At 31.8% G+C, this 72,089-nt stretch overlaps 3 protein-coding genes across 6 annotated transcripts; 1 reads left to right on the forward strand and 2 right to left on the reverse strand.

Annotated features, from left to right (window-relative positions):
- Nucleotides 1–25,306: 25,306 nt before the first annotated feature.
- On the reverse strand, nucleotides 25,307–33,724 carry LOC134718685 (uncharacterized). The gene is made up of 4 exons (XM_063581343.1): nucleotides 33,538–33,724; nucleotides 30,348–30,410; nucleotides 28,183–28,691; nucleotides 25,307–25,686 (listed from the first exon to the last, which is right to left on the reverse strand). Exons 1-4 carry the CDS (start codon nucleotides 33,581–33,583, stop codon nucleotides 25,321–25,323), a joined length of 984 nt encoding a protein of 327 aa, XP_063437413.1. The 5' UTR covers nucleotides 33,584–33,724; the 3' UTR covers nucleotides 25,307–25,320.
- LOC134718683 (ferrochelatase, mitochondrial-like) lies at nucleotides 33,711–50,084 on the forward strand. 4 transcript variants are annotated; one of them, XM_063581340.1, is made up of 12 exons: nucleotides 33,711–33,785; nucleotides 34,825–34,903; nucleotides 35,748–35,867; nucleotides 38,133–38,281; nucleotides 39,310–39,382; nucleotides 39,997–40,168; nucleotides 41,498–41,596; nucleotides 42,085–42,154; nucleotides 42,596–42,633; nucleotides 45,437–45,601; nucleotides 46,292–46,348; nucleotides 47,663–50,084. In XM_063581340.1, exons 1-12 carry the CDS (start codon nucleotides 33,764–33,766, stop codon nucleotides 47,846–47,848), a joined length of 1,230 nt encoding a protein of 409 aa, XP_063437410.1. In that variant the 5' UTR covers nucleotides 33,711–33,763; the 3' UTR covers nucleotides 47,849–50,084. The 4 variants fall into 4 exon arrangements, with proteins under 4 accessions (XP_063437410.1, XP_063437411.1, XP_063437409.1 ...); XM_063581341.1 differs by lacking the exon at nucleotides 42,596–42,633 and adding an exon at nucleotides 42,909–42,946; XM_063581339.1 differs by lacking the exon at nucleotides 42,596–42,633 and having other exon boundaries at nucleotides 33,713–33,785; nucleotides 42,085–42,192.
- Nucleotides 50,085–56,317: 6,233 nt separating this feature from the next.
- LOC134718686 (uncharacterized) lies at nucleotides 56,318–68,406 on the reverse strand. Its single transcript, XM_063581344.1, has 5 exons — nucleotides 67,952–68,406; nucleotides 66,073–66,231; nucleotides 60,176–60,299; nucleotides 57,857–58,042; nucleotides 56,318–56,774 (listed from the first exon to the last, which is right to left on the reverse strand). The coding sequence occupies exons 1-5, from the start codon at nucleotides 68,371–68,373 to the stop codon at nucleotides 56,583–56,585; spliced, it is 1,083 nt and encodes a 360-aa protein (XP_063437414.1). The 5' UTR covers nucleotides 68,374–68,406; the 3' UTR covers nucleotides 56,318–56,582.
- Nucleotides 68,407–72,089: the final 3,683 nt, after the last annotated feature.

Below are 72,089 nucleotides of genomic sequence, written 5' to 3' on the forward strand. Positions count from 1 at the left end.
GATTTTATAATAAAAAGTTCAAACGCAAATTCGATGACCTAACATTATTGGGCTAAACGCGAGACAAATTATATATTCATATGTATACGTACATATAAATGTAAGTCCAATAGATTTGAACACCATTCTAGATGACAACAGTTTGACGATGGTTAACATGCATAAAGATGTGACCCATTATCCAGAAAAGGGACACAATGTGCTGTACCGGTCGAAGTCGTCAATGAACAAGGACACCGCTTTTTCAGTAACGAATATTTCAGAAAAGCAGTTATTATAGTAAACATTTTACTGTCTACGGTTGGCAAAGCTTATAAAGTGAAACATGAAATTAACAGATACCAATTTTATTTAGATCGTCATAAAATAAAAAAGATGCCATAACGATGAATAACATATTATTTGAACATTCAAACTGTTCATTTTTTTTATCCCCCTTTTTTTATTTATTAAAAATCCACCTTCTTGTTTGTTAATGGACTTAACGTTAATAACTAGTTGATTAAATAAATGCACAGATTAGAAAATGATTATTCTACGAGGCACATCATTTCAATTTTGAAGTCTGTATGGATTCATCATTTACGGTTTTTCTTTGCCGCCATGATTTTGTTGACCAGTATTTATTGTTTATTTCACAAATATTTATAGACATGCTTCCGTTGTCGTACAGGTTCACTTGTTTAAATAATGCAAGTCAATGGTCGTCTGTGTACTGCATTGTTTTTCTTTAGACTTGGACATGTAATAAAAATCCGCCAAAGATAAGGAAATTACAAAACTTGCAATTGATTAGGAATGTAAAAAATCTGCCATAGATTTGGAATGGCATGACGTCACATTTGCCATAGATTAGGAATCTGCCATAGATTAGGAATCTGCCATAGATTAGGAATCTGCCATAGATTTGGAACCCACCTTATATTTGAGTCTTACAAATATGTTCGACAATGGACAAACAATGGTACTTAATAAGCTATTCATTAACATTTCAGATGAATGACAGATTAATAATTATGTGCAAGGAGGAAAACATATCATTGACAAGTTATCAGAAAAACATTAAAGATATTCGGTCTTTCCTAAATCTTTATCAAACTGCTAAGAACGTTCAATTTCAAACCCTGGAATTCCCTTACTCGACCTTAATAACTTAGACAAAGACATACCAAAGATCAAAAGACAGGAACTTGATTTTCACGCGGATAGGTTAATGCAGTTTCAGATCGATTGTTGGTGATTGCATCGAAGTCTCATCTATTACATTATTCTCGAAACTATACGAATTTTGATTTGCTAAGTCGGACGTTGGGAGAATTGGCTATGGAGTGGTGATTTTTGGCTTCACCAAGGTCAAAGATTTATCAACTTGTTGTTTTTCGACAACAGCATTGCGACGTTAACAATATTTTCATCCATGACCATTGTTCCCCTGAACACTTACAGTTTTAAGTGAGAAAATCGCCAAAAACAAAGATTTATCAACGTCAAAGTTTAGCTTGTTACTTCACACTTATTATCATCAGCTGCTGAGCACCTTGTCACAGAAATCGGCAAATGGAAATCACAATGGCCAGATGGATTTTGCATACATGTTGAGGTAAATACGTTATAAATTGTTAATCTTTATCACCGGTACCCATTTCTCCTTATTGAATATTTGTTGAAGTGAATCAAAGCAACTATAATTTGTCATTTATTTTGATAAACGTGGGCGAAAACCGTTGATCTTATGAATCAATCAATCAATCAATAAAGTTAGCTAAATGGAAAGAATGCTCGGAGAAAGATTGTTATAATATTAGTTATATCAGACTTGATTTTTTCAAAGCTAACTGTTACATAATTATTTCCCCCCTTAATTCCTCCTTGGTTTAGTGTATGCAATAAATTAAAACTATGCATGTATGTATACATAGCTCCATAACATGGGTAGTAAGGGGTGCAACCCCTATATTGTTATATCCACCCAGTCTACCTCTCCTTAGGCTTAGTCATTTTTTATACTTTTATACAACACGGTTTTTTTTACACCCACACAAATGAACAGTGTTAGTGGGTTTTTTTCATGTGAAACAGATAATGACCATTGTTTCAATTCAGAATTATTTTTTTCATTGTGATTTGAGCATGAATTTTATGAATATAAATAATGAATTTCACAAATAATTTTATATCCATTGTCAATTTCTAAGTTTATGATAAAATACCAGTCACACAAAGACAAAGAAATTATAAATGCATGTACAAAGAAATGAAATGTACTATTAAATCCTATTTCAGTTTTCAGTTAACAGGCTATTGAGATTTTACAAAATGAGAGATTTTGCTCATCTCAGTTAATATATTATCCAATTTAATTTTTAGTAATGAACATGAAAATTTTAAATTGATCACCACTTTCATTCAATTGACACAAAGATTATTTATTACTTGTAGGGTTTGCTGAAGGTCATAGTTTTTTTGGCGCAATGCAGTCGAAAATCTCCGTTTACTTAATTAATCTATTTATTCAAAGGAGGCGAGTAACATTTGTCTATTACTTTGGTACATCAGCTATCCACAGATAAAAATACTTAAAAAGACTGTCTACACTGTAACGTATGGGTACCCAAATTGCACCGAGTACCCAAATTGCACCTATTTAGAAAAAAATAGCAACGGAAATATTTAAGATTTCCTAGAGACTAAACCATTTGTATTTTTATGATTTGATACTATGCACGTCTTTCAACATAGGTTATCATATTTAGATATAAACAAAACGTTCACATTATTTATCAACAGATGGACTGTTTACTGAAAAAGCAAAATGTACAAAAACGTCACCATGCGACGTCATCAAAACGTCATCTTTCTAAAATTAGCAAATATAATATAAAGTATTCATTTTGTAACATATGAAGAGTAAGCATGGACTCATATCCAATGGTTCAAAATATTTGAAGAAATTAAACAAAAGCTCGGTTATTAGACTTTTAACGATGTGAATTTAAGCTTGGATGCAATTTGGGTACTCCTCATTACAGAATCATGGATAGTTTGGAGGTGGATTCAAACCCATTTTTTCATGACTCAATATGGATTAAAAAATCAAATAAATGTACCTACACAATAAAGAAGGATAGGGCTACAAAATAAACACAGTATGGACATTTTTTTCTTGATCATAAAAAAACGTAGGTGAAAAAAACTGTCAAAATAGGTGCAATTTTGGGTACCGTCATGTTAGCACTTTTGAGTTTACTGTTTTCACGTTAATAAATATAATTTGAGTGTCACGTGATAACCACGTGATACTTTGAGAATGTTATTTTTGAAAATGATAATTTTTGTATAGAAATTACCGTAGATTTTCCTGTTTTCATGGTTTTGAATTTTACTTTTTATTTGTAGAAGGGATCGCTTAATAGATTGCTGTTCGGTGTGAAACAAATGATATCAAAATGACAAATTGTGAATCAATCCAAACAGAAAACCACAAGATTGAAGAAAAAATAAACATAAAACAAAATGGTTTCCAACGAGAATGCATGAAATAATTGAATAAATTGGAGGACTAGATCACCTAGCAATTCATATATGCCCATATATTTTTTCTGTACGTCTTAACGATCCAAATTATTTTTTTTGTTTTTTTTATTTTGACCTGAAACAAAAGACGTTATGTATTTCTGCTATTTGATTTTGTACACTTATTTTAATGCTAATTAAGTGATCAATATTCTGGACAATTAATTAGACAGATTGGTCATCGTTAAATGTTACATTGCACTAGCAAAATGCATGCCACGTTTAAAGACTTCTAAATGGAATAAGATATGAATTTTTAGGACTAATTGTAAATTGTTTGTTTTTTCGTTCAATTTTTGAAAATTGATGAATATCAACCAATTTGAAGAGCTTTTCATTTGATTTGGATTTTAAATAGATTTAGTTTATTTGTTAATGACGTAAAACATTCTTTAGAAGATTCAAGTATTAACATTTTTGTAAATATTTAATGTAGTTTGAAGTGTAATATTTCTTTTAAAGTTATAAAGTATACTTTATATAAGTGCTTATTATAATTCACTAATACAAAAGTCAATTGTAAAAGTAAAAGTTTATTTGGATAAACAGACATTTTTTTCACAATTTTCATTTCTGGATACTATTAAATGATCATCAACAAAATTCAAACCAAATTTGGTAGAAATACACGAAAGTTTAAGAAAATTATTAAAATTTCAAAAACTTTAATCGCCATCCAACTTAAAATTTTCGTAAAAACAATCTGTGAAACAGTTGGACAAAAAAAATATCTTTATGATATATCAATATAAAAGCAATGACTTCCATGTACACAAAACTATTACGATTGGTAAATAAAAGTTAAATAAATCAAATGATACAAGCTTATTGAGCTAATATCTCACAAATATGTGCAATAAGCTTTTATCTTGACACAACGTTTTACCATATGCAATCGATATACATTTTTAACATATAAGGAATAAAAGCCCGTAAAGTTGAATAAAACATGTTTGACCTGTGATTTGGAAATTATATATATCAAACATAAGATGTGGTATAATTGCCAACAAAAGAGACAACTTTTCCTAAAAGACTAACTAGCATTTAACAAATTAACATCTATAGGTCGCCGTACGGTCTTCAACAATCAGCAAAGCCAATACCACAAAGTCAGCTATAAAAGGCCTCGAATTGACAGAATGTGTATTTGCTCTATATTTTATCACGGTAAACTTATAATTCTACTATAAATAATACATAAAAACTCTTATTGTTATCTGTTGATATGTAGATAATGCTACAATATGTTATTAAGCATTTTAAGATGGTTTATCGGGTGACGAATAAGACAATTATGATAAAGTATTATACGGTTGTTTTGACAATGCCAGAAAAATACAGTTAATTTTATCTATTGATTTCATCAAGGTACAAGTGAACTAGGTAGAATTATATTCAGTTGATTTTAGACGTCCATAATCAGTCGTAATATGATTCTGAAATCGTTGTCTCTGGCCTATGTCGAGCCATCAATCTTGGCTATTATACAATATGTGATGGGGTAAAACTAACTTTGCATGTATGATTGAACTTGACATTTCCGTTTTAATATTAACATGAAGGGATGATTTCAAATTCACCACTTGAACCTCCTCTTATTTTTGATAGCTTTATTCTGACCAACACCGATATACCATGGAAATCGTGATTGGAATTACAAGCCATGGAATCTCGTATAAGCTGGGGGAAGTATACTCCGTATAAAGGCGCTGCTTCAATTATGTTTCATATCAATGGAAAGTTTTGTAACAATTTCAAATCTATTCCTGTCGCTTAAAGTCATAAAGTTAAAGTGACCGGTGAAAAATTATGTTCTTCCAATTCTTGAACCAATGCATACACACATCATAAACTTAGTCTTCTGTGCACGAATTTATCATTTTTTTCGTGTAAATTTCGTATAATCGTCAATTTTTTTTTCAATCGGTCAGTATTGTTGTGTAAATATGGCAGGTAATTAAAGTTCGTGTTTTGAAGCCGAAGTTTAACGATGGTCACCTGTTTGTCAACAATCGACAAAAAATAAACAAAAAAGCATGGAAAGAGAGCACGTGTTTAACATGTGAATTCAGATAATAGTTTATTTTAAGGACATCCATGCGTATTGTGATCACCGGATTTTTACGAGATGGGTCACACTGAGGTCACTTTGCATACGGAAAATATGTCGGGGGAATTGGTTGCTGGAAGCAAGCAATTAAAATAAAGTAAACTTCTTCTAAATATGAATAAATTAAAGAATTTTCTTCAGAAAAAAGTATATGTACATAAGTTTTGTAATGAAAACTATCCATTGAGTTATAAAAAACATATGCATTATTTTTTTGATTTGAGGTTTCTTATGACTTTAAATATAACATCCTGATAAACAAGAAAGACTAACTGGTTAAACTTTTTCGTTTGTCTAGTTTTGATCTACTTCAACATTCCCAAGTCCTCTACGTTACAATGCTAGTTATTTACAATGTGTACATTAACATCTAACAAACTAAATTCAACGTCAAATTAAAATAATCTGTGTTTCATATCTCTAATGTGTTAGTCAGCACCACACACCTCATCTGGTTAAAATTTAAAAAAAAAAATGATGGAAAAAACTCTTTTGAATTACAAAAAAAATCAAAATTTTACTCTTGTGAATAAAGGCAACAGTAGTAAACCGCTATTAGAAATTCATAACTCGATTGACGAAAGCCAAATCCGGGTTACAAACTAAAACTGAGGGAAACACATCAAATATATGAGAATAACGACACAACAGAAACACTAAAATTCAACACTGAAACAAACTATAATATAACAATGGCCATTTTCCTGACTTGATATAGGACACTTTTAAAAAAAATGTTGGGTTGGACCTGGTTTTGTGGCAAGCCAAACCTGTAACATACAGGTTGGGAAAGGATTAGAGAAAATGAAATATCAACAGAAGATTGTTAGAAAGAAAATAATCAAGATCCGAGGTTCGAGCGTATAAAAAATTCAGAAAAAAAAATATTTCCTTTAGTGGTTGTTTCTTTATTATACGATACAAAAATAATTTAAAAAAATCAATTCGTGTTGGCCCCAGATGATTTTTAAAATGATGAAAATGTAGACATCATTGAAAACGCCCCAAATTATTTCTATTTGGTACAAAAATGCCATTTTTGACGTTATTTTTGAAAGATCGTTTTTAACTCATCGGTTCCCTATTTTTTTATTATTATTTGAAATTAAGCTGTACTTAAACGAATCTTTTGTAAAATTTGAGCGATATCTGTAATTAAATTCTTTTTTTACTTCGGTATTACCTCCACTTCTCAGTTTCTTAGTTCAACAGGAAATAGGTACCTTTACAAAAATGTATGCTTCATTCGACGGCAGATTGTTAGAGTAAATGAACGGTGACCCCATTTTTTATTTTATTTTCAAGTATAAGATAAAAGTTCATTTATAGAAAAGTATAGAGATATCCTATAAACAATTAAAACTTTGATTTAGACCCGCGAACCCCCTTATTTTATTTTGTCATTTTCCAACTTAATAGTTTGGTAACTATATTCTAATAAGACGGACTAAGTGCTATATATGTGCTGGATATTCGACAGTGGTTTGCATTTAATATATATACGAATTAATGAATAGAGATAATATGAGTTATTTAATAATCTGAAGGGATTCAGCAACATAAAATAGAGTGGTGTACATACAAATGGGCTTTATCGAATGGATAGTGCTAAAATTTTGAAAGATGATGAAATTTAAATGTGCAAAATATATATGGAGACGGAACCTTATCTTAAACTGTATATTGTCATTTGTTTAATTTTAGGTTCAACCTTTATTGTCTCCACTGCGGTCAAAATTGATAAAAACGTACCGTCAACAATTGAAAGACTAATTTTATTTCATATGATTTTACAATGGTAGGCTGATGAATATAGGCAAAATACCATTAAAAGTGCGCATAGCTAATCAAATGCCGCTGCAGTCAAATAGGTCAGAACATACCGTCAAAAGTTGAAAGCCTAATTTGATTTCATATCATTTTACAATGGTAGGCGGATGAACATAGGCATGATTCCATTAAAAGTGCACATAGTTAATTAAATTAGTTACAATAAATGCAACGAGATGCATAAATCGCGATCGGTCACATTTACATTGAATGGAGGCCAATCAAATGTTGAGATGAGGTGAGAAGATTAAATTAAATAATCTTCTTCGTTGTTGGAATTTTTGGTCCTCAATGCTCTTCGACTTTGTATTTATTTGGCTTTTTCAACTATTTTGATCTGAGCGTCACTGATGAGTCTTGTGTAGACGAAACGCGCGTCTGGCGTATAAAATTATAATCCTGGTACTTTTGATAACTTTTTACACCACTGGGTCGATGCCACTGCTGGTGGACGTTTCGTCCCCGAGGGTATCACCAGCCCAGTAGTCAGCACTTCGGTGTTGACATGAATATCAATTATATGGTCCTTTTTGTTATAAATTTTCTGTTTACAAAATTTTGAATTTTTCGAAAAACTAAGGATTTTCTTACCCCAGGAGTAGATTACCTTAGCCGTATTTGACACAATTTTTTGGAATTTTGGGTCCTCAATCATCTTCTACTTTGTATTTATTTGGCTTTTTCAACTATTTTGATCTGAGCGTCACTGGTGAGTCTTGTGTAGACGAAACGCGCGTCTGGCGTATAAAATTATAATCCTGGTACTTTTGATAACTTTTTATAACTCTAATGAAAGTGCACATATTGCTCAGCTTAAATTGTTGATAAAAACTCATGAGTTCCCTGAACTAAAGAATTATAACACTTATTCGTGAATATTATAATAAATTTGCATTTAAGGGCAAAATGGTATTTATCACCATTATTATCATCTCCAAAGAAGGAGCTAGTCCAATTTTCATTTCGGATTTTATATCACCTCCTATATCTTATTTGCAGTTTTTGATGTATCATAATGAAAACAAACATTTGTTTAGTTCCAAAAAATTTTAAGATGTAAAACATTATATAAGTCGGTAATTCAACGTTTTGCAGAGGTTTTGCACTTAATAATGTGTGAGTAAATTGATCTCCTAATGCAGTTTAATTATCACGTTTAGGTCAATTTTAAAATAAAATTAAAATCCTTGTACTTTTGATAACTAATTAAGCATACAAATAAGTTTAAAATGTTTATAAAGAGGAAATCCTTCTATTTCATAATCATAGAGTAAAGTAGGTTATACAACTTTGACAAAGGTCCATATGAAAGTTAACAATAAGATTTGGATAACGTCTTCTTTCCAATCATGTTAAACAAATGCTATACGCAAATTATATAATCGGAGTTAAGGTTTATTCTGCACAGTTTTGTGCACTGGTGGAATGTTGTGTGATGATATAGACGAGAAAACGTCTTCAACTTGTCCGTTTTTGCCTTGCAGTTTTCTTTTTAAGAAATACACTGCAGTACTTAAGCAGCTTAGTGCAAACAGTGAACTTAGAACACCAGCAATCACCATATCTGTACTCAAATTTTCGTCTACGATATCTGTATAAAAAAATATAATAAATAGCAAATTAATATCAAAGAAACAGCACTCATGACGGTCAAACATTGTACAATATTTCTGAAATAAAGACCTATCAGTGATATGCTTTCTCTTATAATTGGAAATAATGGACATCAATCTCTATTTCGATGAATTTAAAAGATACAAATATAATACATCTGAATGTATTAACTTAAAAGTGTATTTTAGTGATTGTCTTGTTCAATGCAAAATCGTATCTCGGAACTAAATATTATTTCAAAAAATTGAAAAACACATACTGTTTCATATGACTTTGGTAAATTTCAACTGATGATTTATAAAATTCCTATTGTAACTAATTTATAGTTACCTGTAGCTGAGGCAGATAGGGTTTCGGTTTTAAAGATCGTTAGCAACTGTATGATTGTAACAAAATATCATTGATAGTCTAGCATTCTAGTAGATCGCAAATAAGTTAATGATTACATACAGCATTGAAACAAGTTAAAAATACATAGAATTAATAAACATAATATTAACTTAATATATATTTAAACTCAACTCTTTTACAATTATCGAAACACTCACCTTTTATATATGACGGTGTTGTACGCGTTGGTGTTGTTGTTGAATGTCTTGGTGTTGTTGTTGGCGGTAGCTCTGTTGATGTTGAAAGTCTCAGTGTAGTTGGTGTCTCTATTGTTGTTGTGGTATGTTCTGGTGTAGTTGTAGACGTAGAGGTTGTAGATGTAGTCGTTGTATTAAATTCCTCAAAGGGTTTAGCTAAATCTTCATCAATTTCACCATCACCATCATTGTCTTATTAAAACATGTGTTATCATATTACTTTCTTAAAAAGGTGTATTTAATTATTTTTTTTTGTGTATATTTATTCATATTTTATGTATTTAAATTCATAAAGAAAGTGTCTCTCATTATTGATAGTTATGATAAATGTAATGAAGGTGAAGAGCTGGTATAGCATTACTGCTAGTGGTACTTTATTAATATGTGTATAATTGTTTAGTTTCTTTCTTTTCAAATAGTTCTTCTGTAATATGAGATACTATGTCAAGTTAACACATCAGTATATTTTATCAAAATGCATTAATTACTACATGTAATAAAAGGAATTCCCAATTTGAAGTAATTTATGCATTTATTCTGGTTTATTATGAAGGTAATTTTTTTGGGGTTAAATATTACCACTGTTGCTGGATCAATCATAAAAGTCAAAAACATCAACATTGGGCTTCTTCTCTAGTATATAAATTGTTCAATAATTCACCAATGATTAACATTATTGTTATCCGACAATCGCCTGATCTATTTATTGCATCTTAAAAAGCAAGTACATGATGTATTCGTCAACAATGTGAAAATTGTCCATTTTATTTACTATTCATTTGTAGACTATTTTCTTACAAAGCACTGAATCTTTTATAATTTATTGTTAGAACGATTTTGAACTTGTAGATTTCAAAACCAATAATAGCTTTATTGGGTTATGGTAATCGTGTTATTAAAACTATTGATCATTAGTCATGTCGTCTTAAAGTTGTGATTTCTTACTCTTAAGTATTAAAATTGATTTACAAAATATCAGTTCGATTTAAATATCAATTTTATATTTTATAGTCAGATTTTAAACGTATCAATTAATTTTGATATTACAATTAGAAATGACCGTTAGAACTGACAAGTTGTTTGTTGAACTGTTTAAGATCATCGATTTGGTATCCGTGTTTATTTTGAGCTTCCAAAAACTTTATAAAAAAACAACAAAAACAACTTTTGGATGATTTGTTTATGCGGAAATGCGCAGATTTAGCATTGAAATCAGTCACATACGTTATCGTTTTTGTCTTAAACACGTTAATCCTTATCGTAGGAATCATACTCTTATAGAAAACTAAAATTACCTGTTCCATCCTGAAGTTCTTCGTCTATTAAACCATCGCAGTCGTTATCGATTATATCACCGGGGACAGTTACACTTGGTGTACAGTTCTGCAATAAAAAAAAATATATATTTGATGTAATTGATTGAAATGCAGGATTAGTACAGAATAAATCCCAAGACATCTATCCATTTCATTATTGTGTTTCCCTGAGATTAACCGTAAAGGTATACATGACCGAGGGCCTGGTCGGGTTTACAGAACAAAAAATAAAATCCATAACTTGAAAACAAAATGTATTTAAAAAATAACAGACAAAAGCAGGAAAAACAATCAATGAATATTTAATACTTGTTAGAAATGTCGACTATTTGAGAGTATGTTTTATTTTATTGATAATTGTAACTGACCAATCAATATAAATTTTATATTAAAGACAGCAAGTATGTGTTTAAAACTTACACTATTTATTGGTGCTAAGCGTTGTCCCGATGAATATCCATACGAATTAAAATCTGCAATACCAGTCGACACTGCTAAAAACGTAACTATTGGATTTACGTGATATATAGTGTGAGCACCTTTCGTTACACTGAAATCTGTTATTCGCAAGTTTTCGCTCCCATATACTGGACTCCAAGTTGTTAAGATATTTTGTCCATCCAATCTAAGGCCAGGAATTTCAGATTCAGAAATCACAATAGTAAGAGAGTGTTCGAATGGGTTAGTTGGATAATCAATCGTTGTAAAGGTGTAATCTGCAGCAAATTGTTCAGTGGGCTGCAACAAAAGCATTGCTGGGTCACCCTTATTTAATCCACAGCCACCTGGTGCAAAAAAAGCTATAGCAATTGGCTTAGTACTTGAAACTAGTAGAGAAAGATTAAAGTTCTGAAATAAATATCTATCACCTGGTTGGGAAAGAATGACTGGGGCTCTTCCAGTTATATCAACTACCGTGTTGTTTTCACTGGCAACGATTTTAAAGTTAATTAGCCTGTTACAGTTTGGCATATAGATAGTTGCAAATTTTTTTCCGAACGTTTCAACGGGAGTCATTTGGGATGAAACGTGATCACAAGCACCTCCACCTATCCAGGTACATGATGCCCCACTTACTACAGTTATGGGTTTGTCAGTAGTGATTCTCGTGCCGGTATAGTCTTGTCCCCCAAATACATGAAATGTTTGGTACATATTCATAGTTAAAGTCAATGTCATACCTGTGGTATATGTTACATTATTATATGTTATCGATGTCCCATCAGCAATAAGAATATCAACAGTTGTCTGTTCTTCCGTTGCAATAATCATAAATTCTGCGTTCTCGTGCCAGGTAATAACATAATAATAATTACCAAGTGTATCAAGGGGAAATGCAGTAAAAGCGTCTGTTGTAAACTCTTCCTTGTTTACAGCAAATACAGCTATTTCTTCATCCGATATAATGTCTATGCCTTTGTTACTAAACACAGTTCCTGGACCACCTTGCAGATTTCGATTTAGTGTAACTTTTAAAACTTGATGCCTATAAAGGGTAAAAGTTTGAAAAAAATTAGGATCAAAAAGGGGTGCTGAGACATTTACGGTAACAGTGCATGAACAATCAGTCGTGATGAAAACCTCCGGTACAGCTGTGGGATAGTTGTACATAAAACCAAATATAAAATGTCTGCCTTTGTTGTCTTTACCTGTAGAAAGAAAATAAGGATCTAAAATATCATATCTCATAAAAGAAGTTAGCAATATTCAAATCATATAAGAAGACAGACGTGGTACCGCATGAGAGACAAAAAGACAATTCTTCTTCCAAGTCACAATGTACAAAAGTTAACAATTATAGGTCAAAGTGCGGCCTGCAACACAGGAATATGGCTCCCATTAAACAGCAAGAGATCCCAAAAGACTAATGAAAAAAAAATCAGTCAACTGAAAAACCAACGGTGTGATATTTACGAAACAACAACAAAGAACCACAACAACAATTGACAACCAATAAACAACATTATAATTACTATAAAAGAAGTGAAACAAAAACTATCTTTTCCAGCATTAAAGTCGACACGATGCAATGTTCAATGACAAAACATTTGTAGCTTTTTTTCAATGCTTTCCCGAACAATAAAAGTCGACACGATGTAATAATCAATGGCAAAACATGTGTTGCTTTTTTTCAATGTTAATATTCAATAATGATGGAAACAGTCTAGATGAAAAAAATGACAATATAAGAAGGGAGGTCATCACACAAGATTAAGAATACAAAACATCATCTCACCATGCTCAAATTGATTGAATTTGGATATGAAATACCTTTAACTTAAAAAGAGAAAAATTAACGACACATCATTGTTAAAATATAGTATGCTTTTTAGTGCAAATTGAATTAACGAATGTCATAGTGAAGATATATATACAACTTGATTTGATTTGAATGAATATAACAGAAAATTTTAAAAGATCTACGTTACATTTTGTTACTTATTATTGTTCATCAAGGTAATAACAAACAATGAGGTAAGCAATAATATATGTAAGCTGTATCATTAACGAACAATGAATTACCTTCTGTACAGAAAATTGATTGCAGTTGCATACAGCCAATAACAGTGAAGATCACAAAGCGGAGCAACTTCATCCTTGTCATCTTGATATTCTATTATTACTGTAAGTGCTAAATCGGACTATATATATATATGTGTGTGTATCAAAGCCATAAAAGTGCCATATGAAATTATACATATCAAGCAGAATGGTTAAGACTTAGGTGAATCACTGAAATTGGAAAAGGAAGTTACAGCTCCGTTAGTACAAAACAATCTCATAGTTCTTCCTCGTCATAAAGTCATATTCCATAGTGTCTGTAAAAATATACATATTATTCACAACTAGTTTACACTATAATAAACGTAATGAAGAACAGAAACGCATGTCTATTGATTTTTTTTATAGAATATTCCTGTGAATATTGCATAATCTATATGTTATATATATAATTAGAATAAAATATAACTATGACAGTTCCATTTATTTACAGATGATACTAATATTTTAATGTAGGGAAATATGTGGACCTGACCACATAGAAAGAAGGCATGTGTTGATGAGGTGTACTCTTATAAGATCCATGTTTTAAATGACAAATCATCGCTCCACATTGTTGAACATCCCACGAATTAAATGAAGTTATAAGTGACATATGTTGATGACTAGTTAACTCAAAGATTATTATTTTCATGTAAAACAGATCACTCCGAATCAATGTACATTCCCTGCATTAAATTAAGTTCTCCATTAGGTTCTAAGGAGTCAGTAAAAAAAATGTCAATAGTGTTGATTATTAATTGTTTTTACAGAAAAAAAACGCATTCAAATGGTTAATTTTGAAAAAATTACCATTATCATCTATCCATATTATATTCATTTTATACGATATTATGAGATTTAAAGTCTAAGCAATAATTAATTTTTTTTTTCACGCAGACAATCACATACAGTAGCACCAACAATCATGAATTTACATATCAGTTTAATTTTAATAACTTCATTTTAGAGAATAGTAAAAACTGCTAGTTTTGCATGATCAAGCAATTGTACAAAATCTGTTTGTCAATGTATATAATATAAACAAGGTGAAAGACCTAAATTACTTCATACTGCTTTTCCAATTACGTTATAAAATAAGAAAAATAAAAATAATTAAAGTGTGTTTATCTTTATAATTTGTAAAACTTTTACATTTTGAAATAAGTGAACAATTGATAATAAATATTTCTAAGTTTATACTTCAGAACAATGTTTTTGCGACCATTTTTCGTGTGATAAGTTTTTCTCTTCCTTTCGTCCTATGTCTGGTCTTACAAGGAGAAATACCATCTTTAATTGTCCATATTAATCTTTCTAAGATTTGAAATGTTTAAAGAAATTGTGCAGAATTTATCTTTATTTCAAACAATAAAATATTTGCTTAAGTAAAATTTTATTCGGTTAAGTACTAAAGACACTATAATAACCATCACTGGAAGGTACTGAATCATAATTTGACCTTTTTTTCTCAAAGTATGTTTTATTTACCGTAACATTATTTTATAAGTTTTATAAGTTAACCGTTATAATTATAATTGATTTCTAATCACCTATCAGTGTCACCAAATGGATATATAAATGAACTGAGTGTATGATATATGAAGAATAACTGAACTCTTCATTCATGAGTTTGTCCCGAAACATCTGTCTATAAATAGACTGGTCATAAATAAGCGAACCGGTTTAACCCCGCCCAGTCAAGTGAAATAAATCAAGTAATAAAAGGTGACTAATTTGTTAACAATAGCTAATCTTTTAGATTTATACTTTGGAACAATGGATTCTAGACATGTGTTCGTGTCATAATTTTCACCCTCTTCCTTTAACTTGTCGTTTACCCATCGAACTAAAAATGAAGGATACAACAGATACAGCTAAATCTGCCTCATATCGTGACTTACATCTAGAAATTGACAATGAGGGGCGGTTGTAAATAAAACTTTACGACAAAAGAGATGATTTCAGCTTCCCAATTATGTGTAGCAATATTTCAGCAGCGCCTGCATACGGAGTATATATCTCCCAACTTGATACGATATTACCATGCTTCTATTTCCTATGATGCTTTCCCTGATAGAGGGTTTCTGCAATATCTTTTCCCTTTTCACGAATGTGCCCTACCGAATTAGACTATTTACCGGGGTTTTAATGACATGAATAAAACAAAAAGTGCCACAATTGGAACAGAATCTGCATCCACTGCCAGAGCACCCGAGATCACACACAGTTTTCGGTTGAGTTCATGTTGCTTAGTCTTTTGTTTTTTTATGTTGTGTTTTATGTACTATTATTTGTTTGTTTGTCTTTTTCTGATTTAGGTATGGAATATTTTGTCCCTCTCTTAAGTCTTGTACGGTTACACGTTTATCGCTTCTTTCGCTATTTGTGCGTTAACGTAGCATTGGAATGACAAAATGTAAATTCAAGTTGGTCTTTCTAATTTAATTGCCAAATTATACTTTTGACCCCAATTTCGCGGTTCACTGAACATAGAAAATGATAGTGCAAGTGTCAGGTTTAAGTTTTTGGTCAAGATAGTTTTTTTATTTAGTTGAAGTCCAATCAACTTGAAACTTTGTACGCATGTTTCTTATGTTATGATATTTGTAATTTAAATGCCAAATTATAATTTTTATCTCAATTTCACGGTCCACTGAACATAAAAAATGATATTGGCAGTGGGACATCCGTGTACTATGGACACATTATTGTTTTTCTACTGCTTTAAGAGTTTAAATAAAGGCAACTGTTCTTTACTGCTATTCAAAGTAATTAATCGATGGAATAAAAAAAAAATCCGTGAGACACACGAAAATCTAGTGAAACACATCGACTATGAACAGAAAACGACAAAACAACAGAAAGACTGAAGTGCAACAAAGGCAAACACCGACATTCATAAAATAAGATTATTAATGTTCAATATCTGGTTGTTTTTGTATTTATATAAATAAAGTCAATGACCAAGATCACTCCATAATACTTATGTCAATTGTGCAATAAACATTTACATTTATAGCTTTTAATCACTTATTCGCAACAGTTTCCTTCAAGTACCATGCCATTATAAATATATGTATATATATAAATTGTAATTCATTTTTGGTTAAAGATAAGTTTGGAAGTAAGTAAGTATTAATAACAGTGTTGATAGAGCATTAAAGTATAAGTTTTAGACCAATACGTTTTCCTTCTGACTATTCCTCTTCCTTCTCTTGTAAGCCGGTCAAGTTTTCCATCATAAACCATAGGAAATAAATGTGTATTTCCAACTGCAATACAAAGTTTGATCTTAACAAAAATATCATAAGACGAAGAATACGGACGAGCTCAATGAAATATAACTCATCTGTTGTTAACGATAGTATGAACAGTTTTCTCGCTTAACAAACAAACGAAACATTTTACTATGAACATAATCAAAAAATTATTCTTATAGTTCTATTAACGGATGCTTTCTTTATTTTCAACAGAACATGTCGACCAATCAGAAATGTCTAACGAACTAAGATAATATATAGACTGCAGCTATATCTTTGATAATTATTTTCAAATATTTGTGAAATTTATCGTTTGCTAGAAGACCTGTACAGCAGTTTGTTCCCGGCCTGTTTTTTTTTTGCTACCTTTGTTTGTTAGCTGACTCGACAACGTTACAATAAAGAAGCAGTACAGTTTCCATTTAACAGCGGTATCCAAATTATTCAGATTAGAAACGTACATATCATATATTAGTTATTGTAAGTTACAGTTTAGAATTTTTGGTCCTGAATGCTCTTCAACCTCGTACTTTTATTTTGGCCTTTTTATTTATTTATTTTTCGAGCGTCACTAATGAGTCTTTTGTCACGTTTGGCATGATTGCAAAATTAATCCTGGTATCTACGATGAGTTTATTTTTAAAAACACTTTTTTTAATTCTCTTCTGCCGAGAGTTTTTTCTCAAGAAATTCAAGAATATAATTTAAAAAGAACCATATCCAGTAAAAGATAAATGTCGTACAAATTTGAGACTTTTTGTCATAACCACTTCGGAGGTGAGTATGAAAAGTTTCAGAGGTGAGCAGTCTAATATTTGATTTTTATTTCGGGGAAACGGAAGGAAAGGGCGGTGAAATAAATTTAAAATGAATTAGGATTGATCCTTTTTTTTATTTAATAAATGAATGCAGGATGGCCCATTCTTTTTCTCACTTCCGTTTTGAAAAATTATCAATTTTTTTTTAAATGAGAAAATTATTTAGTTTGTTAACGCAATCGCCCAAATATACTTTTTCGAAATCAGCACTTTCATATAAATATATAAAAGTTATCTGCAAATCAGGAATCAGACAATATTCATTGTTATTTTGTCAACTAATTGACCATAATATGGTTTTTTTTATAATAAAATTGGGTATCAGAATAAAAATCCTCAAACTAATAGCCTTCGGGTAAATCAATTTAATTGAAAAAAGAAGATCTTAATAGTTCAGAATAATTTGAGAGTGCTTCCTTGTTGGTTAGTACTTTAGTACTGTGTCAATGAGTGCATGTGAAAATATATATATATTACACCTTATATATTTCAAACATCTAATCTAAACGTTCAGGCGCTTATGACGAAAGCTATACACATTAAGGGATAATGAAAAAAATCACCCATAATCTTTTTATTTAACTTAAACATTTTTTTCTTTAATAATAGTTTACAAACTTTTACTTTAAAATGGCTTTTCGTGGATAAATCGTAATCAAAAACTCTCAAACTATTTTTGACAGTCAACCATAGAAGCCTAAAACGTACAACTAAAAAACGGTAGCTTAGTTGCAGTTTGTATTCATGTTAAAATGTTGATAAATAAGAATGATGGTCAAGCTTTGAATAAACTTTTCTTGTATTTGCATATCCTATGTTCATGTGTGTCATATTTTTTTCGTAATTTGTTTTGTTATAAATTATGCCGTAAGTTTTCGCAGTTGAAATAAGTTACATTTTTGAAATGTTATTGCCGCCTATAGGGTAAAGAGATTTTTTCTCATGGTTGAAGCCCGTATGCTTCCAACAATTGTTTACATCCATTTATTCAAACTTAGTGGATAGATGTCTCATTGGAATTCATACCACATCTTGTTTTTTCATTAAGTAATTGCATATTGTAGTAATTGCCAAACATCAGATTCTGATCGTATAACTTATATGAATTTCAATTATTTCATATAAAAACAAAAATATGTGGTATGATTTTCAATGAGGTATCTATTAATCAAAGTTCAAATTAATGACAGTTATCCAATGATTCATAAAACCTACAGAAACTAGAGTTCTTTGTGAAGTTTTTAGTGTTATCGTAGGTGACCAAAATCAAATTCTGGATGTGCGTAAAATATGTATGACGAGTTTTGACAAAAAACATAATAAACAAAAAACATATCTTTCTCTTCCTAGCCCTCTTCTTAAAATCAGTTTTTCATTTATTTTTTTCAAAAATATTTTCTGATGGTTGTCTAATGTTTTTTGTTTTACACGATACATTACATAGGGTTATATACTAAGTATACATTCATTTAATTTTATCTATACCTATATATAATTCATTTGCTTCTAAGATTGAAGGTTTATAGTTATTTCAAAAAACTTTCACACGAAAAAAAATCATGCACTAATAATGTCACATTGCACGTACAAATTTATTGGTTTTTAAAAGATATTTCAAACTATCATTTTCCCATGATTTAGCCATTACCAGATATCAAGTGTCTATGTGTAAATAAGGCCAAGAACTAAGATCACTTCATAATCCTTGTCAATTGGGCAATAAACAACAATTTTCTAAATTTTGAAATACTCTTTTATAGAAATTTCATTCAAGTATCATAAACTCATTGACTTGCGCTTTATATGCATGTAAAATTTATTTTAAGATTTGCAGTTGTGAAGAAGGTGATAAGTCGGTTAATAAATCTTTTGAAGTCTATTTTTCAGATGAGTTCGATACTTTTGTCTGTGTCATAAGTTTTCACATTTTCTCTTTCTTTTAATGGTTTAAGAAGCTGTTGAAGGAAAGATGTATGGTCCTTTTTTCGTTGTTTTTATATTTGAAAGTAACCATTAATTATTATCGTTAATAATTGTTAAACTATATATATATGATTGAAAGTCATCTTGTTAAGTTCTAGTTACAAAAGCTTTGTTTATTTTAAGATGAATATGCTGATGACGATGTCGGACAGCTTGAGGGCGGACAACAGTATAATATAATACAGCCATCATCAGTTTAAGAATTCTGCTCCAATAACAAACAATCATTACATTATACAATGGCAATGATCAATAAATTTTCATAGTAGTACTATTTTTTTTCTATGTTAAATACATTTAATAAGGCAAACATTTGAACATTTCCTTTTTTTTTAGTTTCGTAAATTATTTTTTACCTTGACATTTCGGTAGAGAACAATCACTGCGAGAACATTTTTTTTATTTGAAAAGTTGGGAACACTGAGAAAGTACATGTATGCTCCGTTTCTTGTGTAGGAATCACGACTGGAACAAAATTCAGTGAATTTCCTTACTATCGTATATAGAGAGACAAATTACCACAACAATCGTTCAGCCCAAATTAAAGGTCATGTACAAAGGACCTCAATCAAAAGACTTTAGGTGTTTATTGTGTATGATAAATGACCTATATCATCTACGCATAATGTTAAATTAAAGAGGAGAGGAAACCCGTATTTAATATCAACCTCATCCAAAGTGTATGTGTTACGACAATTAACAAATAGTTAAACAAATGTCTTCAATATCTTATAAAAAAGAAGAAGTAATAAAAATGATCAAAAATCTAATGTCTTCATTTTATGAAGTACAGTCCCTCCCGTTAGGGATTTAGTATCATACAATGATAAAAAAAAAAAGCATAACCCATGTCATGCAATCAACTTATTTAAGAATGATTGTGGGTTGTTTTTTTATGTAAAGACCCTGTAAAGGAATGTCAGAATATATAAGCCAAAATATGCCATTCCTAATGACCTGAACACATTTCAAGGCTGGTTTACAGTTTTCAATTATTACGTCTTCGATTATGGTTGAACATTTTCGTTCGGTTCTAACTACGCCTTCAACCTATTCATTTGAGAAGTTCGCTACTCATGTTGGTTTTTTTTGGTTTTTTTTTTGCCAGATATTTGGAATCATCTGGTTTTATCGATATAGTACCATTTTAAAAAATAAATCCCATTGATCTGAATGTTTATGCGCGTTTCGTTATGCGTTTATTTTTCTACATAATATTCAGGGCTCGACATTACCGTTTGTCCGATTGTCCGGGACAAGTGGAAATAGGTGTCGGGCAAGTAGATTCATCATACTACTTGTCCGATGGGACAAGTGAAAAAATCGATGTCAGATGTTAATAGATCAAATTCAAGACTTATATATTCCTAAAAATATGAATGATTGTTTTATTGATCATACAAAATGAAATAAATATTCATTGATTGAACCAGAGACATATAAACTTGTATAATATGTCTCTGATTGAACGAATTTGAACATGCTGGCAGCCATTAACCATGGAAAAATAAGTAAGGGGAAGGAAACCAATGTAAATGTCTTCTTAGTATAAGCCTCTTGAATTAGGAGCACCTCCATATTCATGATATGGAGTTTTACCTTAACTCTTAAATTTTTAATTAAAAAGTTTGTATCATTTGATTTTGCTTTTAGGCATAACATTAGATTAAATAAGGTTTTATTTAATAAGATCTATATGTTAAAATAATAAGTTAAGATGTAAAAATTAAATAAAATCTAAAAAGGCAGATGTTTTACTAAAATGTTTAATGTACTTCATGATTATATATCAATGTATGTAAAAATCAAAATAAAATGTAAAATCTTGTTTGGCACCATCAATAAATTAAAAAGGTTTATTGTAAACAAGGTGCTACCACTACTTCAGAATGAATATAGGTCCATGAATAGGAGAACCTAGTAGTAATAATAATATGGGAAGAGATATGATTTAATGATCGACACATGATAGTGACAATGAGTCAGAGAGCTCAGTCTTGCAAATAAGCCTTCAGTCTGAAATAATAAAATGAATTTTGATGTGGCATTCATATAACATAACAAAATGCTCCCTATATTGATCTTTATTAGGTACAATCAAAGGGCAAGTGTTATTATTGCCTATAACATACATGTATAATCAATATGGAGGATTTTCAATTATAAATTCGGACAAGTGAGTTAAGAGTTCGGACAAGTTGATTTTCTTTCAACTTGTCCGAAGGGACAAGTGAGAAAAAATGATAATGTAGAGGCCTGACATTGACAAGAGGTATAGAGGTAGGGTTGAGATATCTAAACATGCTTAACCCCGCCCAAATGTTGCACCTGTCCAAAGTCAGGAGCCTCTGGCCTTTGTTAGTTTTGTATTATTTTTTATTTTTTTTTTTAGTTTCTTGTGTACAATTTGGAGTTTAGTATGGCGTTAATTATCACTTAACTAGTATATATATTTGTTTAGGGGCCAGCTGAAGGTCACCTCTGGGTGCGGGAAGTTCTCGCTGCATTGATGACCTGTTGGTGACCTTCTGCTGTTGTCTATTCTATGGTCGGGTTGTTGTCTCTTTTACACATTCTCCATTTCCATTTTTATCTTTGTTAATTTATGTTCATTGTCATGTTGCTTAGTTTATTTTGTTACCTATTTTAACATCAGATTTCTTTTGAACTGAGTTTATCAGTGCTTATTTATGGCGTGTTTCTTTATTCTACATTTGCTAGAGGTATAGGGAAGGGTTGAAATCTCATAAAACATGTTTAACCCATCCCCAAGTTTCTGTCTGTTCAGGAACTTCTTGTCTTTGTTGTTTTGTTTTTTTTTCAATTTTAGTTCATTTATATGTTTTGGAGTTTAGTGTGAAGTCCATTTTCACTGTACAAGTACAAATAATTTATGTTTAATATAAAAATAAGAATACATTCTGTATATGATATGATTGCCAATGAGACAGCTCTCGACTTCAGATCAAATCACACTGTTATTAAGAACAAAGTATTCAAGTAGATATAAAACGATTACTAAAAGGTGGTACCTTAGATAAAAATTATATTACAATTTAACAGTATGTCCAAAACAAATTTAATGAAAACGGAATGTCTGATATTAATTAGTCAATTGCTTCTAGAGCATAAATACAGGCAACAGTTGTAAACTGATGGTCAAAAGTAATACATCGATAGAGTGAAAAACAAACCCGGGTTACACACTAAAACCGAGGGTAACACATTGACTTTAAAAAAAAAAGCAATGAAACAATTGAAACACTGAAGTGCAACAAAAATAAACGCCAACAAACATATAAAGTTGGACGATACAAAATAAAAGTAAAAGTAATAACACTTGTGTGTTTAACCATTGCAACTTAAAAAGGACCATGTTTTATTTTCTTGTTGCGGATAAAATCATTAAAAATATTGGACTTGACCAATATCTGGTTGCTTGTGTATTTGTTTCAAGTAAGTCAAAGACCCCACACACTCCATAATACTTATGTCAATTATGCAATAAATATTAATTTTTACAGCTTTTGATCACTTATTCACAGCTATTTCCTTCAACTATCATAAAATCATAAATATATATTTATATATAATTATAATTCATTTTCAGTTCAAATATCATTTGGAAGTAGGTTAACATTTATAACATTTGACTGGTATCTTCCGCCCCTCTTTTATACGTGTGGTAATAAATCATCTACATATAGGGAGATGTGATTTGAGTGCCATTGAGACAACTCTCCATCCAAATAACAATCCATAAAAGTAAACCTGGTCCAGTAGTTTCAATTTTAGGTCGATACGATAAATTTCCCTCTCTCTCTCCCTTCCTCTTACATGATTATCATATAAGCTGGTCAATTTACACGAGTGTCACTTTCTTTTCCTTTTATGTAAATTTGCGTACCACCCAAGGGACTCATATAATATAATATATCTATCGTTATCGATATTATAAGACGAAATTCTGCTGGCTAAATAACGCAATCGTTATATTATACTATAAAAAAAGGATCAATAACTTATGATAATATTACTTTTTACGGAATCTATCATTCATGTATACAGAACAGAAGTTTTTTTTTCAAATGTTCGACCTATCCAAATAGTGCATCAAATTAAAAAAAAAGGATTTTGGACTGCAGATCAACATTTTCGAATTATTGCAGATACATGCATTTAGAAAGTAGCTCCGAATGGAATGTTTTTCTTATTCTCACTGGTACTATTGAAAACGATATATAGACAGAAAACCCTATCCGTATTAAGCACAACTTTTGGTCCAAAGTGCACTTCAACTTTGTACTTGCTTTTGCTTTCGTATTTTTTTCATCTGAGCGTGCCTGATTGGTCTTGTGTGAACGAGACGCGCGTCCGGCGTATTAAATTCTAAACCTGGTACCGTTTGTTAGCTATTATTTGTGTGTTCCTCTGTCCTATATATTCTCCCATTTACCAGTATTTGCCATAAAACCAGGTTCAAACCACCATTTGTTTTCTTAAAATGTCTTGTATCAAGTCAGGAAAAATGGCAATATATAATTTGTATAGTTCATTTCTGTGTGTGTTACATTTTAATGTTGTGTTTCTGTTGTGTCGTAGTTCCTTTCTTATATTTGATGCGTTTCCGTTTTAGTTTTTAACCGGGATTCGTTTTTTTTTTTCTCAATCGATTTATGAATTTCGAACCGCTGTATACTACTGTTGCCTCTATCTATATATGAAAGGACAGAACATATTCAGAATGAAGAGTTCTACCTTCTGTCTAGATACATCAAAACTGTCAGACGAGTTATATCCCCTGTAATGAAATTTTTGCTTCTGTATTTGGCGTTGTTGCATATTATATTTAAAACAAATATAAGATAAATAGAAATAGGAAGTTGTGTTGTGAGTGCCAATGAGACAACTCTCCATCCAAATAACAATTTAAAAAAGTAAACCATTATAGGTCAGTGTACGGCCTTCAACACGGAGCCTAAGCTCACACCAAACAACAAGCTATAAAGGGCCCCAAAATTACTAGTAAAAACCATAAAATAGACACTTAAAAGAGCAAAAGTAATCAGTAAGACAAAATCAAGTCAATCTTCAAAACTAATCAGTTATTACAAGGAGTAATCTTCCTAAAACGACATTCTTTGCATATTATCTTAAACCTATAATTATTAGAGACGTTCTAAGTTGCAAAACTTGTGTCTAATCCTATTATCAATGTTTTTGGACAATAAAATATGTTTAAGCTAAACTTTATTACAAATTAACCTTCTTTTTGATTTTTAAGTATTGTACATATCATAGCATTGCATATAAGATAAAAACAATCACTGGAAGTTACCAGATCATATTTTAACCATTTTATTTTACATTGGAAGCATTATAATACATAATAGCTATCTCAAATATAAATGTATACAAATCTACACAGATTTATGTCAATTATTTAGAAAAAAATATATTTTTAATTTTGACTGAGACGTTCGATGTATAAAGGAATGAAGAGTAACTCTTTGTTCTTTTTTGTTATAAGCAACTTCGATAACAATTTTACATCAATACACATCAATCGGCAATCCTCGGGTGACTCCGCTACTCTCCGAATCGGCCGAGTTGTGACGATTGAATACACATGTATTACATTTGCATATTGGCTAATCAACACAAAACGTAAACGAAAATAATTTATTTATCAACAATAATATCAACAATATCCAAGATACATTCCATTTCTTCCGGTGTTGGTTTATAGTTTTCAAGTTTCCCGTCCTCGTGTATGATCAAACCTGGCATATACGTGTTCATTTGATCCTGCACAATTTTGTTCGGTTCCAAATACATTTTTAGCTGGTTCATTAAACACGGACACATATATAATAAACACGGACAACCAGACCCAAACGCTATAATACACGTCTTTGGATCTTTGATAAAACAGTATGCTATTAGAGAGATCAACAAAATTGATCCAAGAGTCACAAAAATCATTTTTAGTATGAACTTTATTTGAGACTTGTCTGCTCCTTTGATGTCGTTGGCGTCGATCCCTATCTGAAAATAAAAAAAGGAGAAAGTATGCTTCGAAATAGAAAACTTCCGGTAAAAATAAATACATTTGGTTCTCAGGAGGGAGTCGATTTCACAAAAAAACTTACGACTAAGATTGATCGCAAGTATACTGAATTGTTCATAACTTACGACCAATTTTTGTCGTTAGTTTATTTTGTGAAATCAATGAAAATCCTACAAATCCTTGGTGTAATCGACCACTGATCTTCATATATGAAGATCTTTATTGGGTCCTCATTTCTATAAAAAAAAAAATTAAGTCGTCTTTTAACATTTTACTTTTAACTTGTCTTACTCCACTCTCTCTCCTCTAATTTATTCTCTATATTTACCTATTCACTTTTGGCTAAGATGAGGGGCCTGATGGGTTATTTTCATTCTTCGTGATCGGCGCATTTTCGCTATCGTGATCCGTTTTTCTACAGATTTTTTTTTTATATTTTCGTGATCCGTGATCATGGAATTTTATTTTCTGTGAATCGTGGTTGAAAAAAAAATCAACTCGTGAATCGTGATGAGACTCCCCAATCAGGCTCCTCCTAGATACTATTCAACATTTTCCATCTAGTCCTTAATATAGATTACAGGAATCTCAAATACCGCTTGTTTTAGATTTCTCAAGTGACTTCCGATATTCGATTCGCAGCTATGAGGCTACACGGCTACACCTCTTTATATCCCGATTCCTGTAACTAGCGCGGGAACATAATTCTGAAACTTGTTCACGCAACGTCGTAAGGGGACATCCTGTTGGTACATGTGGTAGCTTGACTGTGAATGATTTTTATTGTGTTTTGTGTTTTATACCTATTGTATAAATAGGCGATCTCCGGCATTGTTGTTTGCCATATATTGTAAGCTCTGTTTTTATAGGACTAGGTTGTTGGTTGTTATTGTGGTATTTTGTTGTTGCCTGTAGTCCTATCAAATACAACTGGGGACTTCTATTTGAAATAATTTTAAGAACGCATTGTGACACTGAGGAGACATTTAATACAGGAGCCCCCCCCCCCCCCCTTTCCCTTCCTCGAGGCAATTTAAGCTGACTGTAAATTTTCAGAATAAGCTCATTTCCTGTCGACTTCATAATTATTTCAAACATTTTAATAGACGTCACTAAACTTTTAGCTTAAATATAGTGTCGTATTGTGTTTAATTTTAAAATTGATATCACGCATGTGTCGCTCACGAACAAGGCTTGGAAATGGGAATTTGAGAATAAAAATGCGAATAACCTTAAAAGTAATTTAAGCAAGATCATCGGAAAGGATCAAAACCTGAACACTCATATAGTAATAATCAGCTTAATATGTGAGTCGTTTAAAAAAAGGTCCGTACACCTGTTCGTTGCAGAATGACGAAATAATAGATTTCTGACTTACGGAATGACAGAATCACGAAATAATAGATTTCTGACTTAAGGAATGACAGAATGACGAAAAAACGGATAAGGGTAAACTATATGGGCCTCGACAACTTTGTTCTTGGGACATAAACACGCAGATAGAATGAGATGAAAATAATAGTCTAACTTGTCTCAAGACTATGTGTCAGTCTGAAGTCACGTGTATCGTGTCTATATAAAGATAATGAGATGTGGTATCATTCCCATTCAGACATCTGTCTAACAAAGTTCAAATGAGGTTGATGCAAGCAGTTATGGGAAACTAAACGGCCTTCATCAATGAGCAAAATCCAAACTGTAAAGTTGGCTATAAAAGCCCACATGAAAATTATGTTACAATTCAAAGGAGAAAACGAACAACATAATCTTAACAATGCAATTTACGAAAACAATTTCCAGACATAAACCAACGTATGACGCGGAATTAGGGTCATAAACATCGAATTTAGCATATGCTTAAATAATTTTAGCATATGCTATATCATAATTCAGCATATGCAAAATTCGATGTTTATGACCCTAATTCCGCGTCATACCAACGACAACTACTGATATACAGATTCCGGAAAGGCACACGGTGACATAAAGAATACATGTATGACAGGGTTAAACATTGTTCACCCTACCCTAACTTGGGACAGTGGTGTAACAGAACAACATAAAAACACGCTATAAAAAGCTGTTGATAAAGGATTCACTCATCAGATCAATACAAAGCAGAAAAGCATCACATTACTATAAAAAAAAAGAAGATGTGGTTTAATTGCCAATGAGACAACTGTCCACAAGAGACCAAAATGACACAGAAATTAACAACTATAGTTCATCGTAGTCGTACAGCCTTCAACAATGAGCAAAGCCCATACCACATAGTCAGCTATAAAAGGCCCTGATATGACAATGTAAAACAATTTCAAACGAGAAAACTAACGACCTTATTTATATAAAAAAAAAATGAACGAAAAACAAATACGTTACACATAAACAAACGACAACCACTGAATTACAGGCTCCTGACTTGGAACAGGCATATACATAAATAATGAGGCTGGGTTTAACTTATTTTAAAATACCTGAAGAGAATCTTTATTTGAAGCAGGTTTCGCTGTTGTTGAATATTGAAGTTCCCAGCCCTCATTAGCGTCTACATAGTTTTTGGATCTTTTAACCCTCAATATTTTTTCGAGCAAATCTCTCGTATCATTATGCCTTATTACTGTGCTGTTTTCATCTGTTATGTTGATTTCTGTCGTATGGTAGTTGTTATCTTGTTGGTCATTGGTTCGAGTGGAATTTTCTCTGGAAAATAATTTGCTTGCAATGTAGTGTTTGATTCTTTTAAGTTTTTCTGTGAGAAAAGAATGCCATGGTTTCCCTGTTTTATGTTTACGGGTTATTTTAACAAAAGGGTGTGGCTTAGAACCGTCTACAGGTGCCATTGGTATATTCCTGAGTTCTTTTTCTAGTTCCTGGTCTCCATCATCTTGGGTGGTCTTTTTCTCAAGTGAGCTAAAGTAATCGTCCAGTTCACGTTTTAAATGACCACCAGGTCTCAGTCTGACAAATTGCTGTTCTTCGAATTCTGTGGAAAGAAAAAAAAATATTTAAAAACCAAAGTATGCTCTTTGAAGTATTCATGTTCAGTGCTAAAAAAATAATCATTTAATCGATCCAAAAGTATTCATAATGATATTCCATTTTGCAATTTATTATAAGTTAAAATTGAGAAAGGAAATGGGGAATGTGTCAAGGCAAAACAACCCGACCATAGAGCATACAACAGCCGAAGTCCACCAATGGGTCTCCAATATAGAGAGAATTCCCGCACCTGTAGGTGTCCTTCAGATGGCCCCTAAAAAATATGTATACTATTACAGTGATAATGGACGTCATACTAAACTCCGAATTATACACAAGAAACTAAAATTAAAAATCACACATGACTAACAAAGGCCAGAGGCTGCTAACTTGGGACAGGCGCAAAATTGCGGCGGGGTTAAACAAGTTTATGAGATCTCAACCCTCCCCCTATACCTCTAGCCAATGTAGAAAAGTAAACGCATAACAATACGCACATTAAAATTAAATTCAAGAGAAGTCCGAGTCCGATGTCAAAAGAAAATAAATAAAATGACATCAATGCTTAAATAACAACAGACTACTAGCAGTTACATGTAACTGACATGCCAGCTCCAGACCTCAATTAAACTGATTGAAAGATTATGTGTGTTTTTTCTTAATTTTATGACAATGCCTTAAACACTTATTATCTTATATGCTTGTCTTTTAAAGATAACTTTATTATTCAAACCTTCTCTCAAATAACCTCAACATACTTATAAGGATAGTGCTGAGAAATCCAAAAGTGTTAAATTATGCCCAAATTCAAATGTTAACCTATTAAATTACTGGATTTACATCAAATCTAGCATTTTGGTCCGAGTACAACATTAGTGGTTGCAACATCAAAGCCAGCATCTTGATCGGGGTATAACATTTGTTTTTGCAACCAGTATTTTGATTGGTTGATATGATGAGTCTGGATAGAAAATATCTAATAGATGTGATGATTGATTGGTTGGTTGGATAATTTGTTGATTGGTTTATTGTTTGGTCCAACAGGAATAAATATCAAAACACTGTTTATTACAAAATGTTTAAAAGGAATTGCTATAATGCAAAATGAATATACCGTCCATGGTTTACATTACTGCATTCTCTTTGTGGCGGCCTGGGTCGGGTAAACAGAATAGAGAGTCTGGATCGGGTTAACAGGATGGAGAGTCTGGATCGTGTTAACAGGATGGACAGTTTGGATCGGGTTAACAGGATGGAGAGTTTGGATCGGATGGAGAGTCTGGATGGGGTTAACAGGATGGAGAGTTTGGATCGGATGGAGAGTCTGGATGGGGTTAACAGGATGGACAGCTTGGATCGGGTTAATAGGATGTAGAGTCTGGATCGGGTTAACAGGATGGAGAGTCTGGATCGGGTTATAACAGGATTGAGAAGTATTGGTGGAAAGTCCAGAATGATGGGCAAACAAGAAAGGATAGAGAAAACAGACAGAATAAAAAGAAGAATAGAGAATATCATCATTTATCGGGTGTAAGATATATCAAAAATAGAGAAGAATGGATAAAATAAATAAAGAATAAAATAAATAATAAAGCCTAAAAAAAGTAAGGACACCATGCCGACCACTTTTACGTTAGTGTATTGCATTATCATTACATACCATTTATAATCTCATAATGCTGCCGATGGTGAACACGCATGTACATCTTTTTCCCGTTAATTTCTGAAATTGTAAAAGAGAAAAATCATGAAATTATTAAAACTATGACTAAAACAAATACTCATAATTTTATTGTCAAATCTATCTTCTCAGCTGTCATAGTTATATCGTGTTGTCAATACACTGATTTGTTTATCTGACGCCCACAAAGAACACCCAACTATAGTAGTCCTATAACATATGACTTCGCATTCTTATTTAATTTTAAACGTTTTTATACTGATATTTTCATTTTTTTTTTTTTTTTTTGGTGGCACATTGATAGTAAAAAAAAATATTTTAATCAGAACAGTAAATAGAAATAGTAAATATTGCCCCCGATGTCATATGTTGTAGGACTACCAACTATAGCAGAAGTAATAAGAAGCTAACCTGTATTTAGGTTAAGTAGAGTTTGACCATTAAAAACTTGGACCTGTGGATTTCAGAATGTACTATGCTATGAAAAATTGAGTGTGAAGACTGCAGTAATTTGAGGTAACTTCATAAAAGTTCTCTCCTTTTTTTCGAATTAATTGCAATATAAAAAGATGTGGTATATGATTGCCAATGAGACAACTCAACTATCTACAAAAGACCAAAATGACACAAACATGAACATCTATAGGTCATCGTACGAGCTTCAACAATGAGCAAAGCCCATACCGCATAGTCAGCTGTAAAAGGCCCCGATAAGACAATGTAAAACAATTCAAACGAGAAAACTAACGGCCTTATTTATGTAAAAAAATGCTTATTTTAAAATTACTCAGAGAATATTATTGAGAAAGGGGTTAAAAGTATATGGCGTGTCCAACAGCACACGCTCTGTCTTAAACTGACACGTGCTCAATTATATTAGTTAGTTCTATTAGATATAGCTTCGGAACCGTAGATCTTAAATTCTAAGTTCCTTATGTTATTTTTTGACTATTTGTGGTCCGCAAATAGTCAAAAAATAACATAAGGACATAAGAGCTACGGAAAGATAGTGCTAAGAAATGAAATAAACTAGTCTTGCGAGAAATTTGCGCTTTGGCAAAACTTTTCATATAAAGACATCTCGAGATTTTTCGCAATGTAGTTCTTTAATCTAAAAAAAAAGAACTATGTTCAACCTTAACCGACTTTGCACTTCAACAAAATTAAATTTGAGGTCGTACTGCATGATCATTTGGTCCAGTAAACATTCTCCTTTACTTGATCATTTACAAAACTTTTTTGAAATATTTGGTCCTCAATGCTCTTCAACTTCGTACTTTATTTGGCCTATTTAACTCTTTACGATTCGAGCGTAAACGAACGAGTCTTTTGTAGACAAAACGCGCTTCTGACGTAATTACCAATTATAAAATTTTAATCCTGGTATCTATGATGTGTTTATTTACACATAATTATGATTTTGCTTTAAATTAAAAACAAAACCACAGGTCGTGTGTAATGTATATCATCTTTTACTGACCTTTGTCCACTGTCGCGTGTTTGGCGACCTTCTGACTGCATTGGTTATTCATGAATAGGTGTCTCAATGGCAATCATACCATTTTTTTTAATTTCTTGACTATGCTGGACATCTCAAACACATTTGGCATTGTGCAAAACAAACAACGATTATCCCTATCAGAAATCTGAAGTATTGAATTAGAATCGGGGTATTTATTGTTTCATCAAAAAGTACCGGGAAATTAAATGCCAAAAAATACTGAAAATAACTAATTAGTGAAATTCAAAGTGGATGCTTTTTGAAAGCCTTACTCATAATAGTGACCAAAGACTTTAAAAAAACCAGCCCTGACAATAGTCAATATGGGTCTGGTTTTCACTTTTTTTTGTCTATGTTCCCATGCAAAACCTTATCCTTTTGATAGATAATGAATCCTGAAATCCTGACAAATCAACTTGTTATTTCCGAATTCCCGCGATTTTATGCGGCTCAATCCCGACGTCCAAAAAAATACTAATAAGCGCAATTTACTGATCTGTTAAATTGCATAGTCGACCTTTTGTAGATAACTGCTAACAAGAAAATACCGTCTTTAATGACTATAAATCGAAGAAAATGACTTGGTTGGTTGATAAACAGTAAATAACTTCACTGCTAAAAATGCTAAATAATGAGCTTTAAATAGTTCAACGCAATCTTCTAACAACCGCCTAAAGATGCAGTATTGCAATTCTAAAATAAATGATGGATACTTGCGTAATTTCCAGTCAGGGGCACCTATAAATTCATTAATATTCCAAGGGAGAACAATTTAACAACGACATGCCTTGTCGTTTTGCTGTTAGGCAGGAAGGAATAAAGGTTGAGATTTTTTTTGACTGCCACTGAAAATGACTTTAATGAGGGTTCGCTGGATTGGGAGGTTTAGACCTATGAAAAGTCAAATAACAAAAATACTGATCTCTAACGAAAATTTAAAAAAAGAATCTTATCAATCTTAACATGACAGTTAAACTTCTTGTAGGGTATTATTATTCTATCATGCTGTATACCAACAATACAATTAAAACTCCCACAATATAAAAAAAACCCCAGTAAATGTAAAAAAAAGTTTACTTAATACTTTACAAAGACCATGGTTTTACTATACAAATCCTTAATCCATTTAATATATTTTAGGCAAACACTTGAACATTGCTATCGTCATGAAATTTAGAAACAGAACAAACACGTCGAGAACAAAACTGTTTAAAATTTGTAAAGGTGAGAACACTGTGAACGTTTGCTTCGTTGTTTTGTGTGTGTGTAAGAACCCGCCCGGCATGACTGAAACAAAGTACCGTAACTTAGGTTCCAATATAGCGAGAGACATTACCACAACAATCGTACAGTCATTATAAACAACCTTAACCAGTTTAATCTTGACTGGAATCTGGAAAAAAACTTGATTAGTGTGAGGGTAAAAATGCTTTAGAGAAGAACAATATAAAAGGCAAACAAAATAGAAAAGATAATAATTGGGTGCTAAATGTTTGATCAAATATAAAGATTGATGTTTGATATAGAAACCCGTGGATCTTGTATCAAATAACTGATTATTCAATGGTATTTTTCAACGATGTGTAGAAAAAGCGTCGTCGTAAACTACTCGTAAAAGTCCGAGAATAGCAGACGCCGCTATATTTTTCACAGTACAACTAGCCTTACCTGTGCTTAAAATGATGAAAAATATGAATATTTGCACATGCAACATCTCAAAACAACGTCTTGTTATGTTTCAAACTCGCTATATCGAAATACTTTTAAATAGGAAACAATATTGAAACACAGAAGTTTTTGTTTACAAACAGAAATATTTCCACCAGATGTCACTAGTTTTGAATCCGGAAGTGTTCGTAATTCTCTGGCTTCTTCCATTTCGAGTTTCTTCAAAATGTCAAAATCTGTTACATACGGTAAGAGAATACAACAGCGAAATGAGTTTAAATAAGTGAATTTAAGGCGAGAAAATATATGCATTTTGAAATGAGCTGGTCAAGCAATTAGTTTATGCCCAACAAAAGAAATGTCATTCGCCAATTTTGTTCAAATGTTTGCCAACGTGTAAAGTCATTCACATTTTCACGCATTACTGCTTATGTAACCAATAACACGTCACTTTATACCAATAAATGTCTTCATGGTACAGCATGCTATGGTTGTTAACTTCCAAGCCTAAGACTAACTTCTGATACAAATCAGTGTATCTTTCTTAAAACTAAGAAAAAGGTAATCTTGACCCTAAGGCTAATTAAGGTCAATATATAGTGTGTCTCATACACCTTATCGCTATCCGGCTGACCCGGCCATTTGAACTTTTGACGTCATACAACAGTCACTTTTCTATTGTGATATTTTGTTTTATGACGTCAAAATTTTACCGGTTCTTGTGTGATATCCAGTAGCAATAAGGTGTATTGGGTCTAAGCATGATGCGTGATTGCTGATTTTTTGTAAGCATGAAATACAAATCATTTTGCCATGAAAATGGGAAATGAGGTCTAGCAGAACACAGGAAATTTAAAAAAAATGAGAATTGTTTACGTATATATTGTAAGCGGATTACAGGAATCTGACAAAACAGTAAAGGTGATGTAGGATCGAAATCCCTAAATGCATTGAAATGAGACCCCCAATATATACTTTCAATTGTGTTAGTCAACTAGGACTGTCGATTTTCCTTTTGAAGGTCAGTGCTTTTATTCAGGCACTCTGACTTCAAATGGACTTACTCCTTCAGTAAAAATTTAATTCAAGGATAAAAGGCAAATAGTGCTAAACACCTATTATCATGATTATCATGATTATTCTATTTGGTAAGATTTCTAAAGGTTCATCTAACAGTTGTAAGTTATATTGGTTTGTACTTATTCTTTCTGTTTTCAGCTCTTTGAACATGGCCATACACTTCTCAAGAAAGTACTACCAACTACATTTATTTCTTTCTGTTTTCAGCTCTTCAGAAACATGGCCATACACTTCTCAAGAAAGTACTGCCAACTACATCATTGCTATGTAGAAATTATGCAGAAAGGTAGGTGGTATAAGATATTAAAAAATACAGCTACTAACTATAACAATGTGACAGGAGATGTTCTGAATGTTTAGCATGTTTACATGGTTTAGGTCACTTAAATTAGTAATTAAATATCAGAAGATGTGATATATGAGTGCCAATGAAACTCTTCATCCAAGTTGCAATGTGTAAACGTAAACCATTATACATGTAGGTCAAAATAAGGTCTTCAACACAGAGAAAGTAAGGTCTTCAACACAGAGCCTTGGTTCACACTCAACAGAAATCTATTTACATGATTAAGGGTCCCAAAAATGACTAGAGTTAAATCATTCAAACTGGAAAACCAAAGGTCAAATCTATATTAAAATACGAGAAACAACATGAACAAGAAGCATTTATCAGTCTGCATCAAAATCTTTTTCATCTGCTAGTCCTGAAACTTAATATTAAAATTTGTCCCTATCAGACTACATGTATATAAAATTTTGAAAATGTTCACTAGTCTGAATCAATTATACTGGTCAAGAGCATTGGAGTAGTAGCTTATGGTGCAGACTGTTTATAAATCTGACACATCAACAAAAAACAACCACTGAACATGATCAGCAATAATGAGGTTCCTGACTAAGATCTATACTATCATGACTATAGGTATATTAAAAAATGTTTGTATTAAATTAAGAAGTAAATTAGTGTGATCACCAATATTCGTGATCAGTAAAAATCATCTGTTAAACATGTTAAATAAAGATAAGTTGATAAACTGAACCATTTACTCTTGCTTTTAGAATCTTGTGAATCTATTGAAATCTGTCATCTCTTTAATAATGCCAAAATGAACTGCACTTCAATTTTTCAGGAAGCCAAAAACAGGTATTTTGATGTTAAACATGGGAGGACCAGAGAACACTGATGATGTTGGGTTCTTCCTTAATAATCTGTTCATGGATAAAGATCTGATCCCCCTACCTGCTCAAAGGTAAGTCAAGGGTACTACTACTTATATATATTATTTTTATTAATTTGAGAAGTGATAATTGATAGACTTATAAAGGAAAATTTGAAAGATACTTATATACAAGTGTATTTTATTTACTTGTACAGATAGCTTATTTCAGTGGCTAAGATGTGTCCCTTAGACATTCGGATATTTTTACTTACAATTACAAGAAAAAAATATCTTAATATCTTCTTTTCTTCCATTTCTCCGGACTGCTAGAATTTTTAATTGTCTGTTTTTTGCAGCTATCATTTGGCTATCTTTACTAATCATCTTGATCATGGAAGTGTAATTTCATGGATTATGAAAATCTCATTTGTTTGTCATCTTCAAACACTGCTCATTTACAAGACTCCATGCAGGGAGGCAATTTTTGAAGGCCTTGCAAAAACAGCTTCTTGTTTGAATTAATGAGAGGTAACCTTGAACTTTAATAAAAAAAGTATGAGCTAACCAGAGAAAAATTGTTTAATACATGTGTTTCATCCCAAAACTTGAGATTTTTAAGGACTTAAGTAAATTTTGTTTGAATTTAATCTTCCTTTGTGGTATGGAACCTTGTAGAAAAATTTCAGAGCAATCCACTGGTACCAGAGGGAAAAAAGGTCGGACAAGTAAAAGCTGTATCAACATGATCAAGCTTGTCCGTCGAGACAAGTACAATTATTCAGCAGAAACTAAATGTAATCCAACTTTGATAAACAAAGTAATTATAAACAAAAAACAAGAAAACAAATATTAAGTTGACATGTTTCTGCATTCTCTTTATAAATTTAAATGCAAAACCTTTTTCTGCAACATGTTTACTTGCAATCGATAATTTTTAACTGGTTCTTTGACAGGTACTTTTTAACAGGTAAAAGGTATACTATTCTCGGAAACCAGTCTTTCTGATCCGAATCAATGATGCGCTTTGTAGATAAGGTAACTTTACAGGACAGTTTGTCACATCGACAGGTTTAGCTCCATGTTTAATAGACAGTTTGGCACTGTAGGAGACATTTCGGGACCAAGACAAATCAGTTCCTCATTTCATGCATTTTGCTACATTATTCTGTTTCTTATATCAAATACCATACCAGTAATATTTTCACAAAAATATTTTCCATTTACCATAAAATTCACAAAATCATATTTGATCATAAGAAGAAAAAAAACCTGACAATATGGTGACCTATAGTTGTTAATTTCTGTGTCATTTGGTCTCTTGCAGAGAGCTGTCTCATTGGCAATCAGACCTTATCTTCTTTTTATTGATTGCATTTCAATAAACTTTTTTCAACTTAAAAAAACCCAGGATACAAATCCAATGAGTGTACATGCTTATCAGATGGTTCCTTATGTCTAGAATCTGACGAGACTGGCATTGATGAAAACTAGAACCTAAGTCCTGTGACATGACTAGATTCAGTTGTACTTGACTCATATTTTTGAAAAGTATTTCAATAAAAAAAAAATACATCAAATCCTGTCTACTGTGGATTCATTTATTTTCGTGGGTACCAATTTTCGTGGTTTGAGGAAAACTTGCATATTCATGGAAATTTAAATTCGTGGTTTTTGTGAAGTCTGCACACATTCCTTAAGAAAATTTGTTATTCGTTGAACATTTAAATTCGTGGTTCTTCGGTATCCACGAAATCCACGAAAATTGGTATCCAACGAATATTAATGAATCCACAGTATTGTTTAAATTTGTTTTGTTCCTTTAATCAACTAAAAATGTAAAAAGGTTATTTTTAATAGATTTTTTTTGGACAAGTAACAATTTCATTCGGACAAGTAAATATTGGTATGTAGTTGTCCTACAGGACAAGTTAAAAAAAAAGTTATTGTAGAAGCCTGATCCATACACTTGAAGTGAAGCTTGTCTGGAAAACTAAAAAAAAACTTGTTTTTGGCACCTGGCTCCTAAACTGTTGATACCTTAACCCCCATAATTATTCCCAAGCTTCCTTTTGTGGTATGATCCTTCTGTTAGAGATCCATTCACTTAATTAAACCAAATGTGTCTGGGGAAGACAATGACATGATAGCAATATACAAACTTAAATTTTTTGCTGTCTTATAAAAACAAGATGTGGTAGGATTGTCATTGGAAAAACTGTCCACAATTTTAAATGCAGTGAATGTAAGTGATTACAGGCAACCATTATGCCTTCAACAATGTTCTGTAAGTTTTGATGTAAATGACACTTGGGCAATTCCTGAACTATTTACTTTAATGTATCTCTGTTTATTTAGTCGACTAGCTCCTTTGATAGCCAAAAGACGAACACCAAAAATACAGGAGCAATACAGAAAGATTGGAGGTGGTTCACCAATCAGGCAATGGACAGAAACCCAGGGAAAAGGCATGGTGGAAATTCTGGACAGGATTAGTCCTGAAACAGGTATTGAAAATAAACATCAACAATTTTAGGTTTAATATTTTTGATATGACAAGATAATGGGGAATTCATTTTTGACAAAATATGGTACTTTTCATTTTATTAAAAAAATATGCTACCGGCTAATTTTTCACTAGTTCATGGAATTCACTTTAAGAAGGTGATTTGTCATAGTATATGCAGTATACACAGTGTGTTTCAGTCATTCAGCTGGTAATTGGAGATAGTTCAATCTTCAATGTCCCTCAGTTTTAATAAACAATAGATACAATATGATAGTATGTTACATTACACTATTTTTACTCAAAATCATAAGGGATCACCAAGGCTCACTGTGATTCATTCAAAATCACAGGCAATCAACAAAAATCACTGATTCACTTAAAATCACTGGCAATCAACAAGAATCACTGATTCACTTAAAATCACTGGCAATCAACAAGAATCACTGATTCACTTAAAATCACTGGCAATCAACAAGAATTACTGATTCACTTAAAATCACTGGCAATCAACAAGAATCACTGGCAAACAACAAGAATCACTGATTCACTTAAAATCAATGGCAATGAACAAGAATCACTGATTCACTTAAAATCACTTGCAATCAACAAGAATCGCTGATTCACTTAAAATCACGGCCAGTCAACTAGAATCACTGATTCACTTAAAATCAATGGCAATCAACAGGAATCATTGATTCACTCAAAATCACTGGCAATCAACAAGAATCAAAGATTCACTAAAAATCACTGGAAATCAACAAGAATCACTGATTCACTTAACATCAATGGCAATTCACAAAAATCACTGTGATTCATTCAAAATCAATGACAATCAACAAGAATCACTGATTCATTTAAAATCAATGGCAATTAACAAGAATCACTGATTCACTTAAAATCACTGGCAATCAACAGGAATCAGTGTGATTCACTCAAAATTTGGCAAATTTTTAACCAATGTGTCCTTTGTATTGCATATTGCAGTTATTTCATCAAATTATCAATAGTTGGTTTGTTATTTTTCAGCACCACACAAGTTTTATGTAGGATTTCGTTATGTACGACCTTTAACAGAGGATGCTATAGATGCCATGGATGCGTGAGTATGATAATACCAAAAGATAAAATTGAGAATGGAAATGGGTAATGTATCAAAGAGACAACAACCTGACCATAGAAAAAACAACAGCAGAAGGTCACCAACAGGTCAGAAAGACATTTTCTCTGATCATTATGATTATCATGATCATGTGACAAGATTATACAAATATGATACAATAAATTTATCAAATTACCTAAGTGGCAAGGTTTCTGATTTTAAATATTTTAACCAAATGTGCTGAATTAGCATTACAGTAAACACTATCGATCAGTGAGTCAATCTATCTAGCATTTAATCTGTACGATAGTAGAGGGGCATTATGTTTCTGGTTTGTGCATCCGTCCATCTGTTCGTTTGTATGTCTGTTCTTCTGTCTGTTCGTCGCGCTTCAGGTAAAAGTTTTTTGTCAAGGTAGTTTTTGATGAAGTTGAAGTCCAATATATTTGAAACTAAGAACACATGTTGCCTATGATATGATCTTTCTAATTAAAATGCCAAATTAAAATATTGACCCCAATTTCACGGTCCACTGAACATGGAAAATGATAGTGCGAGTGGGACATCCGTGTACTATGGACACATTCTTCATGTTCTTGTTTTTGTTTTTTTAGTGATGGTATAGAAAGAGCTGTTGCTTTTACCCAGTACCCACAATACAGTTGTTCAACAACAGGAAGTAGTCTTAACGCCTTATATCGATATACTACAACAAAGAAGGGTCTACCTAGTCCAATGGTTTGGAGTGTGATAGACAGATGGCCCACGCATCCAGGACTAGTTGATGTATGTTAACATGTTAAATGATTGATTCTTAAAAAAAAAAATCATGGAAGAAATAGATTGTTGGAAATTTACACATGGCCTGGGCCATGATAGTCGAATTTTATCCTGATTATTAAAACAATAAAATCCGTAAATGGTTTGCAAATAGGTTCCAATACATGTGGATTTACAAGGGAAATATATTGTAACAGCCATTATTATGTATATCTCTGAGTCTGCGCCAAGTATAGATATATGGAGAATTTTATCACAGTGTTGTTTACAAAGCGAAAGAAGCACGTCATATTAGAATTATATCTTTACGTTGGTCATCTCAATGACCATGATGAGATTGATTTTCTCATTTGAGCCGGTACGACTGAAATGAAAAAGCAATTGAGTTGAGATGACCAATGATAATCTGTTTCATGCTATTTTACATATGATGCATTGTTAATTTCAAATATAATGGCACATGCACCCTTAGTTTCAAGGAATATTTTTTAATATTATTAATTCGTATATTTTAACAAATTTGATACGTTTAGAGATAGTCACATGTTAAACTATATTTTCGAAGGTATAGAGAAAAAGGCGGTTGGCAAAAAGCATATTGACCGGCAAAAAGCATGTCGCATGGTTATTTTTTGAATATCTAAAAACCGATTTACTTTGTGACGTCATGTAATGAATTTCAAGATATTGTTTAACGTTTTATAACACATGATATCTGTCATCGATTATTTGACAAAAAATCTTTAAATACATATTAAGATGTAAAAAAAAAAAAAAAAAAAGGTAAATGAAATAACAACTAATATGTTGTTACTGTCAAGGAGACAATGTGATATCTATAAAATTCCAATAATCCTAAATGATGATTTTGATACAAATATGGTAGGAAATTAATAATATAACAAATATAGCCTTTGAATGAGGTCAATACAGGATATATCGACCCAAAAAAGTATATCGACCTCGGACTTCGTCCTCAGTCAATATACTTCTTTCAGGTCAATATATCCTTGTATCGACCTCATACAAAGGCTGTATTTGTATAATATGACTCTTCTGTGCTGAGAAAGGAAATTATCAGTCATTTTAAAGATGAAGGAAAATTTCCTAAAAAAGATATAATAACATTTATCAGTAGCATAGAAATAACAAGATGTATATAAACCTTATCTAAGACCTCTAATAAGAGTTCTACCTCTCATAACTTAATTTAAATCATCTTGGTTATGTCCAACAAAATGATTATAAAAACATTGTAATTATATAAATATCAAAGTATCTGTAAATTCACACTTATTTTATGATTGACTGAAATAAACCGTTTATTTATTTTAGGCATTTGCAGATGTTATACAGAAGGAATTAGACAGATTCACACCAGAACAAAGAGATGATGTTGTTATATTGTTCTCTGCACATTCCCTGCCCATGTCGGTAATCATTTGCATATTTTATTTTCTTGGCCAATCCTTTCCGACACTATTGACATTTTAGTAAATACTGTCTCCTGCAAAAACTCTTTCGGTAATTATAGTAAATTTACTATTGAATATGTTAATTCTATGCCTGAATACTATTTTCTGCCCATTGCATGACATACAAATTATACTTTGTGGGAGTAGACTATGTTATTTTGTTGAATAGTCATAGACTCATACATTTGAAGCTGGGTATTGCAGGGCCAAATTACACATTTATTTGTAAGTTTAAGTTCATAGAATAATTTTAAAACCAAGATGTCCCTTTTAAGTGGTGAATTATAAAATTAAAAAAAGTTATGACATGAATTTTAATTAAAAAAAAAAATGAAAAAAAAAAATACAAATTACAACCATTATATTTAAAAGGGAAATAACCCTCTTGCAATTGTTATACATTAAAGGGAACTCCCTGAATTTCTATATTATGTTTTGTATTTACAGGTTGTAAACAGAGGAGATCCCTATCCAGCAGAAGTTGGTTCTACTGTTAACCGGGTTATGGAAAAACTAGGTCACTGTAACCAGTACAGGCTTGTATGGCAGTCTAAGGTAGGAGACATTGATACAAAACGAGGTCACTATAACCAATATAGGCTTGTATTACAGTCTAAGGTTGGAGACACTGATACAAAAGTAGGTCACTGTAACAAATATAGGCTTGATTGGCAGTCTAAGGTATAAGACATTGATACAAAACTAGGTCACTGTAACCAATATAGGCTTGTATGGCCGTCTAAGGTATGAGACATTGATACAAAAGTAGGTCACTGTAACCAATATAGGCTTGTATGGCAGTCATAGGTGGGAGACATTGATACAAAACTAGGTCACTGTAACCAATATAGGCTTGTATGGCAGTCTAAGGTAGGAGACATTGATACAAAACTAGGTCACTGTAACCAGTACAGGCTTGTATGGCAGTCTTAGGTAGGAGACATTGATACAAAACTAGGTCACTGTAACCAGTATAGGCTTGTATGGCAGTCTAAGGTATGAGACATTGATACAAAACTAGGTCACTGTAACCAATACAGGCTTGTATGGCAGTCTAAGGTATGAGACATTGATACAAAAGTAGGTCACTGTAACCAATATAGGGTTGTATGGCAGTCTAAGGTGGAGACACTGATACAAAACTAGGTCACTGTAACCAATATAGACTTGTATGGCAGTCTAAGGTGGAGACATTGATACAAAACTAGGTCACTGTAACCAATATAGACTTGTATGGCAGTCCAAGGTATGAGATATTGATACAAAACTAGGTCACTGTAACCAGTATAGGCTTGTATGGCAGTCTAAGGTATGAGATATTGATACAAAACTAGGTCACTGTAACCAATATAGGCTTGTATGGCAGTCTTAGGTAGGAGACATTGAAACAAAACTAGGTCACTGTAACCAATATAGGCTTGTATGGCAGTCTTAGGTAGGAGACATTGAAACAAAACTAGGTCACTGTAACCAATATAGGGTTGTACGGCAGTCTAAGGTAGGAGACATTGAAACAAAACTAGGTCACTGTAACCAATATAGGCTTGTATGGCAGTCTAAGGTATGAGATATTGATACAAAACTAGGTCACTGTAACCAGTATAGGCTTGTATGGCAGTCATAGGTGGGAGACATTGATACAAAACTAGGTCTCTGTAACCAGTATAGGCTTGTATGGCAGTCTAAGGTGGAGACATTGATACAAAACTAGGTCACTGTAACCAATATAGGCTTGTATGGCAGTCTAAGTTATGAGACATTGATAAAGAAGACATTTAAGACATCTGAGTCAATAATCAAATAGTAGACAAAATCATAAAATAGTATAAATGGTCAAATAAAGACACCAAGTGCGCACCGAGAAAAGGAGATTTATTTTAATGTCATAAAATGTCAAGTAAGTTTGAGAAAATAAACCAGACCTTTGGCAAGGAATTTATCTCAATAATTATAAAAATTTGAAGATGCCATATGACATGTATGATGGCCAATGATACAACGCTCCACAGAAATTAACAATTAAGGTAACTATATATACTGCCTTCATTCATGAGCATAACCAAAACCACATAGTCATGATAATAGGCTATACAAGGTTCCCAAATGACAAATTTAAAACAATTAAAACAAAACTAACAGTAGAATTTATGTACAAAAATAATAAAAGAAAAATAAATTCATTACACAGCAACATATGAAAACCACTGAATTACAGGCTCCAGACTTGGGACAGGTACATACATAATGTGGGGCTATCCATTTTAGTTGGCACCCAACCCTCCCCTAATCCTGGGACAGTGGTGCAACAGTAAAACATAAAAACAAACTATAGCAATCAATTGAAAAAAGCTTAACTCATCAGATGAATAAAAAAGGAAATACATATAAAGATAACACAGAGTGTACGGTCATTTTGCATGAATTAAACAATTGGGCCAGGTTCTGTCCTAAGGCCACACCAATTTAATTTCTTGTTCTACGGATTTTTGGACTTCAAAATATGGGGCGAGCGAGCGATTTGAAAATTTTAATAAAAAATATTTAATTTGCAAATTTTTGAGGCGAAGCTTGAAAAGTAAAGGCGAGCGATTATAATTTTTTTTTGTAAACATTAAAAAGTACATTTTCACAATATTAAAACTTGATTTATCACTTGTACTTTGACATTTCTTTAATTCCTGATGTATTTTTTCCCTGTTCACCAAGAAATAGTTAAATCTGGTCTATGTGTGTGTGACTGACAATGAGACAATTCTCCATTTAAGTCATAATCAGTTTGGGGGTAACCCCTTAATGTTATAAATATCCCTTTTACATGTTTTATGAGGGATCAATAGAAAAAGTTGTTTAAAATATGATGCAACTCTATTCTTTTTGAGTACAAGTTTTCAAAGGTTTTGTATAGAAGAACTATACAAATCCTTGGTATTTCTATTTTCTTTTCTACATCAATAAAATGACCCCTTTTCTGAGGGAGAGTTGTTCTCAACCTGATTATAACAAACACAGGTCAAAGTACGGCCTTTTACACAGGGCTTTGATATAGACCAAACAGCAAGCTATAAAGGACCCCAAAATTATTAGCGTACACAATTCAAACAGGAAACCCAACGGTCTAATTTATATATATATATCCAAACAGGAAAATACCAAATTATGAACAACATCAACAAACGATAACTGCTAAACGACAGGCCCCTGAATCAATCAGGACAGGTGCATAAACATGCAGTGGCTACAGATAGTTTTGTTTCGCCAGCATATAATATAATTGCAGTTGAAGGCAAATCCTTCAGAAGTTCTTCGACTTCGTACTTTTTCTAACAGGGAACATGTTTTGATAGGGAATATAAGTACGGGGGAAAAAAACCAATTGTTTGTTCTTTACAGGTATTTCCGCGCTATTATAAATTTATATCGGAGCACTCCCTCTTTGGATAAATAGGTTTTATGCTGAAACAAATATTCTCACAGATATTTACACCTTGTGATGGGGTGATTTTATGTTTAAAGTCGTTATATACAGGTTAGAACGTGATTTTAAAACAAATGTTGATATCTGTTTATAATATTTACAAAAACAACGGTGCGGGAAATGGACATGATTACATTTCCGGATGCGGGAATATAAAAAAATAAAAAAAATCTGTTTTGAAAAAAATAGGTGCGGGCGGGTCCGTCGAACAAGGAATCAAATTGGTGGGGCCAAAATTGTCTTTAAAATCACAAATAGCCAACCAGAGGACTTATATACTGTACATATATATTCAAATTTGCTTCAATTTCTGGTCATTTGTAGGTTGGACCAATGCCATGGCTTGGGCCCCAAACAGATGCGGCTATAGAAGGTCTAGCTAAAAATAAGAGAATGAACGTCTTGTTGGTGCCTATTGCTTTCACTAGTGATCATATAGAAACATTACATGAGTTAGATCTGGAATATGCTGAGGAACTTGGTGCTAAAGTGAGTTCCTTACAAAGTCTAATTATTTAAGATTTTTATGCCCCATTTATGGGCATTATGTTTTTTTGGTCTGTTGTTCCGTCCATTCTTCCATCTGTCCTTTCATTCCTCCATCTGTACATGTTCTTTCGTTCGTCTGTCTGTCTCTTTTCAAGTTAATGTTTTGGTCAAGGTAGTTTTTGATTAAGTTGAAGTTTAAGAACTTGAAACTTAGTTCACATGTTCCCTATGAGATGATCTTTCTAATTCAAATGCAAAATTAGAGTTTGACCCAAATTTCACAGTCCACTGAACATAGAAAATGATAGTGCCATTGGGGCATTCGTGTACTATGGATACATTCTTCTTTATTTGATGGACAAAAATTACACTTTTATTAAATGTAAATAGGTTAAGCTGGAAACAAATATCTATACCATCTCACCATTTTGGAATAATGTCAATTCGGTATTGTTTGCGATATTTATATTTATTGCTAAAATAGATAGGATTAGTTTTTAAAAACTTGAGATTAAATTTAAAATCTTTATAGCATGATTTGAATGCTGTTTTTATTGAAAATTATTAACTATATTTTTTGTCCCTTGTTTAACAATCACTAATAAAAGCGAAAAGAAATATAGGACTATGACTTGGTCAGATGTCCTGTAAAATGCATGTTTTATTCATTGAGTTTTTTTTATTATTCAGCATAAAATGAATATTCGAAGAGCTGCAGCCATGAATGATAATCCTATATTTATAGAGGTAAGATTTGATATACAACATTATATATGGTATTGACTACAATGTAGAATTGAGAATGGGAATTGGGAATATATGTTTTAGAGACAATAGCTGAAGGTTACCAAGTGGTCTTCAACACAGCAAGATAATCCTATGCATACCAGCCAACTATCTCTATTTACGGGGGATTTCCCAAATGGAGTCTCACAAATGGAAATTTTATAACAGCAATTTTGTCCACTATTTTAAAGAAAACAATTAATTTAACAATGGCTATGAGCTTGTTAAAGCACGAAAAATAAAAAAAAAAACATATTAGAATATATTTGAAGGCCCCCTTGAAGGTTTTGAAGGACTATAAAAACCATCTTTCATGTAAAACCCCAATGGTCATTTTGAAAAGTTGGCAGGAATGCCGGGCGGTGACCCAAGGTGGAACATATCTGACCCCTTACTAAAATTGTATACTAGTTCAGTGAAAATGGACATTTATAATTCAGTAGACAGTTAACAATCTATCCTTGTGTTTATTATATTCATCAAAATTATCACCTGGGCCTTGGTAACCAAGTTGTCTAAGTAGTTCAACTATTGTATCAATAGCCTGTCAACACTGGTTTTGAATTCAAATGGGAATACAGCATTTGGCTGGTGCTTTAAATTTCAATCATAATTGTCAGCTTACTGCCTCCGGCTTCATCCACCATTGAAATCTGATGGCAGCATAATAGCACATAGAACTGAAAGTGGCTTTAACAGCAAGCAATCAAAACTATCACATATTTTATATGTTTAAAATTTGCAAACTGTAAACAGATAATGCACTAAACCTGGAAAGACACTGAAAATTATTTTGTGTAATGATCTGTAATACTTTCTATGATTCCTAATTTGATTTTAATGCCCCATTTATTGGCATTATGTTTTCTGGTCTATGCGTCCTTCGGTCTGTTTGTCTGTTCGTCTCAATTCAGGTTAAAGTTTTTGGTCGGGTAGTTTTTGATGAAGTTGGAAGTCCAATCAATTTGAAACTTAGTAAACATGTTCCCTATGATATGATCTTTCTAATTTTAATGCCAAATTAGAGATTTTATTCCATTTTCATGGTCCATTGTACATGGAAAATGATAGTGCAAATAGGGCATCTGTGTACTTTGGAAACATTCTTGTTTTTCAAATAAATAAGGTAAAAAATGACTGAGAGGGAATTTGTATAAACCATGTGTGGGAACATTAAATATTAAATGAAATTGATGCTGACAAACTGAGATATTTGATTTCTCACAAATAACATTTTTCCTATGTGTTCATTCCAGTCTTCCTTTTACATTTCAGGCTCAAGCTAATTTAGTGAAAGATCATTTAGCCTCAAATATTGCATGTTCTAAACAGTTATTGCTACAATGTCCACTGTGTGTGAACGGAACATGTGGGAAGACAAAAGCTTTCTTTGCAAGTCAACAGGAGTTATTGGATGAAATGAAATCTCAGGAAAAATCTAAAGCTGTTTCATCAGCTTAATTATAGTACCACCTATGTTAAAGATTAGTTAAACTTTAATTTACTTATACTGTGGTTAAATATGTAATTGAATGTTCATTTCTTGAGAGATAAATAAATGTCAAGATTTTTATTGCGGTTGCATATTCTTATTTTAATATATTCAGTTTGATACGAAAGAAACTTGACTTTTAATATCAAGGGCATAAATTCCATACAAAATGATTTATCTGAAGGGAATCTTAGACCAACAGAAACACCCTAATCTGTTCTCGTTATCTAATTGTTTAGACCTGAAACATCTGTTGCAAATTCAAAGTACTTTAATATATTTTTTGAAATATGGTCTCATATCAAATATATATTGTTAACTGTAATATAAATTTATTTTTGTGAGCCATTTGACTTTAGCGAGTAGAAATTATTATGCAAATATTTAAACCTTGAATTCTTTTCATATTAAACTGCATCAATTAAATTAGAAAGTTGTGAATATTTTCAAAGAAGTGGTCTAGAAAGGGTAAACCTCAAAATAAAGTATCCCTGAAAATAACATGGTTTACAGTATTGTAAGCTATATCAATGAACTTTGTTTGTTTGTGAGTTTTGAAACTTTTGTCATGATGGTGCATTGTGTGTAGTTTGCATTTTTTGCATTTTTTGTTCAAATATGATATTTTTAAAATATGCAATTTTGTACATAATATCTTACAACAAAAGTTAATAGACAACTTTCGAGTTCGATGCATTTCCACCAAAAACTGGTTTTAGTGAACATCATTCTTGTATGTAGGGGTGTTGTCACTTCCATTCCAATGTTGAGCGAGTGGTTGGAAAACTATATTGCACGAATTATTCAACAAATTTAACTCTCATCAGCGCTGCTGTCATAAGGGAATTGTAATTAAGTACTTACAAAACAAATATTATTTCTAGTTTTTCCTGCACAATGACGATCACTAAGACGCTTGGTGAACGTTGATAGTGCAGGGATACAGGCGACCCCCTCTATTTGGTAAATGACGTCAATAAGGAGCATAATTGACAAGTTTTTTTCCAGTGACGGATAAACTCAAAAGTGGTCTATTTGTCACATCAACAGATTGTTACTATTGGTTGAAAGTCTGTGATTATCAATGTCTCAAATTAGCATTCTATTTATATATGTATCGAATATTTGTCTATCAATGAAATATATTAAGAAATTTTATATTGAATATTTCAAACTTTTATGATAAATACATGACATATACATTTCATGCAACTCCTGTGTTACATGACCATCAACATTTCTTAACAGATTTTTTTTATTATCAATTTCAGGATAGTCAACATTAACTGATTTTATTTGGTTGTTGAATGGTCCTTCTTGAAATGCATAAAACCTTTAATTCAGGCTAATTGGTGCTCCATGTGATTGAATGGGATATGGTCTTGCCTGACATAAGGCAACATAGAATATATTTTTTTTACAGAATAGTTTTTCATTCTCAAGATATTTTCCAAATGTCGGGGCAAATATTCCTCCTTAGTGGAGAATTCTAGTCTTAAATGTCATGACAAATACAAAGTACAGCTTTGCAAAATATTATCACCCTTAGGCTATTAACTGTATTTGAAAAATAAAAATATGTTGATTCTTTATTCAATAGATAAATGAGTAAGTCACTCATTTACAGAAATGAGACTGAGCACTCAATGAGCATTTGCCATTTTACATTACATCAAAATAACAGATTTGATAATAATTATAATTTTTAAAAATCTGCAACTTTGCCAAGGGAGGTAATTTTATGCACAGATATGTTGATATGTAATTCAGGGGAGATAATTTGGATTTTCTTCAAATAATATGAATTGATAAATTGAAATATAAACAAAAGGATTATCAATTCTTATCAAATTGTTGTTGTTTTTTTTCAACCAAAGAACTGTTTCCTTTGTATCATTCATACTAAACAAAATAATTAATAAGATATCAAAAAGAAGTTTTAAAGAACAAATGACTAGAAACTAGCTTGTGTACAAATACATTGTTTTGCATAAGTAATCTTAAGAAAATTTGGATTTTTTGAAACTCAGCATATTCATTATGTGAATTTAAAACAGAAAATAATATTATATTGTAGTTAAGTTTATACAAAAATCAAATTTTACAAAGTTGATCTATTTACAAGTAGCATTTCTAGAATTCTAGAATATATATTTATGTTTCCTCTTTGGGATATTTAAATAAATAAACATATCATAAAAAGGATTATTGATTTTTTTTGTACGCCAACTAACACTTTTACAGTCAGGATATATATTTTGACTTTCTGACAACTCTGGTCAATTAAGATTCTAGTTAAACACACCTTACAGATGCCAGCCTAAAACTCACAAACTTGGTCTTGACAAGCTGATGATAAGCAGATGAAATACTCACACAGCTACTTTTGCATAGGAACTCTTTCTGTATCAAAAATCTGTAGTACTGGGAAATTTACTTTTAATATTGAGCAGTATTTCTTTGCTTTTTCTTAAACTATTGTAATATTTAGGTACTTGTATTTTTCAGTACTTGATTTGTTCTAAATATTTTGGTACAGAAATAATACAATATGCCATGTTTGAAAATCATAACTTTGAGAGATTTGAATAAGAAAAACATTCAAAATTCTGAAAATGCAACGGAAGTAACAAAAAATCTGTAGTACCTAAAGGAGTATATTCGATAAGGTCCTAAAATGGCCCCCTTTTTTCGCGTAAATTTCAAACTCGGATTTATCGACCAATATCACGATAAATTATAGCTAATACATTGACTAGCTAGGATATTAACCATTTTGTTGAACATTTTACGTTTCTGAGTTTCATTATGACGTCACAAGTTGTACTCATGTTGATTTTACACGAAAAAATCAATGAAAATGGGTAAATTTCTATAGATTATTGGACAGGAAACATAGAGCGCATACGTCGACAACAAAGATCTTTTAAAATAATGTTTGTGAAGACATTTCACATGTTTTATTTGAATCTTAAGCTTGTCGACGCCTGCGCTCTATGTTTCCTGGTCCTTTATTTGGTTAAAATCTAGCTGATTTTGTCAAATTTCACCAAAATCCCTTATTTTGACCTTTTATGGATGTAAAAATCAACGTGTTAGAATAAAACTTTGGCAAAAACTGTTCTGTTTAGCTTTTTAACATGTCTTTAAGGCAACTTAAAACATGTATTGTCTTGTAACTATGAACTTTATAATTGGGGCCAAATATGGCCCTTACCGAACTTACTCCTTTGAAGTACAAATTAAGTACTGTAATTTTAAACAGGTACCTAAATATTACAATAATTTTTGAGTAACAAAATAGTACTATATATCAAAAGTAGATTTCCAGTACAATAGATTTTTAGTACAGAAATAGTTTCTATGCAAAAGTAGCTGTGTAGGCCAACCAGAGTTTGAAATACATTGTTAAGATTCTTATCTTATGTTCAAGAGAATATGTTTACCTTGGTTTGCTTGCTATGATAGAAAAGTGTTTTATAAACAGACAAAACCACAAAAACTTGACATTGACCAATAAACAAAGAAACACATCATATTAAGTTGACCTAATGCTTGTACCTGTATAGTATATGAGAAACAGACTAAACAATAGAAACTAAACATTGACCAATCAACCATGGATAAAAATGAGGTCATGGTAGGATGAACCTGCTAGTGAGACATTTTAACATCTTACCATCAATCCATACATCAAATATAGTTGATCTATTGTTTATAGTATATGAGATATGGACTGCTCATAGTTGAAGGCCGTACGGTTAACTATAGTTGCTTTAATGTGTCCTTTGGTCTCTTGTGTGGAGTTATCTTATTGCAATCATATCACATCTTCTGTTTTATATTAATCAAAAAAACATAATCTTGATCTCTGATGGACATGCAAAATTTACAACCTTATTACTCATAATCAGTCAATATGTTACATGATAAAAACTCTCGACCGCTCTGTCAGGGAATGCAAGCTCTGGAATATTGTACGGACTGATACATAGTCTCCATATGGAGGAGCTGCTTGAATGTTGCTTACTACTAATAGAAATGGCATGTTCTCAATTGTAATTTGTTGTAATCATTCCTTTTGTTGTAAAGTTTTGATAATTTATGCTGCCATGATTTGTTTTCAGTCTTTATTGTTTAACTACTTAAAATCTGGGGAAGTGATGCATGATTATCAGTGAGACAATTATAGATAGATATAAGAAGTGGTATTAGTGCCAATGAGACAACTCTCCATCCAAATCACTGTTTGTTAAAGTAAACCATTAAAGGTCAGCATCCAAGTCACTGTTTGTTTAAGTAAACCATTAAAGGTCAGAATCCAAGTCACTGTTTGTTTAAGTAAACCATTAAAGGTCAGAATCCAAGTCATTGTTTGTTAAAGTAAACCATTAAAGGTCAGCATCCAAGTCATTGTTTGTTAAAGTAAACCATTAAAGGTCAGCATCCAAGTCATTGTTTGTTTAAGTAAACCATTAAAGGTCAGCATCCAAGTCATTGTTTGTTAAAGTAAACCATTAAAGGTCAGAATCCAAGTCACTGTTTGTTTAAGTAAACCATTAAAGGTCAGCATCCAAGTCATTGTTTGTTTAAGTAAACCATTAAAGGTCAGCATCCAAGTCATTGTTTGTTAAAGTAAACCATTAAAGGTCAGAATCCAAGTCACTGTTTGTTTAAGTAAACCATTAAAGGTCAGCATCCAAGTCATTGTTTGTTAAAGTAAACCATTAAAGGTCAGAATCCAAGTCACTGTTTGTTTAAGTAAACCATTAAAGGTCAGCATCCAAGTCATTGTTTGTTTAAGTAAACCATTAAAGGTCAGCATCCAAGTCATTGTTTGTTTAAGTAAAACATTAAAGTCATAAGAAACGAGTGACCGATGAAAAATAATGTTCTTCCAATTCTTGAACCAATGCATACAAACATCATAAACTTAGTCTTCTGTGCTCGAATTTATCATTTTTTTCGTGTAAAAATTTCGTATAATTGTCAATATTTTTTTCAATCGGTCAGTGTTGTTGTGAAAATATGGCAGGTAATTAAAGTTCCTGTTTTGAAGCTGAAGTTTAACGATTGTCACCTGTTTGTCAACAATTGACGAAAAATAAACAAAAAAGCATGGAAATTGAGCATGTGTTTAACATGTAAATTCAGATAATAGTTTATTTTAAGGACATCCATGCGTATTGTGGTCACCGGATTTTTACGAGATGGGTCACACTGAGGTCACCTTGCATACGGAAAATATGTCGGTGGAATAGCTTGCTGGAAGGAAGCAATTCAAATAAGTAAACTTCTTCTAAATATGAATCAATTAAAGAATTTTCTTCAGAAAAAAGTATATGTACATTAGTTTTATAATGAAAACTATCCATTGAGTTATAAAAAACATATGCATTATTTTTTTTTAATTTTTATTTGAGGTTTCTTATGACTTTAAAGGTCAGCATCCAAGTCATTGTTTGTTAAAGTAAACCATTAAAGGTCAGCATCCAAGTCATTGTTTGTTAAAGTAAACCATTAAAGGTCAGCATCCAAGTCATTGTTTGTTAAAGTAAACCATTAATTGTCAGAATCCAAGTCACTGTTTGTTTAAGTAAACCATTAAAGGTCAGCATCCAAGTCATTGTTTGTTAAAGTAAACCATTAAAGGTCAGCATCCAAGTCATTGTTTGTTTAAGTAAACCATTAAAGGTCAGCATCCAAGTCATTGTTTGTTAAAGTAAACCATTAATGGTCAGAATCCAAGTCACTGTTTGTTTAAGTAAACCATTAAAGGTCAGCATCCAAGTCATTGTTTGTTAAAGTAAACCATTAAAGGTCAGAATCCAAGTCATTGTTTGTTTAAGTAAACCATTAAAGGTCAGAATCCAAGTCATTGTTTGTTAAAGTAAACCATTAAAGGTCAGCATCCAAGTCATTGTTTGTTAAAGTAAACCATTAAAGGTCAGCATCCAAGTCATTGTTTGTTAAAGTAAACCATTAAAGGTCAGCATCCAAGTCATTGTTTGTTTAAGTAAACCATTAAAGGTCAGCATCCAAGTCATTGTTTGTTAAAGTAAACCATTAATGGTCAGAATCCAAGTCACTGTTTGTTTAAGTAAACCATTAAAGGTCAGCATCCAAGTCATTGTTTGTTTAAGTAAACCATTAAAGGTCAGAATCCAAGTCATTGTTTGTTAAAGTAAACCATTAAAGGTCAGCATCCAAGTCATTGTTTGTTAAAGTAAACCATTAAAGGTCAGCATCCAAGTCATTGTTTGTTAAAGTAAACCATTAAAGGTCAGCATCCAAGTCATTGTTTGTTTAAGTAAACCATTAAAGGTCAGCATCCAAGTCATTGTTTGTTAAAGTAAACCATTAATGGTCAGAATCCAAGTCACTGTTTGTTTAAGTAAACCATTAAAGGTCAGCATCCAAGTCATTGTTTGTTTAAGTAAACCATTAAAGGTCAGAATCCAAGTCACTGTTTGTTTAAGTAAACCATTAAAGGTCAGAATCCAAGTCACTGTTTGTTTAAGTAAACCATTAAAGGTCAGAATCCAAGTCACTGTTTGTTTAAGTAAACCATTAAAGGTCAGCATCCAAGTCATTGTTTGTTAAAGTAAACCATTAAAGGTCAGCATCCAAGTCACTGTTTGTTTAAGTAAACCATTAAAGGTCAGCATCCAAGTCATTGTTTGTTAAAGTAAACCATTAAAGGTCAGCATCCAAGTCATTGTTTGTTTAAGTAAACCATTAAAGGTCAGAATCCAAGTCACTGTTTGTTTAAGTAAACCATTAAAGGTCAGAATCCAAGTCATTGTTTGTTTAAGTAAACCATTAAAGGTCAGCATCCAAGTCATTGTTTGTTAAAGTAAACCATTAAAGGTCAGCATCCAAGTCATTGTTTGTTTAAGTAAACCATAAAAGGTCAGCATCCAAGTCATTGTTTGTTTAAGTAAACCATTAAAGGTCAGAATCCAAGTCATTGTTTGTTTAAGTAAACCATTAAAGGTCAGCATCCAAGTCATTGTTTGTTAAAGTAAACCATTAAAGGTCAAAGTACAGCCTTAATTCACATCCAACAGCAAGCTACAACTAACTCCCATAATTACAGGTGTAGAAGCATTAAAACAGGAAAACCAACAGTCTAATCTATATAAGAAACAAGAAACACTTATGAACCACATCAACAAAGGACAGCCACTCAACAACAGGTTCCAGAATTTTAAAAGACAGATGCAGCGGGTTTAAACATTTTAATAGGTGCAAACCTTCACCTAACCTGCAACAGTAGTGTAACAGACCAGAGTTTAAATGAAATAAATAAATAATTCTTTTGGATACCCTGCCAAATAAAGGGTATCAGCCACCTTCCAGACTCTGTATGGGCATGCCTCACATGATACATTTTTTTTTCAATCCAAAGAACCTTGTAAAAATTGTAATTTAATTTTTCAAAATAATATATTTTTATTAATAAATAAATATAACAATAAAAATCATGTATATGATTAGTATACAGTTATGCCAGTTGTAGTCTCACCCTGACATTATAAACATGTTTGAATTGATATCAATGAAACAACTTGGAAAATTTACACATAATCTAAGGCAAAATTCAATGCAAGCCAAAGCCTAACCTGACTTATATGCTAAGTACATTGTATTTTACATTTTTTTATCGTCCGAACCACATACTATGGATTTATTTATTTTATGTTTTTTGACAGTCTAAACACACTCTTTCAATAAAATTTTTTAACTTCTTGAACATTTTAATTTGTAATTCACCTTAAATAATGAAAACCATGATAATTGGTAGAGAACTTAGGAATGATAATCAATCCACAGTAAGACATTTTGTAATCAAGTACAAACTCTTAAAATGAGGCCCTTTTGGAAATTACTATATCAAAAGCAAGAAGTTTGCCCTCAACATAATACAAATTTCAAAACTGGAATAAAGATATGAGACATATGTCAGAAAATATGTATAATATAGATATAAGAAGATGTGGAATGAGTGCAAATTAGACAACTCTCCATCCAAGCCACAATTTATAAAAGTAAACCATTTGAGGTCAAAGTACGGTCTTTAACATGTAGCCAAGGTTTTTAAATGATCTTTTATAAAATATTTTATATTCAAATTCAAGGATCCAAAAAGTGATCTTATAGAAAATTCAAAACAGGCCTGTTTTTGTGTTTTCTTTTTTTAGCCTTGACAAGTTTTATCTACAATAGATATAAGAAGATGTGGTGTGAGTGCCAATGAGACAACTCTCCATCCAAATAACAATTTAAAAAGTAAACCATTATAGGTTAAAGTACGGCCTTCAACACGGAGCCTTGGCTCACACCAAACAACAAGCTATAAAGGGCCCCAAAATTACTAGTGTAAAACCATTCAAACGGGAAAACCACGGTCTAATCTATATAAATAAAAGTCTGTGTACTTCTGACATGACATTCATTATAAAAACATGATTGTGTATTTCCATAAAAAAATACAACTTTGCAATACAGCCGTTTCTTCCTGACGCTCATTGGGGAGTTGTGAATAAAAGAAACATGTGAGTCCAATGCAAGACAATTTATAGTGATCCTTAGAGTTCTCTCTACTTTGAAAGTGGCTCAAAAATAGTTGTTCAGAAAGTCCAAACAATTTTTTTTTTAATAAAGGATGAATGTAATACATGTAACAACAAAATCTGCTGGCTATATTTTCACAGAAAGAAATTTCAGTAACTTTTCAAAATCCAACAACATATCCACTAATTGTCTTCTGTCATTTTTCTTTAGAATATTATATTGTTTACTAAATGTCACAACTGCTTTGTTTTGCCGTAAACATCCATTACACAAATCTTCGTAATATCCATCATCTGGCCGGAAACATGTTAATGTCACCTAAAAAATAAAACGATTAATTTTATTCATTCTTACTTTTTAGTCATTAAGTCAGCAATGTTTGATATCAATTATTTGTATTTCTTCACTTTTTATATTTTATACACAACAACCTGGGTGGATTTTGCTTTTTTCCACCAGCCCACCTGTGCCCACTCCAGCTATAATCTCTTTTTTTGTAAAAATATCAATTAGAATTGCTTATCTGTTTCTTTTCAATTGATTGTACTTGCAAGTCTTTTGATTAAATTAAAGAAATTGCATGCCCACTCCTATGGGTGGGCAGAGTGGACAAGCTAGAAATTTTGCCCACCCTCTAGACGGGAGGACAAATCAAAATCCACCTGAGCTGTAGTATATGTTTGTATTTGTGTTTGCTTGATCAGTGTATTTTGCAAATAAAACTATTATTATAATTGGCTGTTTCACAATATTTCACACAGCTTCACATTTTTTTGTTATATGCATGAAATGGCATGAAAACATGTCTGTTTAGGTTTTAAAATGATGGAAAAATAATGCCTGTTGAAGCCTTTATCATTACTATGCTATAAGATACTCTATGTTGAGTTTCATGTTTTAAAATCGATATCATATCCACTCTAACAGAGAATTTGTTGACATTACGTATACGCTGTAACACTAATTAAAAAACAGCAAGTTTGAACTGCTTAATATACATAAAGTGATTAAAAAATTTTAGATATCAAATGTTTTTTCATGAATGATTTATTTATTTTAATTATAATATAGGGTTATTGCATGAATATTGGGGAATATTATCCCGAGTAGAATTTTATATTGCATGAGCTTCGTGAGTGCAATAAATGTTCTACTAGGGACAATATTCCCCAATATTCATGCAATAACCCTTTAATTGTATAGCAATATAATATTCGAAAGTAAAAAATGGTTTAAAATAAGATTTTGTTGTTGATGACGTTATGAATTTTGAAGATTTATTGCACTAGTGCAATATTAGAATTTATTGCACGCTAACTTTTGGTTACTTTCTGTCAGGAATATTATATTGCTATGCAATAATACTTTTTACTAAACACATATTGCAAAGGAGTATTTACATTTGTTTCTTGTACAACAAATCCATACATTCCACAATTTCCAAACACAGAGAACGGTAATGTACACACGAGCTGACCACAATGTTGACCTTTCAGACAGGAATCAATATGGTCTTCAGGTGATGTCTTCTGTTTTTTGCTTGAACTTTCAACTGGATCATTTTCTTCTTCTTGATCTTGTTTTACCTGAAAATAATCAGAACAATTGAAATCTACATTGTTTTAAAACATATAACTGATATTTGAAGACACATTTGATTTTGATGTTCTTAATCAATTATTTGAAGTACATTGTACTTAAATATGTTTTTTATTTAAATGTGTGAAAGTCGTCCTTTTTTTGCTTTATGAAATTCATTAAAACTGGTCACATTTTATTCAATGTTTACACCTGTATGTAATCTAAGAGGGAATTATTTTTATCTGTCCCTAGATCCCATATTGTTGTATACACAAATTCTGTCCTAATCAGCCAAGGGTAAAGAGCCTATAGGATCATAACCCTTGGATAGTGAGGATGTAGGGGGACCTATAGTTGCTAATTTCTATATCATTCATTAGGTGGAAAGTTATTTTTAGAATTATCATCATGATTACAAATTTTATTCTTAAAGTGTAAATGTACATGAATTGATAGCAGTAGCCAACACACACCTCATTATGTACTAAGCATAATAATAAAGGTTGAAAATAAAGTTCTGGCAATGGGTCTTATAGACTTTTCCGACTTTTAGATATTCAATTTTAGTTTCTTGCGTATAATTCAAAGTTTAGTATGACGTCCATTATCACTGTACTAGTATACATATTTTTTAGGGGCCAGCTGAAGGACATCTATGGGTGCGGGAATTCTCGCTACATTGAAGACCCATTGCAGGGATCTCCATGGATGAAAATTGAACGATGGAGGAACTTTCACCATCATAAACCGTATCTAAGTCGTACAGTGTAGCGCGATCGGAAGTATTTCATCCCTCCACATAAGGATAGGTGAACATGCTAATTCATTGTTTATATAAATTATATTTATTTGCATTTTCATTAAAAATACAAAAGAGACGGGTATACATGGTATATATATTTTCAATAATTGCCGTTTGTAACCCTTCAAAGGCCAAGCCCTCATGCCCCCTCCCTTTACCTTAGTCGAGAATGACCAATAGCTATCACGAAGGTCCCCATGTAGTGTTCTTGCTATTTTTAGTAATTGTTATGGGGGTAAAAAATCATGTGGAGCTGATTTTTCACGGACACTTGTCAAATTCAGAAGTCATGAACCAATTACCGGTATTGCTGGTTTGCAGCAACGACAAAACGAGTTGTACGGGTTATGTAAAAGGTTAAAAAGATTTGTAAAGCAAACGTTGTCAAATGAAAAGGTTTTTAATGACTTTATCTAGCAAATCGATGCTATGGAACATGCATCTTTCGAGTCTGATAAAAACCCGGAAACGCGGATGTATCAATTTGATTGTAAACTACGAAATGAATTCGGAATTACGATACGATATTTCACGGGAAATATTAAAAGTTTTTATTTTTTAACTTTTAAAGTAATTCTATATTATCGTTACAATACAGCAATACTCGAGTTATTTGCGATTAAATAATAATTACTGTTCTATACGTCTTATTATGTACTTCTTAAAAAGGAGGATGCTGATTGCGTAAGTCAAATTAAAAGCACGTGTTCCGGCGACTTGTTCAGTAAACTTTGTAACTGGATTAATAATTTATTTCTGTAATCTGAATTATCATTAGCATTTGCGGAAACTTTGTAAAATAATTCGACAAATGAATCGTCTGTCTCCAGATAATATTCTCCTGTCTGGTTTGTTGATCTACCTGTACAAGCTCAGGTACAAGTGATTAGCGATCTTAATCCGGATAAATCCCTCAGGCGTTAGAACTGTATTGGATTATACTATAAAAAAAGCCTGAGGGTTATGCAATTACATGCATTTGATTATAACTGTTAAAAAATGGCGTCAGGCCATAAAAACGATCACATTTTTGAACGATGGCGGAAGACAATTGAACAGTGGCGCGAGTCATTTGACGATGGCGCAAGACATGTGAACGATGGCGGGGCGCCATCGTTAAACAGGCCATGGAGATCCCTGCCATTGGTGGCCTACGATTGTTGTCTGCTCTATGGTCGGGTTGTTGTTGCTTTGACACATTCACCATTTCCTTTCTCAATTTTTCTGACTTTTCATCAATGGTGTTGAGCTTAAGTAAAAAAACAAACAACAAATTCTATAAACATGATGAACCTTTTTCTACCAGAAAGCCCAAATATATCTTCTTTTACCATACCGTTATAACAGCAAAGATTTTGTCACTATCTAAGGCAGATGGATGGCATATAACTGCATCTGGTGTTGCAATAAAGTCATTTTCTTTAATTGTCATAGAGTACTTTTCAACATTTGAACCACTCCTAAAACAAAGAATCTAAGAGTTATGTCCCTTTCAACATGTTCAATATACCAGCTACATTTATATTTAAATTAAAACAAATTAATCAAAGTTATAGTACATGTAGTTTAAATATAAAGCATAGTTTATACTGAACATTTAAGTGCCAGTCTGCCTAAGAATTAGGCAGTGGTGAAAACATGACAAAAAAACCCCACCCAATTTGACATTGATTTCAGTTCATAAAAAGTAGTTTTGCACAAAAATAACATTCATTTCCGTTTTCAGTTCTGGTAATAGAAGATACAATTTGGTTAAAATGCACTAGAAATTTACGAATAAGGGGAGATAACTATGAAATTTCTATCATTCTAACCAATTTTCTAACCAAGTTATTTGATATTACCAGACACACACAAACGGACGACCAATTATTTTTAACTCAGGATGATGGTTAGTATTAATAGCATGATTAGCTTGGTGGATTTTTTCTGATCATGTTTTGATTTTTACCTAAATTGCCTGATTCTTACAAAGACTGGCATTTAATATGGTCATTTTTATCATGGGTTGCTGTCATTATTAAAGTTTAACTTGAAACTTTTTATATTTTTTAATCTTTAAACACGATTTGACAATTAAATTGAATAGACATGTTCAAAGAGAAAAGTCTGAAAGATTTCATTTTTGTCTGAATTATATAATGATATATGTAGAATAATTCATGTGCAAGATAATGTAGTCATTCAATTGAATATATATATATATATATAACCTTGATTATTGTTTCATCATGGTTTTCTATTCTTACATGTAATAAGATAGAATCATAAACATGATAAACATGATTATGCTGAGAAGAGTTTATCAACTGTAGGCTTTCTATATGTTATGTTATTTAAAGGGAAATTCCGCGATTTTTTACTTGTCATCGAATTATGTTCATCTTAACATAAAAAACACATTTGCAAAGTTTTAAATTTATATTCCTTCTAATAACGGAGAAAATCAAGTATTTGTAACTTTTTTGGTTGAAATTCTTGAGTGGGTCGTGACGTATTAGCCCGATTTGTTGAATTCTGGGAAAAAATTAAATCTGTTTAACTCTTATAGCTTATCGACAATATACGTTATTAAAAGCGCACAGCTGACGAATGGTCGTAGTTATTAACCACAATATAAGAATGAACGAAAATGAATATGCATATACCACTTGGTATTGATTGAATTGAACTCCTATAAAATTATCTCTAGTAAATGTTTTCGAATAAATTTCATTTATTATTGTTGAGATTTTTTCATAAAATATTTATTGAACATTTTTACTGATATTGAACTGAAAATATTTCCATTCTATTTACCGTTATTGTTTTCATAATAATTTTAATGCAACTAATGTGTGAGCAAAGTGTGTATATTATTTTGTAAAGGTCGCTGTATATTTCTCGGCTTGAGGTCAATTTGTTTACCTTGTAGCTATTTAGCCGCAGGTGTGAGTTCAAGCATACACAGGTATGAATGTTGTTATTTGGAAAGGATAAACAGAAAGGATTAGAAAGCCTGAGTATAAACTAAGATTTAATACACGATGAGAATAAAGATACAATAATTAAATTGTGTAAATATTCAAAAAGAAAATAGAATTCAGATTCGTAATTCCTAAAGTGTATAAAAATGAAATGAAACATTTTTTTATTACTTTCTTAGCGGCAATTGGCGTAAAGATTCAAATATGAAGTAAAAAATAGTAGTTTTAATCTTTAATAAAAACTAAATGCAATATTTCCCAATTTGATAAGGATATACCATTGCACATCTGTTTGATATCATTGACTTTACCTGAATTTCTTAACATATATTCAAATCTGGCTGTGTTTAAATGCTCGTAAAACTATCGCAATTTTAAAGTTTTTAATTGAAAAAAAATACAACATACAACATGCATGATTTTTTTTTAGTTTCTTTTTAACTTTTCATTCTTACATAATTAAATTCATTGAACAATAATTTACATGAACTTTTTGTGAAAAGAATACCAATTATCTAAGCTAAGAAACTATTTTTTGGGGGGATTTTTGTACATTTTTTTTTTAAATTCTATGATAATATTTGTGCAATGTTGAACATGATAGCCATCATTAATTCAAATAAGTAATACAGTAGATGTTATAAAACTTATATTTTAGTCATGCATAACTGATATTGACAAATTTAGAATAGTTCGTTCCTACATTGTTGTTCTTGAAACAATCATTATTAGTATACATGTAAGTTTCCTTACGTATTAGCGCCATTGAGGATGAGCTCAAGAGAAAGCAGACTAGTAGCGTTTCGTAAGTTTGTTTGTTGGGAAAGGAGAGGAAATACAACCACTTGTACAGATAAACGACAGAATTACCATACAAGCATTTAGTCAACACAACCAGGAAGAGTTCCCATCATTGGACGGGGAATATGAAGGCTTCCAAGAATAAACAAGTGACATGTCTAACTCTGAACAGTTAGAAAACGAACTATTGACATCGACCGCTTGTTCTTGATATTTGAAACTGCATGCATATATACGTATACGTTTATGATAGTGACAAGTTCTTGCGTCTGACAAAAACTAAATTCCTTAATGGTCATATCTTGCCATACGTTTACATTGGTTTGTTAGGTGATTACTCAAAATCGTTATTTAAACATCCTGTTTGTGATATGTAGATTCATTTAAATACCGAAATTTCGTCTATATATTAAGTTTCACAAGTGTATAACACGGAGAAGCTCTGAAGATACATTACTCCCATTTTGTTTGGGGGTGAACTATTGATGTTTACAGCAATACCAAAGAATAAGATGATGATGGTAGAAAGAACTATGGGAGTCATGTGGCAAATATATATATTACATGCATATCAAAGATTTCCAATACAACCATATTATTAAGAAGGAATGTTTACATGCTATACTCTCATACTAGTATTACAGGATTCTTGTGGCGTTGACCGTAGACACACATTTTTTTTAACGATGTTTAAAAAAAAGACAGAACCAATTTTATGTCATATTTCCCCATTTTTTAATATAACTTAAAGTCTTTTATCTGACAAGAATACCCCTATTTAGCAGACAAGCAATTTATTCTTTTTTCTGGTATTGAATACCAAGAAGAAAAAAAAATCCCGAAATTAATTTGGAACTTTGATACTCAACAGTTTCCCACCAAATATTCACATCCCTTGGGGATAATTAGTGTTCGTCCAGTGGCATATATAACAATTGTGATGACGAATTCCCTCCTTTGTTCGAGAACAATCTTATTGAAATATAAATCTGTGATTTTACTATGTCCATAACTTCGATGAACCAAAGCATGTTAAACATCGACCTGTATTTAATTCAAATTGGTTCTCTTAATTCTTCTTCTTCGTCTTCTGCTTTTGGTATACAATTATAGTCTATCGACATTCGATGATTACATACTGCTGGCATACGTGGACTATTCTATTTACAAAAAAACTTTTACCTTATTTATTCAAAATATATGTTGTTTTCTTATGTTCAATGTATACATGTATATATTTTAAATTGCGCTATAGTTCCGTAACTTTCTACCATGTCATATAAACGAATCGTCGACAAGTGCGTACATTTTTTTAAATCAATATTTCTGGTATGTTCCAATCTGTCCTTCACTATTGACAACGAGTATATATTACATTTTCCCAAATTCTCCCTTGGAAAAAATATTTAAATAGATTTTAATTTCATCAAATCTTATTTTTTGGGGTAGTTAAACCTATTCTTATGTATAACTCTGAAATTTGGTATATGGATTTTTATGAAAAAATAATAAGAGCTGAAAGACGAGCTCAAATTAAAGACATGAGTAAATTTGATATTTTATCAATGATTGATAGTAGCCAAGTGGAGAAGACACATTTAAAATTTTGCAAATATATACTTGGGCTTGGTAAACAATCTGTCAATATAGCTGCAAGAGCAGAATTAGCTCAGTATCCCATAGATGTCTTTATTAAAGTACAATCATTGAAGTACTTAGCAAGAATTTCTAGTGATGAAAATAACCCTTTATTATATGATGCATTTTGTTTATCTAAATGGCTTAGCACTAACGGTATATTTTCATGGTTTTTATATGTAGAAAATATAGCCAATGTAAATAAATTAGACATAAATAAAATTCAGGATATAAACTATAAACAAGAGAAGAGGTCATTCTCAAAAAATATTAAAAAAGAACTTAAAGATTGCTTTGAAAATATTTTCTTTGAAAAATTAAAATTAACTAATGAAACCAGTAAAATATTCTTGTACAGTAAAATAAAAACAAAATATGAAATAGACAAATACATTTGTAAAAATAGTTTTGAAAATAGAAAATTATTATGTAAAATGCGAGTAAGTGATCATTTCTTGGAAATAGAGAGGGGTAGATATAAAAGAATTCAAAGAGAAAATAGAATATGTAAACATTGTAATTTAAATGCGGTTGAAGATGAAACCCACTTTTTCTTAAAATGTAAAATTAATAAATCTTTACGTAATCAGCTTGAAAAAGATATAAATAATATATGTCCAGAATACTTTAATTTGTCTGAAACAGATAGATTACAATTAATTCTATCTTCATTTGATATTATGCAGCTTACTGTTCCGTTCATTAAAAAGTCATTTGCACTGAGGGGAGTGGACACAACGCCTGCATAAATATTACTGTTTTACCACTTTATATATGATGTTTGATATGTTAATTTTTATATTGTGTATATTGTATTGTATTGTTTGTATATGCCTTCAACCCCCAGGGGTATAAATGTGCATTTCATTAATAAATTATTTATATTTTTATGAATTATATTCTTTACACCAGAAATGTTATTTATAAACAAGCGTACGAGGTTAGTAATGACACGTAAGACAGAGTTGTATATTATACACCTGATAGTTCAAAATGGAAAGTTATAAGTTATTGGCCGTGTACAGTCATCATACACTGGTCAATACCTGCAGAAGTGAAACGATGCATGAACTTGCAAGCCTGACAGGAAATCGCTTGAATACCTGGACGTGTCATCTCATACCCCTCACAATACCTTTGGAAGCAATACCTTTAGGCATGCTGGTGATCAGATGAGTAAAGATCAGAATTTATTTGAAAAAAGTTTATTACTTTAAAGAATTACATGTATGTACAAATTAGATTTTCGAAAACAATTTTCACGGAACACTTATTAATGATTTCAACTTTGACTTTTTACCTAATTCCAATATTAACAGTTTAAAAAAAACAGACCATGGTAATTTAAAAAAAAAAAAAAATTCCGTATCAAGTTAGTTAGTCGGATAAAAACAACCGTACGATTGACAAGATATCGACACGCAATTACGACTACATCGGTTACTGTAGTTTTGTTTCTGTGTGGTTTATAGACATATCGTTTTTCTTAATCGGGAAAGAACACAAAATGGCGGAAGGCAAAGAATTGATACTCTAAATTTAAAATCGATGGTGATTGCTTATCTAGCGGAATAAAACTTTAATATCTATGAATTTGAGCATTTTTATACAGGATGAACATATTATCAATTTTTGATTTTTTTGCGAAGTTTCCCTTTAATAAATACATGACATCTATTTACCATGTTTACAAATGATTTAGAAACATGTAATTATGAATACATAAAGCAAGATAGCATGTATACTTTTAAAACATGTAATATTTTAATAGAATCTGAAATTAGTTTAATTTTTCTTATATATTTATATCATGTATATATATACTTACACAATATTTAAGCCAAATATTCTTGCAAAAGAGACAAAAAGTCCTTGATACATTCCTTTTGAAAGTTTCTTTGGTCCGTTTCCTTTTTGTTTCCTATGCATGTGTAATAGCTGCCACATAAACATCTTCAGACTTGAACAGAGTTCTCTGTCACAAAGTCTACAATAAATATACATGTAGTAAACCCAGTAAAAATGAAATAAAAAGTTATAGAAATTTGCCAATAATGAACATTAAAGTCATAATAAACAAGGGACCGTCGACAAATAATGCTATATTCAAATTCTTAAACCAATGCATACAAACATCATAAACTTAGTCTTCTGCGCATGATTTTATCATTTTTTTTCGCATAAATTACATTTAATCATCAATCTTTTTTCAATCGGTCAGTGTTGTTGTGAAAATATGGCAGATAATTTGTAAGTTTGTGTTTTGAAGCACAAGTTTAACGATTGTCACCTGTTCGTCAACAATCAACAAAAACACGAATGTTGAGCACGTGTTTAACATGTACAATCAGATAAAAGTTTATTTTAAGGACATACATGTATGCGTATTGCGATCACGGGTTTTTACAAGATAGGTCATGCTGAGGTTACTCTGGATTATATAATGTTTCTTGATGTGTATAATTTTTAAAGGTTCTATTCATCCAGTCATTTTTTTGCCAGTGCTGCATTTGTACATGGCCATGATGGCTAAATATATATTATTTTGCTTTGATTTCATTGTATTTGCACTTACCCCAACGCATACCTGCCAAGTTTTTAAAATGCCCATGGGGGTTTTGCGTGCAAGATGGCTGCCATACTCCTGAAAAAACTTCAAGGGGGCCTTCAAATACAGTGTGATGTTGTTTTTTGGCTTATTCATACTTTTATTAGCCTCAATTCATTGTAAAATTAATTGTTTTGTTAAAATTGTGGACATCATTGCTCTTTAAAATTCAATTCAGGAGCCTCCATGGGGGAAATTCCCCGCAAATAGTGACAGTTGGCAGGTATGCCAAAGTAAAGCATGATTAAACAAAAGACCTTTTTAACAAAAAAACTTTATAAACTGATCCAGGATGAAAAGGGCATAACCAGAAGAATATGGGTCTGTTCGCCCAAAAACACATTCCTGTTCACACCCTACACACATCGCACCCAGTCTGCACGGTTAGCCACTAGTCCGATGCCCCAGACTAGTAAAATTTCATTCGGACTAGTAAGTTTTTGCAAAATTTTGTTTGGCTCAATAAGAAAAATGTCAGAATATTGGTCATCGGACTAGCAGTTGAAAAAGTTTTTGGTGCAGACTGCACCCAAAGATGATTTGCACCCTACACATTGAACCCAAAAAATCTTCAATGTTTTACTTATTTTTATAATTACCAAGCTAAACATATGCAGTATTTAAACAAAAGCCAGTAAATCATGTCAATACAAAGATCATGATTTTTAAAATTAGTTGTGAACATGTAGGGTGCGAACAAACCTCTTGGGGCGAACCTGTAGTGGTAATGTAAGGATCCGATACCAACCAGAACATGAGTGAACATGATTTTTGGCGAACAGTGTTCATTCACTCTTTTAAGGTATTATCAACATACATGTATAGGGAGATTGGGTCCAACCTGTTGAAAGGACACATTTCTAATCGTTTCAGTGTAAATGTGCATTGCTTAGAGCATGTAGAAGGAGTATGTCAGCACTAATTCCTGAAACCAGTGTATCTTGCGCTGAACTATGGTCTGTACATTGGCTGGTCCTGGGGTTGGAACCCCCCCTTTTTTTTTTGGCCAATCAATGCATTTGAATGGGGACATATAGTTGGAACCCCCTTTGTCCTGGGTTGGGAAAATGGCTGGATCTGTTGCTGTGTCTGTAACTACCTTCTGATTGGTTGCCGATTACAATCAGTCCTGGATATGTATCTGTCAATCCAATGACAGTCTTCAATCTTCTGGTTTAATTTCTGTATGTCCTCATTATCAATATCATCAATATCACAACAGTCAATGTCAAAAACATCAAGAAGTGCGTGCTGAAAACACTCATATTTTTCTTTATCCTCTCTTCGACCTTTAAAAAAAAGATTGAATACCTCAGAACATGTTGATTTTTCAATAAAGTGCAAAATACCCTTCGTAAATACGTCATATTCATCTAAAGCAAAAGTGTCACTGTCGAACTTGATTTGGAAATCATTGCAGAGTAGTTGTTTTTCAGAATCAGAGCGGTTCCGTTTCACACCATGTGATGAATCAGGAATACATTGTTTTGACAAATCTACTTTCATATTCAACGACGCCATATTGATGCTTTTTATTAGGACAGTTCGCCCCAGAGTAAGTCGGTAAACAACATCTCGTACTTAACCGACTCGTACCTTATTGTCACCGTAGCTATATATCAGAGTACAGTATATACTAACAAAAAAAGAAGAAGAAGAAGACTAGTACTACACTATGTGTTGTGTATACTATATACATTTTCTATACCGTAAAGTTTTATTCTTTCATTCATTCATTCGTTGACGGACAGTTAGAAAAAGGCTTTATTCTTTATTCATTACTAACTTGAATTGCACCTGTTATTAAAAAAAAAACAGTGTTCTTGAAAAGAGTAACTATAGACCAGTAAGTGTTTTACCTGCTATATCAAAATTTTTTTAAACAGCCCAGTAGAAAATCAACTTACCTAATACATTGATGATATTTTCGACCATTTTTTTTGTTGGCTTGGTTTTGCTTTTCGAGCTGGTTATGGCCTCTGCCAGTCAATATTACTTAAAATTTTGGAAGATTGGAAAAAGGCACTGGATAACAATAAATATTTAGCGGCTATATTAATGGACCTCAGTAAAGCTTTGGACTAGCTGTCTCCCACATGATTTACTTCTTTTTAAATTGAAAAAATATGGCCTTAGTCCATCTGCTCTGGAATTACTCAAAAGATAATCTGAAACAGTGTGTAAAAATAGGCCAGAGTATCAGTCAAATGCAAGATATATAAAATCAGACACTTTCTTTCCAGTGTTATATAATGCATTTATATATAGAATCAAAGAAATTGTATGAGTCAAAGAAACCATCGTGGTATATGTCATCTGAAAAACTTCTTATCAAATATCCCAGACACGACTAAACTAGTTGACGACAGAAAACTAAGAAACGTCATGTTGAAATATTGTGAAAAAAAACTCAAAACTCACTCTGAAGGAAAACTATGCACATATGATCACATATGTTACCTTTAAATCCAATTTTGGTTGTGAAAAATATCTTAATATTGTTAAAAAAATTGAAGATAGACGGAGTCTAACTTGAAAGATTTCGCATATCTGCTCACCATTTACTTATAGAGAGAGGTAGATATAGTAATTTAATACTCCCCGACACAATAGAATATGTAAGAGATGTTGTAGTAATGAGGTCGAAGATGAAAAACATTTTCTTTTCATCTGTGATAGTTTATCGGATCAAAGGAAAGATATGATAACAATGATAAATAATTGCTGGCAATTGATATTTTATAGTGTTGAACACAGTACCTTGACCTAAAATACTCAACTTTTATAAATTGTGACTTGGATGGAGAGTTGTCTCGTTGGAACTCATATCACATCTTCCTATATCTATAAAGGGACTTGAATACAAGTCAGAAATATAGTTTAAAGAAAAGGTATAATGTTGGATACATGTAGTAAGTTCATACGTTTTTTTATGCACGTAGACGATTAACGTGTGATATATCTGACCTGTAATCGGAGTCAAGTCCCTATGATTTCAGATTTTTTTTATTGATCATCGTAGTTCTCAACATCCCCCCCCCCCCCCCCCCCCCCCGAAATTCCGTCCATATCAATATTTCTTTCCGTTTCCTCCGCCGTTTAGCAACACCCATTTGAATTGCTCTCAAGTTTTCGTGGTTCTTAAGTTAGACATCTGTAAAAAGAGTGTTTGTTTATCGGTCCAACGATTTACAGAAAAGAGCGACGATTTACAGAAAAGAACCGAAAAGGACCGAAAAGGACCGAAAAGAACCGAAAAGAGCATACAAATAATGTTAAAAAATATATATACACTAATTACCCCTCGTAATAAAGGAATGCTTACTTCAAATTAAGAGTGTACATTTCTATGGATATGTAGATTTACAAAAAAGTTAGATTTCCCTGTATCAGATTATAAAGGCATTTAAATTTTTTTTTTTTTAATATTTTTGAAAAAAAATAATCAAAAAAGTGTCATTTCCGTTGTTTTCGAAAATAAAATTGTATAAAACATTTGAAGAAAATTTCAATGCTTGCTTCATGTAAACCTTGGCAAATTTTATAGTTTTATAGTTCGTTCTTATGTTGTACTGTTATACCACTGTCTCCGGTTAAGGGAGGGTTGGGATCCCGCTTGCATGTTTAACCCCGCCACATTATTTATGTATGTGCCTGTCCCAAGTCTGGAGCCTGTAATCCAGTGGTTGTTGTTTGTTTATGGGTTACATATTTGTTTTTCGTTCAATTTTTTACACAAATAAGGTCGTTTGTTTTCTCGTTTGAATTGTTTTACATTGCCCCAAGTCAGAAGCCTGTAATTCAGTGGTTGTCGTTTGTTTATGTGTTACATATTTGTTTTTCGTTCATTTTTTTACATAAATAAGGCCGTTTGTTTTCTCGTTTGAATTGTTTTACATTGTCTTATCGGGGCATTTTATAGCTGGCTATGCGGTATGGGCTTTGCTCATTGTTGAATGCCGTACGGTGACCTTAGTTTACTTGTTAATGTTTGTGTCATTTTGGTCTTTTATGGATAGTTGTCTCATTGGCAATCATACCACATCTTCTTTTTTATATATACGATGTTCTTGATTCGTTTCAATTTCTTAATTCAATTTACGGTATAAAACGATTGGCTACATGGGAATAAAAGGATATTAATCAATAAAAAATACATCATTATCTATATATTATAAATTTTGTGCAAAACACAGTGATTTTCTTTCGTCTTTCAAGAAATATAAATAAATGAAAAGCGCACCCGCTTTCGGTATAATTGATAATTGTTTACCTCTTTATATAGCCGCCATATAATAGCGTATAGATTTTAAAAAGGGTGTGAAAAAGTTAATGGCATGTTGATTTTTTTATTAATTTTATCTTATAAACCACTTAAAACAGATATGAACATGTAGATTAGTGAAATGATGTCAGATGGTGATAAATGTTGGCCTGTGGTGCTACTGACATGTATCCTGGATGTATCTAAACAGAAATTTGTGCATGAAGATAACGGGACTTGCATTTTGTCCTTGACGAATTAATATCCTTGACAGGTTTAACGTGTCAAAGTAACAATTAATGTGTTTAATTTTTATTGAATATACACACACACACACACACACAAAAAACGAAATATTCGTGATGTGCCGTTAACCGTATCAGTACAACTCACTCCACAAGTGGTAAGAGTATATTTATTTATAGTTAAGCTTTGTTTATATTGTATTGTAAACATGAGTTATCTCCCGTTAGTTTGGAGCTTTTAATGAATCGATAATATTGATATCATAAGTCTTTATGATTATTATATTTGCAACTTTATGATTGTTGTATGATATTATATAGTTAATTATTATACGTATTATATATTTTAATGAAGTCATTATTAATAAATGTAGTTGTAACATTTATTATATACCGTTTGTAAGGTAAACCAGTATTGAATACAAATACACAGATACACATAATTTACGTATGACATACCGATTTAGTGAATAGTTAAAGGTCAAACAATTGTAAAAGTACACGTGACACCCGATGTCAATTTCAGTAAAAGTAAACAATGATCATTTTCTGCTTGCAATACATTTTACTTGCTACCTAGTTAATAACAGTTAAATGTATTATTAATTGTATTCCTGTACTATATAACCTGTGATATTCGTAAAAGTATATATATTATGTTATATGAAATAGCTTGTTATTTATATATGTTGTATTACTATTTCAGACTTGTTTTATATACTGGTAAT

Source organism: Mytilus trossulus, chromosome 5, assembly GCF_036588685.1.
Source record: "Mytilus trossulus isolate FHL-02 chromosome 5, PNRI_Mtr1.1.1.hap1, whole genome shotgun sequence".
In the NCBI taxonomy this organism is placed as follows: Eukaryota; Metazoa; Mollusca; class Bivalvia; order Mytilida; family Mytilidae; genus Mytilus; species Mytilus trossulus.

Bases quoted from the DNA above. Each gene is read 5' to 3' on its own strand.
- LOC134718685 (XM_063581343.1), bottom strand. From the start codon at position 33,583: ATGTTGCATGTGCAAATATTCATATTTTTCATCATTTTAAGCACAG. The intron at 30,411-33,537 runs GTAAGGCTAGTT...TTACAATTTCAG, and splicing joins TTTCATCATTTTAAGCACAG to AAATTAACGGGAAAAAGATG. The intron at 28,692-30,347 runs GTATGTAATGAT...TTCTTTCCACAG, and splicing joins GCATTATGAGATTATAAATG to AATTCGAAGAACAGCAATTT.
- LOC134718686 (XM_063581344.1), bottom strand. From the start codon at position 68,373: ATGGCGTCGTTGAATATGAAAGTAGATTTGTCAAAACAATGTATTCCT. The intron at 66,232-67,951 runs GTAGTTACAGAC...TATTTATTGTAG, and splicing joins AATCGGCAACCAATCAGAAG to ACTTTGTGACAGAGAACTCT. The intron at 58,043-60,175 runs GTATGGTAAAAG...GATTATTTTCAG, and splicing joins AAATCTTTGCTGTTATAACG to GTAAAACAAGATCAAGAAGA.
- LOC134718683 (XM_063581340.1), top strand. From the start codon at position 33,764: ATGTCAAAATCTGTTACATACG. The intron at 38,282-39,309 runs GTATTGAAAATA...GTTATTTTTCAG, and splicing joins CAGGATTAGTCCTGAAACAG to CACCACACAAGTTTTATGTA. The intron at 42,155-42,595 runs GTCACTGTAACC...ATACAAAACTAG, and splicing joins CCGGGTTATGGAAAAACTAG to GTCACTGTAACCAGTATAGG.